Source organism: Helianthus annuus, chromosome 16, assembly GCF_002127325.2.
Source record: "Helianthus annuus cultivar XRQ/B chromosome 16, HanXRQr2.0-SUNRISE, whole genome shotgun sequence".
In the NCBI taxonomy this organism is placed as follows: Eukaryota; Viridiplantae; Streptophyta; class Magnoliopsida; order Asterales; family Asteraceae; genus Helianthus; species Helianthus annuus.
Window position 1 is genome coordinate 201,057,671 of NC_035448.2, and position 67,596 is coordinate 201,125,266.

Here is a 67,596-nt window from a genome sequence, read left to right on the forward strand (position 1 = left end):
TTACGCGTATTTTGTAACCAAATTACTCTAGGATATCAAAACCGTTTGTTTTGATATCAAAACCTATTTTCTAACTTAACTAAACATGTTTTACCATGTTTAGCTCGTCATTTTTTAGTCTAGTGCTTGTGTAGAGTCGTAAGTCAAGCGGACTAAACACTCGCTTAGACTTTCGAACACGACCCGTTTGGTCGATCATTAGGATCCGACCAAACATGGTTAGTGACCATAGTTACATGGGGATTAACCTTCCGAGGTTATACCTTATAGTCACCTAGTTTAGGTAGTTGTATGATAAGTAGATTATATGCCTTAGGTAAATTACCAAAATACCATTTTCATGTATAATTGGTAATTAAGCTTATGTAACCTAAACTTTTGTCATATAACTGATTATAATCATGATTAAACTTGTATAGGCATATAATACTTGTCATAGGACTAGTTAGACGTTCCGAACGCGCTTTTGCGCGCACGACACGTTAAAGTAGCGTGAGCTACCTTAATGGGTCAAAAGCACTTAGGTTAGGTTCCGATTTAGAATGTAGGCTTTGTCAAACCATATCATATGAGGTCCAACACTCATTTGGTTTACAAGACCTCATTCTGTCCGATCTTCCGATTTAGGCGTCTATTGTTTGACTAGTGGTTCGATTACTAGGTGCTGTTTGATTTCTCTGGTTTGCTCGAGTTTGTTGAAGTTCTATTGATTGAGGATACTTTGCACTCCATGTGAGTACATAGTTCCCCTATTTTACTGTTTTTAAATGTTTTGGGGTGATTCATATGTACGAAATGTTTTCAAGGTTTAAACGATGATTTCAAAAACGATTAAAACGATTTTTACTAAACTAATAACGATTTCAATAATGTGAACAAAACTTGATGGTTGTAGTTACATAACAAATGACATTCATTAGCATTGATCAAGCCGACCAGTATTAGGTTACGGTACCATAGGATCTGACAAATCCCGTTACTTTACTACACCCATGGTTATGTGTGGGGGTTGTGGGTAGCGACTGAATCTGATGTTTGTTAACTTACCCTTTAGTGGTTTGTTAATTCGAGAAGCGAGAAGCGAGGTGATCGAGTCACGAAGGTTTGAATGTTGTTAACGAGACGACCATATATAAGTTATCACAATTAAAACGAGGACGATTTAAACGAGTAAACGATTTGGGAACGATTTGGAAACAATTTGGAAACGACGTTAAACAATTTGGGTAAACGATTGGTTTTTGGCTAGTGTTTAGATAACGGGACGGGTGTAATATGGTGAAAACATGGTAGATACGCCACTGGTACTTCTTATATATAAGTGTTTTCAACATATTACATACCGTGGCGTTATTTAGTTCACTTGGGTAAACGATTTTGGAACGATATCACACAAACGAGGTTTTCGAAATGATATAAACCATACGGGTTTTATTACGAGATTTTATTAACGATTTAATACGAGATGTTTTACAAATTGCTTTACTAAAACAAATGTTTTTGGGTTAAGAATCATGGCTACGAGGTTTTTATAAACTATAACCCACTTGATTTGAGTTGGTTATTTAAGTTGCAATATTATACTCTTTTTTAAAACAAAGTTTTTAATAAAGTATTGCAACATTTAAACTAGCCATGAATCCAACACTCCTATAAAACCTATGTACTCGCCAGCATTTCTTTGCTGACTAAGTTTTTACATATGTTTCAGGTGTTGATGCTTGATTGACTTCTAGGATGCATGCGTCACATAGGATCTGGACAAGACCTTAGTGACATAATAACTATGATAGACGATATAAAACTTGTTTGTTCTATGTGTTAAGACAATGTAATGTTTAATTTTATCAATAAAACAAAACTATTTTGTATCCATGGTTATGAAACAATAGCTTCTGTTGCAACACTCCCCGACGTTTCCGCCACGGTTTGTTGTCCTACGTGGTCGGGGTGTGACACCTAACTTTTGCATTAACATGACGCAATGGGTGTGCGCGGTTCAACAATTTTACGTCTGTTTTTCGTTCGATGTTATTTATTCCTTTTTTATTTATTTTATTTTTACGAGCTTTTCTGATGTTGGTGGTTGCTGGCAATAGTGTGGCATTAGTGCTACTTGGCATGATTTTACGAACGTAACCTATTAAGCTTTCTATTAATAATTTGTTTCGAGTTTACCCCTATACCTCCTTTACTTAAAAAATATTTTTTACGTGCATATATTTTATGTATGTGTTGGTATGAATTCAATTTGCTCTACGTTTCGACGTAAACTTTTTCTGAAAACGAGCTAGGTCAGATATAATACGTTTTCCTATAAGAAAACCATTTTTAAGTACATATTTTTATGTACGTTTTGGTATAAATTCAAGTTGGTGTATCTTTTGACGTAAACTATTTTGGGAAACGAGTCAGGTCAAATATAATATGTTTTCGTGCTTATTTTATGAATGTTTTGTAAAATTTGTTTCGAATCGAGTGGAGTGAAATCAGAGTTTCTTTTTTTCCGTTTTTTTTCAAAAGCTCTAATTAATCTCTTTTAATTATACGTGTCAACTTTTTCGTTACATGTGTTACGTTTTCTATGTATGAGTCGGGTCACATATAATACGTTATGATTGTACGGTATAAATTTGATTTACTTTATGTTTTGATCCAATCACAATGCTTATATAAGTTACATTGAGTTCAATCGGAAATGTCGAAACACACGTTTTCATATGATTAACGCATCATATAACGTTTGGACTAATCAATTCGATGTTTGCAACGTACCCGCATGGCAACGCGCGCGTGTCTTATTCCTAGTTCAATCTAATTAAGATAAAATATATTTTCAGTTCAATAGAATCTATTTTGTTTTAGAATATTGTAGAAAATCACATTAGGCCACAAAAAATCAGAAATATCTTAAAGTGTAAAAAGACAACACAAATTTCTTATCCAAAATCTGCCACCACATTGGCTTCCAGTTCCCTCCTCCATCCAATTGTATACATTCACGATCATATATCTATATCTTCCATTTCTCTTAGCTCTCTCCATCGCCATGGCTGCTGCAGTAAGCGTCGCTGTCTCCCTTCCATCTTCCAAATCCACTCTAATCTCAACTAGACCATCCCTCCTCTCTCAGGATCGTGTCTCCTTCACCAAGGTATCGTCAAGTTTACTCTTTTCTTCTGCAGGGTTTTGCTTCATGTGTGATTCTTTAAATGGGTTTTGCTTACTTTGTGATTCTTCAAATGGGTTTTGCTTACTTTGTGATTCTTCAAATGGGTTTTGTTTAATTTGTGATTATTGTTTTTTGAACAGAAAAAAGATTATATAAACGGATGATCGTTACAAAAAGCTAACCAAACATAAAAGAAAAGAAAAAAAGCAATTACATAATGAGGAGTGGATTTTTCATCCATTCTGACCATGAAACTTTCATTTTATTATTTCTATTTACGATCCACAAACACAAAAATTGAACGATTGTATCAAATATAAGCCCCATCTTCAAATCATTAGCTTTAAAGATTGCTTCCACAACTTGCTTCTTGACCTTCAAAAGACGAGTAGAATCGATCCAATTAAAAACAGCTTTAGATTGGATGGCTCAAGACTTTCCTCCATGCATGAGCCACCACATGACATGACAAGACAAGAACCAAGAACATGATCAACACTTTCAATCTTCAAAGAGCAAAAAGAATACATTATGAAGGGAATATTGAACACCTTAATACATAGGTTGACACGTGTAGGTAAACAAACGATCAAGAAGTAATCTCCAAGTAAAAATGTTAATCCCTCTATTCCACCTAGTCTTCAATGTAGCATCCGGGAGCTTCTTCTTTTAAATGGCACTTCTTGTTTATTTTGGCTTAATTTGTGATTATTCTATTACGGATCCCACATCAACCAAATCAAGTCAAGGATCCAGTCAAATCTCCTAATTATTTTCTCCTTATTCTGTGCATAGTCTAGAATTAGTTTGCCTAATTTATGCCTTAATATTTGCTGTAATTTGTATATATATTCTCCTACCATTGAGTGTAAATTATCAAAATCAATTTTATTCAATTACAAAACATTCTCTGCATATCAGCATATGGTATCAGAGCTTTAACAAGCTCCTTCGAGTTCTTCTCCGATCCAGTCTCCTTCACTCGATCACCCATGGCCACCACCATCATCACTCTATCTACCCACACTCACTTTCCCATCCAACTAACTGCAGAAAACTTCACCTCCTGGCGCAAGCAAGTCCTTGCGACGCTCACAGGGCTTGAACTTGAACACTATGTTGACGGTTCAACCAAACCACCCCCAAAGGACCTCGACGGGAAGTCTAATCCGGCATACCGATTATGGTTCCGTCAGGATCAAATCCTACTTGGTGCACTCCTTGGCAGTTGTTCGGCCACTATATTACCGATCGTCTCCTCCGCTGCAACCTCTCTTGAACTATTCCAAAGACTTACTGAAAGCTATGCCGGCGTTTCTCGCTCTCGAATCATATCTCTCCGCTCCAAACTTGCCACAACCACCAAAGGTAACAAACCAGTTGCTGATTATCTCAGGGAAATGAAGTCCATTGCTGATGATTTGGCATTAGCACAAAAACCCGTTGATGAAGATGATCTTATTGTCCACATAATCACACATTTGGGTGATGACTACAAACCCGTTACAGCTGCCGTAAAGATGAGGGACACCTCAATCAGTTTTTCTGATCTTTTTGAAAAACTTGTTGATCATGAACGATCTCTACAAGAAGCTCAGCCTGCAACTCCTTTGTTAACCACCGTAAACAGCACTCAAAGGCGATCCACCTATTCTCGGAACCATTCTGATGGTCGTGGCTCTTATGAAGCCCGCAACAGCAGGCCCAACAACTACGGTCCAAGACCCAGCCGTCCACAAAACGCCAACAGATCTAATTTTCGTACTAACCGAAACAATCTTTTTTGTCACTTTTGTAACATCACAGGACATGATACAAAAGATTGCAGGAAACTTGCACGCTTCCTCCAGGACCATCACATATCAACACCAACTCCATCTGCCAACAACCCAACTATCAACTACTCCATGGCGAACTCATCTATGTTTGACACTGGAGCATCCAGTCATGCGGGTTCTGACCCATCCGGTTTTCACACCCTCTCCGAGTATGGCGGACCCGATGAAATCGTGCTAGGAAATGGTAAACGTCTTTCCATCTCTCATGTTGGCCAAACTTCCATTCCCACCAATTCTCGTCCTTTAAAATTACAAGATGTGTTGATTGTCCCTGAATTGCGTAATAACTTAGTTTCTGTTGCTAAACTTTGCAAAACTAACCAAGTTTCGGTTGAATTTTTTCCTTTTCATTTTTATGTCAAGGATCTTCGCACGGGGGCGCGCCTTATGCGGGGAGTGAACATAAATGACGTCTACTACGCTCATAACCTTGTCCCTCCCGTCTCAAAGCAAATCAACTTAAGCACTTCAACTTCCGGATCGCTTCTTTCGTGGCATCACAAATTTGGACATCCCTCAATCAAAGTCCTACAATTGTTACTGAATAATTTAGGACTCAATTGTAATAAAATGTCAAAAACTACCTTTCACTGTGATGCTTGTTCCTTGAATAAAAGTCATAAAATGCCATTTGGTGTAAACTCCTTCAAAGTGTCAAAACCTTTAGAAATTGTTTACTCCGATGTTTGGGGTCCTGTCAAAACATCTAATGACGGTTACAATTACTATGTCATTTTTGTTGATTACCACACCAAATACACATGGTTATACCCAATGAAGAAAAAATCTGATGTCTCAATCCTCTTCCCACAATTTACACTCTTAGTTGAAAACTTTTTTCGCACACCTCTCGTCTCGCTGTTTTCGGATAATGGAGGAGAATATGTTGGTCTCATTCCATATCTTCAACAACGTGGCATTTCCCACTTTACCACTCCTCCCCATACACCTGAACAAAATGGTGTTGCCGAACGGCGACACCGACATATTGTAGAAACCGGCCTTTCTTTACTTCACCATGCCCACTTACCCATCTCTTTTTGGACACACGCCTTTCAAACTGCAGTCTACCTTATTAATCGCCTTCCCACACCAATCCTTGACAACTCCTCACCATTCCAACGCCTTTACAATACAAGTCCCACCTACACAAAACTCAAGCCTTTTGGATGCCTATGCTTTCCTTGGTTACGACCTTATGCATCCTCCAAACTTCACCCACGCTCTGCCAAGTGCATTTTTCTTGGCTATTCCTCCTCAAAATCTGCCTACAAATGCTATGACCCCAATTCTCACCGCCTTTATCACTCTCGACATGTTGAATTTGTCGAACACATCTTTCCTTTCGCATCAACAACCCCCTCCGCTTCGCTTCTTCCATCCATTGACCAATTTACTTCCAAACCCACTGCTACTCTCCACTCCTCTACCAATACCATACCACCTCCAGCATACCCACCACAAATGCCTACCTTTCCACCACCCCACCCTACTACACAGCCTTCTCCATCAACTACTGTGTCACTTGACCCTACCACAGCTTCTAATTCCTCCACCCCACCATCCATCACCTCCACATCAACTAGCCCATCTACCCCACCCTCCCCCGCATCAATTTCCCCCTTCACCACTTCCACCCCTGCTTCGGCTCCCTCTCCAAACAATCCAGCCACACCCATCAATTCGCGTCCACAACGCAACCGTAAACCAAACACCAAATACTATAACCCTGATGTCGTTAACATTACAACCATTCATCCTATTCCTCCCACTCTCGAACCCACTTCTCATACACAAGCTCTTAAGGATCCAAAGTGGAGAGCCGCAATGGACAATGAGTTCAATGCTCTTCTCCAAAACGGAACGTGGGAACTCGTTCCCCACAACCATAACACTCCTATTGGGTGCAAATGGGTTTTTCGGATAAAAAGACATCCGGACGGCTCAATTGACAAATACAAAGCACGCTTGGTTGCAAAGGGGTTCCATCAACAATACGGGAAGGACTACTTCGAAACTTTTAGTCCCGTCACTAAACCAGTAACCATTCGCCTAATCTTATCCATTGCCCTTTCCAAAAACTGGTCCACCAAACAACTTGATGTCACAAATGCCTTCCTACACGGCACGCTAACGGAAGAGGTTTACATGATGCAACCACCTGGTTATGTTAACCCTCAATACCCTCAACATGTTTGCAAACTACAAAAGTCCTTATATGGCCTAAAACAAGCGCCTCGTGCATGGTACAATGAACTTACCAACTTCCTTCTCAATTTTGGATTCCAGAAATCTCTTGCCGACCCATCCTTGTTTATCTATAACAAAAATTCCATCACTTCCTATTTTCTAGTCTATGTTGATGACATCATCTTAACCGGCAACAACGTTGAATTCCTCAACCACTTCACCAATTCGCTAGCCGCTCGATTCTCAATCAAAGACCTTGGACCACTTCACCACTTCCTTGGCATTGAAGTTATTCCAACCAAAGACGGTCTCTTTCTTTCACAACATCGACATATCCAAGATCTCCTAACCACATATCACATGGATGGTGCCAAAGAGGTTCATACACCCCTAAGCACCTCCGACACCCTTTCACCACATGACCAATCCCCCAAAGTTGATCCCACCCCTTACCGAAAACTTGTCGGTTCACTCCAATACTTGGCCTTCACTAGGCCCGATGTCTCGTATGCCGTTAACAAACTATCTCAATTTATGCATGCACCAACTCAGACACATTGGCAATCCCTCAAACGCGTGTTACGCTACCTCAAGGGTACCATTCACTTTGGCCTTTTCCTAAACCGTGCTTCTTCGCTAAACTTGTCCGCTTTTTCAGACTCGGATTGGGGTGGTATCTCGGATGGTGGGCGCTCCACTACTGCCTATCTTATTTACTTGGGCTCAAACATCATTAGCTGGAGATCGTGCAGGCAAAAATCGGTATCTAGGTCCTCTACAGAAGCTGAATACAAGGCACTTGCAAACGCCACTGCAGAATTAATATGGGTCCAAAACTTACTGCAGGAACTTGGAGTCGCTACCGCTCACATCCCTACACTATTCTGTGACAACACAGGGGCAACATATCTATGCGCTAACCCTATATATCACTCCCGAATGAAGCATGTGGCGCTTGACTACCACTTTGTTCGAGAAAGGGTCACCAATGGGCTGCTCAAGGTTCTTCATATCAGCTCTGCAGATCAACTTGCGGATGTCCTCACTAAATCTCTACCTAGACAATCGTTTCAACGCTTCCGTTCCAAGATTGGAGTCTCCAACGGATCCTCCATCTTGCGGGGGCGTATTACGGATCCCACATCAACCAAATCAAGTCAAGGATCCAGTCAAATCTCCTAATTATTTTCTCCTTATTCTGTGCATAGTCTAGAATTAGTTTACCTAATTTATGCCTTAATATTTGCTGTAATTTGTATATATATTCTTCTACCATTGAGTGTAAATTATCAAAATCAATTTTATTCAATTACAAAACATTCTCTGCATATCAGCATATATTCAAATGGGTTTTGCTTAATCTTTTGCAAACACTATCATTTGGTATTAAACTTGATAAGAAATTACATCGAAATAGAAAGTAAACGGGCAACAATCTAACCCACTACCTCTTTTTGAATAGCAAAACCATCATCATCATCATCATACTTAGTAAATCTCATCAATAGCAAAGCTAAGGTAGGGTCTGAGGAGGGTAAGATGTAGACAGCCTTACCTCTACCCCGTAGGAATAGAGAGGCTGCTTCCAGTGAGACTCCGGCTCGATAGTAGTTTTGCATCAAGCCTTGGACACAAGGCACATAACACTCAACAATCGGGACAAAGGCCGATTAGTGCATGTACCCTTTTGTCTTTCGGCTATCAACGTCACCACATGATGCATGATTAACCATCCCCCTCTTTTAACGTTATTTTCACGAAATTAGTAAAATAACGTTAAAATTAGTGCACTTTCACTTTTGCCCCCCCCCCCCCCCGAGCGTCCACACATATATACATTATATGTGCATACCGCAAGCGAGGCTGAAAATGGGTTTTGTTTAACTTGTGATGACTGAATTGGGTTTTGCTTAATTTGTGATCATTAAAATGGGTTTTGCTTAACTTGTGATAACTGAAATGGGTTTTGCTTAATTTGTGATTCTTGAAATGGGTTTTGCTTAATTTGTGATTCTTGAATTGGGTTTTTGAAATGGTTTTTGCTTTCTTAATCAAAAGGGGCATATTGTATATCTAGAGGGTGTTAATAAAATGTGGGTTTGTTGATATTAAGGTGCCATATTACAAAAATGTGTCAACAAACGGTAAACCACTATCAATTAGAGCCCAAATCACAACAGAGGCTGAAGCTGCAGCACCTGCTAAAGTAGAGAAAGTTTCAAAGAAACAAGAAGAAGGTGTAGTTACAAACAAATACAAACCAAAGGAACCATACATCGGTAGGTGCCTTCTCAACACCAAGATCACCGGTGATGACGCCCCTGGTGAAACTTGGCACATGGTTTTCAGCACAGAGGGTACGCTTCAAATCCATCAACCTTACGCCTGTAAACGAGCCGTTTATGTTTGTTTATTTAAATAAACGAACGAACATGAACGATTTTTTTTTTGTTCATCTAATTAAACGAACGAACATGAACACACTTTTTGTTCGTTCATTTTAGTTCATGAACGTTTGTTTATATTTGTTCAATTCGTTTAAACTGTAAATAAATATATAACATAAAAGGGGTTTTCTAACTACTTTTATAAATATATATCATTTGTGTTCGTTTTTGTTTGTTTAAGTTTGTTTGTGTTTGTTTACGTTCATGAACTACTCGTATGGATTCCTAAACTGTTTGGACTTTGATTAGGTGAGATCCCATATAGAGAAGGGCAATCTATTGGCGTAATTCCAGACGGGATTGACCCCAAGAACGGAAAACCACACAAACTGAGATTGTATTCCATTGCTAGCAGTGCTCTTGGTGACTTTGGAGACTCTAAAACCGTAAGCATTTCAACATAATTCAATTGTGTTTATGAAAAGGAAACTTGCAGCATTTGAAATTGGCGTCATGTGTAGGTATCTCTATGTGTGAAAAGACTTGTCTACACGAATGACAAAGGCGAAGAAGTCAAAGGAGTTTGCTCTAACTTCTTGTGTAAGAATAAAATCTTGAAACGCTTCGGTTACTTATTTTTCGCTTATTTGGCTTTTATTAGATGTATATTGTTGATTTTTAACATGGGTCGTAACTCAGGTGACTTAAAGCCTGGAGCCGAGGTGCAAATAACTGGTCCGGTAGGAAAAGAAATGCTCATGCCAAAGGATCCTAACGCTACTGTCATAATGGTAAGTAACACTTTTGATCATAAATAGTTCATACTTTATAGAGTAAATTACAAAAATCGTCCTTTATGTATGTCACTTATTGCAAACTGTGTCCTTTGTCTTCAATAATTACAGAAAACGTAACGTACTCGATGTTTGTATACCCTTGCAAGTTATGTCCTTTAGCCCTAACTCAGTTAATTTTTGTGGTTAAATCTACCCAAATGAACCCCACATGAGGGTATTTTTGTGGTTAAATCTGAACAAATGGACCTCACATGAGAGTAAAATGACCAAAATACCCTCATGTGGGGTCCATTTGGTCATATTTAACCACAAAAACTTAACTGAGTTAGGGCTAAAGGACATAACTTGCAAGGGTTTGCAAACATCGAGTACGTTTTCTGTAATTATTGAAGATAAAGGACACAGTTTGCAATAAGTGACATACATAAAGGACGATTTTTGTAATTTACTCTACTTTTTATTTTGCGGTTTACATGGAGTAAAAGGAGAATAATTAGTGATCCCAAAACGCGGTTTCATTGCAGCTTGCAACAGGAACTGGGATTGCTCCATTCCGCTCATTTATGTGGAAAATGTTCTTTGAGAAGCATGAAGACTATCAGGTACCCCTTCACTTGAATAGATCATGTAACATGTTGACTATTAGTCAATTCGTCAAAATAATGTTTTTGATTTATTTCCAAATTGCAGTTCAATGGGTTGGCATGGCTCTTTTTAGGTGTTCCCACAAGTAGTTCCTTGTTATATAAAGAGGTAAAAGAACTCATCACCCCTCATGTTATTAGATCAAAACTAATTGATGACCCGTTTACACGTAAGTTTGACTTTTCGAATATTTTGCAGGAATTTGAGAAGATGAAGGAGATGAAACCAGATAACTTAAGAGTTGACTTTGCGGTGAGCCGAGAACAAACCAACGAGAAGGGTGAAAAGATGTACATTCAAACCAGAATGGCTCAATACGACAGGGAATTATGGGAGTTACTCAAGAAAGACAACACCTTCGTGTATATGTGCGGGCTTAAGGGTATGGAGAAGGGTATTGATGACATTATGACCACATTGGCTGCTGAAGATGGTAAGAAAATCTGAAAAAGCTTACAAATTTATTCGAGTAAATTGTCATTTTCGTCCCTGAGGTTTGACCACTTTTCCGACTTTCATCCAAAGGTTTGTTTTTCCGCATCTGGGTCCTCGTGGTTTCAACATCTTGCCATATTAGTCCCTGAGGTTTGGCCCTCAGGGACGAAAATGACAAGATTTTGAAACCACAAGGACCCAGATGCGGAAAAACAAACATTTGGATGAAAATCGCAAAAATGATCAAACCTCATGGACGGAAATGACAATTTAGTCAATTTATTTGCCTGTCCATTTTATGAGATGTGAAATTACCAAAATACCCTCATTGCCGCCATTATTTTGTTTCTTGATGTGCATTTTTTGTTTTGTTTTTGGTAGGCATTGAGTGGGCAACATACAAGAAGCAGTTGAAGAAAGAAGGGCAATGGAATGTGGAGGTTTACTAAATGGCGTTTTTCGCTTCTTGTACAAATGCAGCCCTCTCTTTGTAGATAGGTAATCGCCATAAACCAACTCTATTGTTATGAATTTTCCCAAATATTAGTTTTTATTTTCTGAGGGTACGGAATATGAAAGTATATTACTATTATGAACACAAGCTTCTTGTACCATTGCATATTTGTATGACCTTGTGATCCATTTGCTTGACAAAAGGATAAAAAGACATGTTTCGCACACGCATTTAAAGGGATGTGGAGTAGATAATGAGGAGGCTATGTGAGAGCGCTTCACCAATTAGACGAATGTAATAATGGTATGTTGGTAATATATGTCATTGCTTTTGCTTTCATGTATCGATGGGTTCTTGTACGACGCAGTTTGACATTGGTATGTACTCGTTTTTGGTGGTTATGATGGATCTCTATTCTCTATGTTCCTAAAACCTGGCTGTTAAAGGTTGGTAGTTAATCAACATCATATATATGAATAGTGTATTGAAACAACTAGTAAACCGCGTCTTTAATGAACAACAGCCCATACTATAGATTGTTACGATACAAAATGGTGATCAAGTGATTAAGAGCTAAAAATAGAGGAAGAAATCATATAGAAGGAGATTACTCTAAAAATAATAGCTAGTTCAATAACAATTATCTCATTTTAAGTACAATCAATGAATCAATACAAATGACTCATTACCCCCCCCCCCCCCCCTCTTAACTAGTTGAATGGAAATATCAGGTTCAAGTTCTGTAAACTAAACGTGTTCTATAGGCATTTGTAATTTGTTATAATTTTATAACTCTAGGGTAATATGACAATTTCAATTAAAGTTTTTTTTTGTTACAAAGAGTCGCGCCTCTCTTAACGGATAATTAAGCCAGTCTTGTTGGGGGGAAAATAACCCATTAACACCCACTATAAGAGTTGTGACGTGTTTTGATTTGCGTAGATATTTTGGGGTTGTATGAGGTATGAGTGTGTGACCCACCAACTAGTGAAGATAACCCATCTAACACCCCCTAATTAAATTGTTTTAATATGAAAGGAATTTGGATTTTAATAAATTAAGCGTTGTTGGTCGGTAATAATTCATATTAGCAATTTGACCAATCATACTCATAACTTTCATTGCCTTTACCAAGAACAAAAACAGTATAACGGAAAAGTGACTTCGTATGCACATAACTTTCATTTATATTGTTTTAAAACAATTTATAATATTTTGATTGGTAGAAATTAATTGGTTGTACATTAGGGACATATATAGCTTACTTTTCCTTTATTATGAGATTTCCAACAACGAAAATGAAAGTTATAAGTGTTATTGATCAAATTATTACCATAAATTATTGTGAATTAGATATAGTTTGAATTATTAAATTAACAATTAACTTTTGTAAATTATTCTTAGTGATTATTTATAGACAAAATTACACAAATCAACCTTTATGTTATACAAAATCGGTATTAATCGGCGCCTAGGCGCTAGTCGGGCGTTAGCTGATTAATTTTGAGCTAGTCGGACCATTAGTCGGTAGTCGGTCCAAGTCGGTGCAAGACGGCCCAAATCGGCCCAAGTCGGCCAAATCGTTTCTAGTTGGCCCACTCTTTTTTAGTTTAAATCTAGCCCAAACAAATGTTTTTAACCATTAAATACATGGCCCAAGTTATTTAGTTCCAATCTGGCCCAAAAAAAACATGTTTCTAACCCATTAAAACATTCCATGAGGCCCTGACTGATATGTTAATGTTTGAATGTTTAAATACTTAAATTGCTATGTTTTAAACATCGTCGTTTGAATTTTGAACTATTTTTAAGTATTATATTGATATTAATGTGTGTATTGAATGTTTAAATACTTGATTTGCTATGTTTTAAACTTAGTTGTTTGAATGAACTATTTTTAAGTATTATATTGATATTAATGTACGCGTATATATATAAATTTAAAAATTATATATAAAAATTCTGATCCAATTAATCCCGATCAATCCTGATTAATCCCGATTAATCCCTAGTCAGTACTCCACCGCCTGACTAGTGCCTAGCGATCTCTACAACACACTTATACCTAAACTGCACTTCATACATTTCACTATGAAATCAGCCAAACCCAATCTTTATGTTCATGTTTTGTTACATTCTATAACCTTTACAACTAATGTCATCCAAAAACCCAGCTAAGTTACCTCACAAACTATGCATGTGAGGGTACTATGGTCTTTTAAAACATAAAGGTTAATTTGTGTAAAAATATTATTTATAACATTAAGGTTGATTTGTACAAAAAGATTATTTATAACATAAAGGTTGATTTGTGCAAAAATATTATTATATATATAGTAGATTTTTTTTTTTTGCAAAAACATTTTTATTTGTTAATATCTATATATTTATATAGATAAACATATACAAATAATAGTTTTAAATTTATTTTATAAAATTCTGATTTTAATATTTTTATAAAGTAAATGATAATGACAAGATAAATTACTTTTTATATAAAGTATAAATAAAACACAAATTATTTTAAAATAAAGTTATTTTAATATCCGGAATATTTTTATAATTATATATAATTATAACGGACTTTTTAAAACTACTCAAATTAAAAAGTATTTTTATGTATATGTAGGTATGTGTTTATAAGAACAAAATATTAGACAAGTTTATATCGATAAAAGAAACTAATAAATTAATTTGATGTTTAAAAAAAGCCGTTAATAAACTTCAGTAAACAAATTCTAAATATATAATATGTAAATAATACAAATGCAACAGAAAATAATATAATATGTAAATAATACACTAGTAAAAGGTAGTTTTTATTTTCAATTGCATTTGTATTATTTACATATTCTATATTTAGAATTTGTTTACTGAAGTTTATTAACGACTTATTTTAAACGTCAAATTAATTTATTAGTTTCTTTTATCGATATAAATTTGTCTAATATTTTGTTTTTAAAATCACATACTTACATATACATAAAAAATACTTTTTAGTTTGAGTAGTTTTAAAAAAGTCCGTTATAATTATATAATATTATAAAAATATTCAGATATTACAATAACTTTAATTTAAAAGAATATGTGTTTTATTTATACTGTATATAAAAAGTAATTTATCTTGTCATTATTATTTACTTTATAAAAGTATTAAAATTAGAATTTTATAAAAAAAATTTAAAACTATTTTTTATATGTGTTAATATATATAAATATATAATTATTAACAAATAATAATGTTTTTGCAAAAAAAAAAAATTAAAACTATTTTTTATATATTCTTTGTGTCTGATCTACACACGTACTTGGATTCCGCACAAGATGCGTGTTCTTCGCATTCAACGGTTAAGGAATCGATCCTCAGGGAGACTCCACATAATCAAATCTAGTATTTTGAGTGTGTTTCTAAGTCATTCCTACTAGATTCTTCACGAGTATCATCATCAACCTGTAACATGTTAAAAATAATGGTTCAACGCGAAAGCATTGGCGAGTACACAAGTTTTTAAATACATAGCATAAGTATAAAAGAATTTACTCGAATTCAACATGGCAAATTTGTATACAAGGTTAACTAGCATGCATAACTAAAAGTCAAACCCGAGTGTCCACGTGAATTACATGCATAACTGAAAGTCAAACCCTAGGCATAACAAAAGCATGCATAACAGATTGAGAGAATAAAGGATGTTTGTGTGTGTTTGTGTATTTTAGTAAGTTAACATGTTACAATCCAAATTGTGTAAAAATAAAAATGGGTCAAGTGTACTCACGGTTTTGCAAGCTTCCACTTGGTAATTCCGTGAAGAGTTTGATTGTTGAGGATGGAACACCGAGTCACCCTACAAGGGTAAACGAAGGTGTGTAAGTTTCATGGATTAAGAATGAAGGATTCGGACTTGGAATTTAAATATCAAAAAGTATGTATAGATGAAATTAATATCTAAGTTCTAAGAGTTTGTTTATGACACCATATCAAGTGGTTTCATGGGTCCCATATTTCCCATTGGAATCACAACAAGAACTCTAGAATCTTTGATATAATAGCTTAGGTTTATGACGATTAATTATAGCTTGATTAACATTACAACTCAGCCATGTTTTTATTTAGTTACTTATAGTTTATATAGTATTAATACATCCTAAAACTAAGTCCAATCAAGTATTATCATATAGCATCATGTATGTCAAGCATGCAGGTTAGAAACCTCATTATATGATTCACCACTACACACACCATCACGAAGATGGTGGGAGGGTCATGATGTAACACCCCCAGTGTTTCGAAAGTCAAAGTCAAAGTCAAGATTGAAGTCAAAGGAGGAAAAGATCGCTAACTTGCAATCTGTCTCTCCTTGCTCAATCCGTGTTTTGACTTCTTTGACTGTAGTTAGTCTATTTTATGATTTTACGTTAGTTGTATTATGTGGAGTAATTAATTGCAATCGAAGTAATCGACTTATTTATCACTACGAACCGCTTTACGACTGTGAATAATAGGAAGTAACAATGCGATAAAGTTAATTAAATGCAAATCGAACTAATCTAATCAACATCGCGCTCGCAAACTCGAATTTTGCATTTTGGTGTTTATATTACGTGTGTGTGCCATATGTGTTACCTGTGCGTGTTTATTTATGTTATATGTGATAATCATTTGAATCACAATCGAACTCAATCGCAAAACGAATCGAACTCGCAAATCGAATACGAAACAAGGATGATTGTATGCAGATATAGTATGATAATTAGTGGAGAAGAGATAGCGCGCGATATGAGTGATTGGGATTAAAAGTAATTTGAATAGGAAACTCTATCGCATTCGCATCAATCACAATCGAAATCGAAATATCAAAAATCAACGCGCCGAACACTCGAATCAGGCAACTGATCGATCAGGCTACCAGCCGATCGACCAGCCGGCCGATCGGACTGCTGTCCGATCAGACAGGCTGTCCGATTGAGCTGCCTGGCCGATCGGTCAACACTTTCCTCTTTTGGAACTCTATAAATACCCCTGTCATTGTCATCATTTCCACTTTTGGAAACCTCTGTCCGACCAGCACGCTCAGCTCACCTTTTCTTCGATTTCTCTCAATCCCGGTAAGATCTCGTCCTAAATCTTGTACTTTCTTGAACTACACGCACTCCTACACCTTTCTATCTTTTAAATCTTAACTTTTAACCGTGAATCATCAAGATTCAAGGTGTTCTAGGATGATGTCATCATGGTGTTCTTGAAGAACTTCATGTTTTGACCTTAATCCACCAAGAACAACTTAGATCTAACCGATTTCCACATAAACAAACAAAGATCTCTAGTAGATCTAAACATTTTCACCAAAGAAAGGATTGAAAGATGGTTTTCCAACTTTCTTTCAACTCTTTTACACTCAGTGCACTCAAAACCGATGGAATCGGACCTTGTGTCAACACACTACTCATTCTTGTGATTGTGTGGCTCAAGATCCGGATTCTAACCACGAGGTTCACCGATTTCGGGTTAAACATGAAACACCGTCCCGAACCGTTCACTAATCAGATTTGGGTGATTCCTGTCCGATTAGGGGAAGTAAGTAATGACGCGACTTCTGTTTCTTGACTCGTTATCAAAATACCTCGATAAAACGACAAACAATAAAAAAACAACCAAGTGTTAGACGAACAGGCTGACCAGGACAAGGCACTGTCCGATCGGACTGCTGTCCGAACGGACAGCCAGCCAAACGGACAGACAGCCGAACGACTGGCCAGCTGATCGGCTAGCACATGGGTCCCACACTTAACCAACCTATCTTGAAGATTGATTATTGAACGAACTGCTGTCCGATCGGACTGCCATCCGATCGGATTACTCTTCGGATCATGAGATACTTGACTTTAAATACTTAATCGATTTTTCAACATGTTCGATGCACGAAAATTCCACCCGATCGAACTACTGTCCGATCGAGTGACCTCTTGCGGAGGACATGTTCTTCACTGAAGTACCAGCCGATCGGGTTGCCGACCGATCGAACGATCGTCCGATCAAACGACCTGAAAGGCAAAGATACTTCAAGGTTTTCAAATGCTACTATGAAAACTTCAAAAGACAACCATCATACACAAACACATCCTACTCAAAGGAAGAAACAATCCACTCGAACAGCCATCCGATCGGACTCCCGTCCGACCGGACAACTGTCCGAACGGACTGTCAACTGAACGGTCAGCCGTCTGATCGGACTACCGTCCGATCGACCAGCTGTCCGATCCATCGACACTTGTTTCCGTTTTACGCATTGCTTGTCGTTATACTATCGAACTGTTCAGGCTAACCATACTCTCAAGCGCTCCCTTCAATCCATCAACCGCTGTGAGTATACTCGATCCCTTTTTGCTTTATGCACTTTTGGGTGTTACGTACGTTACTTATACGAAAACACATCGAACACACTACGCAATACTTTAAATGCTAACCGTTACCGCATGTTATACGTGACTTAATGAATGCTTGTTTGTTATGTTTCACATGGAATGTTGTCTACCTGCCTTAACGACGATAGTACTATAGTTTGGACTCAGCACCCGCTCATGCGGGGGTTGTTAAGGACAATTATTTGCATGGATTACAGTGGTGATCATGTATTACGAACTGCCTCAGGCAGTCAACCCGCAGTCATTGGTATCGATAGATCCGTGTCGATAATTAACACGCTTCGTTTTCCTCTGTGTACGTGCTGGTTATGCGTAAACTATTTCGAACTCTATTTGCTATTATCAAACTTGTATACTCGCTTTTACACTATGTGTATTGACTTTTATTTTAACGTATGTGACAGGTGTTTATGATGCTTATCTGCTAGGAAAGCGAGGCTAGAATAAAGCTCTAGAGTCCAACAAATAGTTGCCTGTAGTAATTGAAACAAGGGTCTCTAGAAGCAGATAAACAATTGCTATATTTAAATTTGAGTTGTCGAAACAGAATTAATTGCCTAGATTTGGTCTGTAATAATTTGTTTACTGTTTCAGACATGGTATGGGACATGTTATTTTAAATTGAATAGTAATGATAATTGTTATGGAAACTTCTAGACAATCTGTTTCGCTCAGTGCCGCGCCCCGATGATTCCGCCATCGGTTGGGGTGTGATAGATTAGTATCAGAGCCATAACTATAGGGAATTAGGAAAGACTCGACCTAGTCCGGGTCGATGTCTTAGAGACCTAGACTATAGTTAGGACCCAATAGACCGACTCGTGCATGTCCATTAGGGATTTTGTATGAGCCTATTGCTAATCTACACCAATCTCGCCTATACTACACTATCACTGCACTCGAATTTTCAATAATGAAGAAGCGATTTAGTCGAGAATAGGTGTGAAAACCGCAAACTCTCGACTAAAATCTGCCTAATCAACCCGCATTTTACTCATCAACGGGGAGAATTATACAGAATCAGGAGTGAAATCCATATTTTGATGAATAATCTCCTCTATTTTACTAAAATCAAAGGGAAGTTGTCAAGCCAGGGGGTGAAACCCTAACCTTGACGGCTTGTCTATGGTTTTACAAAACTCTCACCAAAGTCTCGACGGACTCCAACGACTCGAACTCACAGTAGGACAAGAGGGATGTGCGCCGGATGCCCAAGAATCGAGGCAGAGGCCCTATCCTGGAAGTCAAAATTTGTACGGCAGGTCCTTGAGAATAGTCGAATCACTTTGGATAGTCAATGTTTAAATAGCCTCAGACAATCTATTTCTCGATTTTTATGTGTATCAATTCTGAGCCCGCAACCGCTGACTCTGATGACTCGTCGATTTTATGTGAAGTTTATGTGTTTATATGGCCTTGTGCTTATTTGTTAACGTTTTGAGATATCACTAGTCCCGATTTAGCACCTCTTGCTTCCGCTGATCTCACAACACTCGCTACATCCCGTTAACAAATCGTTACTGCTATAAGGAAACGTTGTACGCTATAATGCTCGCTAAACTATACGCTTAACCCATACTAATCGCGATCGAACAATCGCAGGCTTTAAATGATAGGTTTCTGTATTCTGACTACCTCTATGACTAAATGTGTATGTGCTTCTGTGTTTCTGTGCTTCTGTGCCCTACGTGCTTACGTGCTTATGTGCTGCCGTGTTTATATGAGTCTGTGATTTCGTGCTTATGTGATTATGTAACTATGCGACTATGTTTCTAAGCCTTAGTAAGTACTAGACGTGTGAGGTGAGATTCGACTATGATGTGTCTGAGACATATGACGATGTCTATTGCAGACAATGTCAACTGGACCGTCGTCAGGATCTCGTCGCCCATCACTTTCTCGCCAAGAAAAGAGAGACAAACGTCTTGCTGCCATCATCTCCAAGCAAGTAGCAAAAGCTGTCAGTAATGTCTATGAGAACGCCAGCAAATCATCTGAGGAGTCGAGAACCAAAGCTCCTAAAGCTACTCCCAAAGCCGCCTTCAGTTTCAAGCAGTTTAAGGCTTGTGGGCCAAAAGAATTCACTGGCGAGGAAGGCCCTACAGCGTTGTTCCAACGGTTTGATTCCATTAAGGTTACTCTACGACAGAGCGGTTGCCCCGACGATCTTCGCACTTTCAACGCTACTGGCGTCTTCCAGTCCCGCGCACTAGACTGGTGGACGGCCGAGAGAAACAAGCGAGGAAACGATGCAGCTTACGGTCTATCGTGGGACGAACTCAAGGAGGTCATGCTGGAAGAATTCTGCCCTCCTCATGAACGCCAGAAGTTGGAAGATGAATTCTGGCACATAAAGCAGAAGGATGGTGAAAACGCTGCTTTAACTGCTCGATTCAAGTAGCTCAGTATCATCTGCCCTGATCAGGTGAAGACTTCTGACATGGCAATCAAGAAGTATATTCGAGCCCTGCCTGACTGTGTTGCAGATTTCGTGCAAGCGGCTAAGACTAAGACGATCGAGGAGACTTACCTACTGGTCGCTGAAATCAACGACAAGCGGGTCAAGGCTGGTGTCAGGGAGAAAACCTCGAAGCACCTGCATCAAGCTACCGCCGCTCCAACGGCCGAAACCGCCGTTGCTCAACCGTCAAAGTCCTCACGCCAAAAGAAGAAGAACACAACAGCAGCTCCAGCAACAAGAACTGCGTAGTCACAACCACTGCTACTCCTCTCCAGGCCATACCGGCCCAGCAGCAGCCCCATCACCATCCAGCTCCAACTACTTATGCACCACCAGCAAAGCGTGCATACACAGGTCCCCACCCGGTTTGCTCAACATGCTCTTATCACCATCCGGTGGGTCTTGCCTGTCGTTTCTGCGCTCACTGCAACATGTACGGCCACTTCACTGCCAACTGTCGTACTGGTCCTCGCAACACCGGAGCTCAAGCCACTGCTCATCAAGCTCTGCTCCCGGCTCCGCAAGGCCATCAAGAAACTCAGGCACCCGCGGTCAACGCCCGAGTTTGCTTCACATGTGGTGACCCCAACCACTTTGCGAACATGTGCCCCAACAGGGTCGTGAAGCAGGAGCCCCAGCAACACCATCAGCAGCAGCCTCAGCAGCAGCAACAAGCCGCACGCGCCAGAACCTTCAACATCAACGTGCGTCAGGCTCAGACCGACAACAATGTGGTCAATGGTACGTTCCTTGTGAATGGTATTTATGCATCGTGTTTGTTTGACACTGGAGCCGATAATTGCTTTGTGTCGTTCGAATTTGAAAAGCTCCTTCGTCGTAAGCGCTCTTATCTGCCCTCGTCATTCGATGTTGAAGTCGCTACCGGAAGAACTGTCTCTGTCAATTCTGTTCTCCGTGATTGTACTCCTGAACTTAACAATCACATCTTCCCAATCGACCTTATTCCAATGCAGCTCGGAAGTTTCGACGTCATAAAAGGCATGGATTTTCTTCGCGAAAATCATGCTGAAGTTGTGTGCTTCGACAAGATGATTCGATTCTCGCTCGCGAATGGTGATCTATTGTGTGTCTATGGTGAAACCCCTTCGAAGTGTCTCAAACTCATGTCATGTGTTCAAGCTAGCAAGTATCTCCGCAAGGAATACAGAGCTTTCTTGGCCAACATTGTAGTAGCGGAGAAGGAAAAGAAAAGGAAGACAGAAGTCAGAGACGTCCCAGTGGTCCGTGAATTTCCTCAGGTGTTCCCTGATGATCTTCCTGGACTACCACCAAGTCGTGATATCGACTTCCGTATCGACCTCATTCCTGGAGCCAACCCTGTTGCCAAAGCTCCTTACCGACTCGCGCCGTCCGAAATGCGTGAACTCTCGAATCAACTCCAGGAATTACTTGAGAAAGGCTTTATTCGCCCAAGCACCTCTCCTTGGGGCGCGCCAGTCCTCTTCGTTAAAAAGAAGGATGGGTCGTTCAGGATGTGCATCGACTACCGAGAATTAAATAAGCTAACCATCAAGAACCGCTATTCCCTACCTCGCATCGACGATTTGTATGATCAGCTGCAAGGTGCTACATGTTTCTCGAAGATCGATCTCCGTTCAGGTTATCACCAGCTACGTATTCAAGAGGAGGATATACCCAAAACCGCTTTTCGCACCCGCTACGGCCACTACGAGTTCGTTGTTATGCCTTTTGGCTTAACCAACGCACCCGCGGTCTTCATGGATCTGATGAATCGCATGTGTAAACCATATCTTGACCGTTTTGTCATCGTGTTCATCGACGATGTCTTGATCTATTCCAAATCGAAAGCTGAACACGCGCAACATCTACGTTTGGTTCTCGAACTACTCCAGGGGAATCAACTCTCTGCCAAGTTCTCAAAGTGTGAATTCTGGTTGGAGAAGGTTCAGTTTCTGGGTCACATAGTTAATAGTCAGGGTATCCATGTCGATCCTGCAATGATTGAAGCAGTTAAGAGTTGGATTATGACAAAGAACCCGTCTGAAGTCCGTTCTTTTCTCAGACTAGCGGGCTATTATCGACGATTTATCGAAGGATTCTCAAAGATCGCTGTGCCGCTTACCGCTCTTACGCATAAAGACAGGTCTTTTGTTTGGGGAACTGAACAAGAGTCTGCTTTCCAAACCCTCAAGCATATGCTTTGCAATGCTCCTGTTCTCACATTGCCCGATGGAAATGACGGTTTCATTGTCTATTGTGATGCTTCCAACCTCGGTCTTGGTTGTGTTCTCATGCAACGAGACAAGGTTATAGCTTACGCTTCTTGACAGCTCAAAATCCACGAGAAGAACTATACAACCCATGATCTGAGCTAGGCGCAGTTGTTTTTGCGTTAAAGATTTGGCGACACTACCTGTATGGTACCAAGTGTACGATCTTCACTGATCATAGGAGCCTGCAACATATCTTTGATCAAAAAGAACTTAATATGCGTCAACGCTGATGGGTAGAACTTCTCAATGATTACGACTGTGAGATTCGTTATCACCCAGGCAAAGCAAATGTCGTTGCCGACGCGCTCAGCAGACAGAGTTATTTGCTCAGCATTCGTAATACCCAAGCCCAATACGATCTCGAAACTCTCATCCGCGAAGCCCAGCACGCCTGTTTTAATGAATGCACTTTGAAAAGGGAGAGAATCTATCACGATGGAGCTCAGCTTATAAGTAAATCCAATGGGATTTTCCATTTTCTAGACCGAATTTGGATCCCTAAGCGGACCGAACTGCGAAAGATTTTGATGGACGAAGCCCACAAATCCCGGTATTCTATTCATCCCGGTGCCGATAAAATGTACCAGGATCTTCGTTACAAGTACTGGTGGCCGGGAATGAAAAGGGATATCACTCTCTATGTTGGGAAGTGCCTGACTTGTGCAAGGGTCAAGGCTAAACATCAAAGGCCCTCTGGCTTACTCGAGCAACCCCCAATCCCTATGTGGAAATGGGAGAGTATAGCTATGGACTTCATAACAAAGCTTCCGCACACGTCATCAGGTCACGACAGCATTTGGGTTGTTATTGATCGTTTAACCAAATCAGCCCACTTTCTGCCAATATGATAAGACTACAAGGTGGAACGATTAGCCCGAATCTACACCGACGACATCATTTGTAATCATGGGACGCCTCGTGACATCATCTCTGACCATGATGCTCGGTTTACCTCGCGATTGTGGGAAACGTTTCAAGCTGCTCTTGCTACTACGCTTAACCTGAGTACCGCATTCCATCCTCAAACCGATGGCCAGACTGAGAGAACGATTCGTACTCTTGAAGACATGCTCCGTTCATGTCATAGACTTCGGTGGTAATTGGGACAAATACCTGTCGTTAGTCGAATTCTCGTATAACAATAGTTATCATACCAGCATCCAAATGGCACCATTCGAGGCTTTATATGGAAGAAGATGTCGATCGCCTATTGTGTGGCACGAGATCGGCCACTCGCAATTAACTGGTCCTGAGCTATTGCAAGAAACGACTGACAAAGTCCTCCAAATTTGAGACAACTTGTTGAAAGCTTGGAGTATACAGAAAAGTTATGCCGACAGACGACGCATGCCCCTTGAATTTGACGTTGGCGACTACATACTCCTAAAGGTATCACCTTGGAAGGGTGTGGTCAGATTCGGCAAGAAAGGGAAACTAGCGCCTCGATATGTTGGACCTTTTAAGATTCTGGAAAGGATCGGAAAAGTCGCTTACAGACTCGAACTACCGGAGGAACTTAGTAACGTCCACCCGACTTTCCATGTGTCAAACCTCCGAAAGTGCCTGGCTGAGCATGATTTAATTGTACCGCTCGATGACCTCCAAATAAACGAAACACTGCACTTCGTGGAAAAGCCTGTTGAAATCATGGATTGCCAAACCAAGCAGCTCAGGCGCTCGCGCATTCCTATCGTGAAAGTCCGATGGGAAGGCAAACGAGGCACAGAGTTCACTTGGGAACTCGAAAGTGACATGAAGGCGAAGTACCCGTAGTTGTTTGTTACGGCTTCGGCCTAATTTCGGGACGAAATTCCCTAAACAAGGGGAGGCTGTAACACCTCAGTGTTTCGAAAGTCAAAGTCAAAGTCAAGATTGAAGTCAAAGGAGGAAAAGATCGCTAACTTGCAATCTGTCTCTCCTTGCTCAATCCCTGTTTTGACTTCTTTGACTGTAGTTAGTCTATTTTATGATTTTACGTTAGTTGTATTATGTGGAGTAATTAATTGCAATCGAAGTAATCGACTTGTTTATCACTACGAACCGCTTTACGACTGTGAATAATAGGAAGTAACAATGCGATAAAGTTAATTAAACGCAAATCGAACTAATCTAATCAACATCGCGCTCGCAAACTCGAATTTCGCATTTTGGTGTTTATATTACGTATATGTGTGCCTTATGTGTTACCTTTGCGTGTTTATTTATGTTATATGTGGTAATCAATCGAATCGCAATCGAAACGCAATCGAACTCAATCGCAAAACGAATCGAACTCGCAAATCGAATACGAAACAAGGATGATTGTATGTAGATATAGTATGATAATTAGTGGAGAAGAGATAGCGTGCGATATGAGCGATTGGGATTAAAAGTAATTTGAATAGGAAACTCTATCGCATTCGCATCAATCACAATTGAAATCGAAATATCAAAAATCGACGCGCTGAACACTCGAATCAGGCAACTGATCGATCAGGCTACCAGCCGATCGACCAGCCGGCCGATCGGACTGCTGTCCGATCGGACAGGCTGTCCGATCGAGCTGCCTGGCCGATCGGTCAGCACTTTCCTCTTTTGGAACTCTATAAATACCCCTGTCATTGTCATCATTTCCACTTTTGGAAACCTCTGTCCGACCAGCACGCTTAGCTCACCTTTTCTTCGATTTCTCTCAATCCCGGTAAGATCTCGTTCTAAATCTTGTACTTTCTTGATCTACACGCACTCCTACACCTCTCTATCTTTTAAATCTTAACTTTTAACCGTGAAATCATCAAGATTCAAGGTGTTCTAGGATGATGTCATCATGGTGTTCTTGAAGAACTTCATGTTTTGACCTCAATCCACCAAGAACAACTTAGATCTAACCGATTTCCACATAAACAAACAAAGATCTCTAGTAGATCTAAACATTTTCACCAAAGAAAGGATTGAAAGATGGTTTTCCAACTTTCTTTCAACTCTTTTACACTCAATGCACTCAAAACCGGTGGAATCGGACCTTGTGTCAACACACTACTCATTCTTGTGATTGTGTGGCTCAAGATCCGGATTCTAACCACGAGGTTCACCGATTTCGGGTTAAACATGAAACACCGTCCCGAACCGTTCACTAATCAGATTTGGGTGATTCCTGTCCGATTAGGGGAACTAAGTAATGACGCGACTTCTGTTGCTTGACTCGTTATCAAAATACCTCGATAAAACGACAAACAATAAAAAACAACCAAGTGTTAGACGAACAGGCCGACCAGGACAAGGCATTGTCCGATCGGACAGCCAGCCGAACGGACAGACAGCCGAACGACTGGCCAGCCGATCGGTTAGCACATGGGTCCCACACTTAACCAACCTATCTTGAAGATTGAGTATTGAACAAACTGCTGTCCGATCGGTCTGCCATCCGATCGGATTACTTTTCGGATCATGAGATACTTGACTTTAAATACGTAATCGATTTTCAACATGTTCGATGCACGGAAATGCCACCCGATCGAACTACTGTCCGATCGAGTGACCTCTTGCTGAGGACATGTTCTTCACTGAAGTACCAGCCGATCGGGTTGCTGACCGATCGAATGATCGTCCGATCGACCGACCTGAAAGGAAAAGATACTTCAAGGTTTTCAAATGCTACAACGAAAACTTCAAAAGACAACCATTATACACAAACACATCCTACTCAAAGGAAGAAACAATCCGCTCGAACAGCCATCCGATCGGACTCTCGTCCGACCAGACAACTGTCCGAACGGACTGTCAACCGAACAGTCAGCCATCCGATCGACCAGCTGTCCGATCCATCGACACTTGTTTCCGTTTTACGCATTGCTTATCGTTATACTATCGAACTTTTCAGGCTAACCTTACTCTCAAGCGCTCCCTTCAATCCATCAACCGTTGTGAGTATACTTGATCCCTTTTTGTTTTATGCACTATTGGGTGTTACATACGTTACTTATACGAAAACACATCGAACACACTACGCAATACTTTTAAACGCTAACCGTTACCGCATGTTATACGTGACTTAATGAATGCTTGTTTGTTATGTTTACACATGGAATGTTGTCTACTTGCCTTAACGACGATAGTACTATAGTTTGGACTCAGCACCCGCTCATGCGGGGGTTGTTAAGGACAATTATTTGCATGGATTATAGTGGTGATCATGTATTACGAACTGCCTCGGGCAGTCAACCCGCTGTCATTGGTATCGATAGATCCGTGTCGATAATTAACACGCTTCGTTTTCCTCTGTGTATGTGATGGTTATGCGTAAACTATTTCGAACTCTATATGCTATTATCAAACTTGTATACTCGCCTTTACACTATGTGTATTGACTTTTATTTTAACGTATGTGACAGGTGTTTAGGATGCTTATCTGCTAGGAAAGCGAGGCTAGAATAAAGCTCTAGAGGCCAACAAATAGTTGTCTGTAGTAATTGAAACAAGGGTCTCTAGAAGCAGATAAACAATTGCTATATTTAAATCTGAGTTGTCGGAACAGAATTAATTGCCTAGATTTGGTCTGTAATAATTTGTTTACTGTTTGAGACATGTTATTTTAAATTGAATAGTAATGATAATTGTTATGGAAACTTCTGGACAATCTGTTTCGCTCAGTGACGCGCCCCGATGATTCCGCCATCGGTTGGGGTGTGACACATGAATAACAATAAAGTAAATATAATCTAACAAGTTATAAAAGTGTTCAAATGAAGGAGTGGAACTTAGTTTGGAAAGCCAAAGCCTCCATTTGTTCACACTTCACAAGTCACAAGTTCATCATATAGAAGATGATGACTTGTGCTTGTTTTCATCATTTGATTATCAAGTTTAAACAGAAATAAAGTGAGTGTTTGAACTCATAACTTGGATGGTAATCACCCTAATACAAACCCATAATCATAGACCTGATTGTGAGCTTGATGAGAATGAGATTCCATCAAGTTATCAACATAAAAATGAACATACAAAGAAATAAAAATGAGTTGAAAGTTTACTACACTTTGGGCCTCAATAATGGTGAGGTTTCAACTTAGTTTGCCCAAGCAAACTTGTGAAAACCTTCCTAGAGGTTATCCAAGTGTTTTAGAAGGAAGAACAAGAAGAAAATAGAAGGAGAAGTGAGTTAAAACTCACTTTTAAAGGCTGAAACTTTCTGATGTAGTTGCTGAAAACTCAGCTGAGTTTAGGGATGTTTTGAGAGTGTTTGAGTGTTGTAAAAGTGGTAAAATGGCTAGAACAAGGGGATTTATAAGGAAGTAATTAGGATTTAGGTGGTTGGCACTAATTATAAGTAGTTGAGGGTTAAGGCAATTAAAAAATGAGTTCTTGATGTTGTTGCTGTCCGATCGCAAGGGCTGTGGACAGCCTTTATTTTTTTCTTTTTTTTGTCATAATAAGATACATAATTGTAGTGTATTGATTTGTCACATAATTGTTTGATGTATAGTTAATATGTAACAAGGCCTAAAATGGGTATTTAAATATGTTCTAATTAGACAAATTGTGTGATAAAAGTGAGTGTGTAAAACATATCAAATGTAACAAGTATGTTAAACATGAATAAGTATTTGCAAGTGTTCAAATGACGTATAAGCATATGAGAAGTATATGAGTCATGAATATATGATATGTGTTTGTAAGTTGATCACATGTTTACAAGATTCACGAATATGACATCAAGTGTACAATGAATCGAAACGTATAAGTATGAATGAATAGGCAAAGTATAATATTTTGAATTTGGAAATTTTATTACGATCAAAGTCTCGATTACACAACGAAAAACGATTACAAGGAATACAAGCTTCCAGAAATAGAAATACAAGCCACGCTTTCTAATTAAGGAAAGTTACGAGAAAGCAGGGCATTACAGGCACGGCCCCGTGGCCCTTGTACTTGCTGTACTATCCAATATTCTGCAAATCTGGAGTTGTCCACATCCCGTGTCTCTTGTCTGCTTCTGTTTGTCTTTTTCTTTCTAGAATCTTGAGTGGGGCACGGCCCCGTGCTTGTCTTCTGATTTGTTGTTTTTAGTTTTGGGGTGAAGCTCGGGGGGTTGGTATGATGTATAAACTTCTCTTCTTCTGTATTTATGTTGGTTTTTGCCGTTAATTTATTCCTTTTGTACATTTAAGTTTTTTTAATCCTGAAAATCAAAAGTATACAAAGAAACGAAGTTTTTCCAATATTAGTACTGAAAAGGGTTGATTTTATACCTTATTTGATATAATTTATATGTTGCATTTGGTGCATATCAAATACCCCACACTTGAATCTTTGCTTGTACTCAAACAAAACTCTTTAATTTTGCTTACACACCCAAATAGAATAGGTAGAGAAGAAGTTTTGGGTCTTGTTTTAGAGTGTCGGGAATCCAAGTTCTCTTTATTATTGTTTTTTTTATTTACAATCCTATTCGACATGATTTATTTAGAACTCTTTTTAAGAAAATTAAATATTTTTGGGCATAACATGCCTTTTAAAATTTTATTAAGCTATATATAAATTCACACACCTCACAAGTGATCACTTAACACTCGGCCGAAGTGTGAAAATATATATACAATTAAATTTTAAAAAGATTGCCATGCCTTTTTATAAATTTTTCTTATACGGTTATTTTTATCACAGCGCCATCGATTGTAAATTTGTAAAAACAAAATTTTAGAACTTGGTTTCCTAGCTTAAACTAAAAACAAGACAAAACAAACTAAAGAAATCTTTTGAAAATGATTTAGGGTGTGGTATGCACAACTGCAGAATGGGGAAAAGAGGTGACGATAATAAAGATGGGATCATTAGAATTTTAAATTGCTAATTAAATGTTTTGATTATTTTTTATTAGTAAGGGTAATTTAGTCATTTGACATCAACTTAACTTCCAAAACTAATGGCCATTCACTTGAGGGACTACCCAAGTAACCAACAATCAAACCAAAGAGAACAAACATCTAATTTTAAAAAGTTAGAGACTAAATGTGAAAAAATGATAAATCAGAGGGACCGTCCAGACAATTAACTTAAAACCAATTATAGAAAAGAAATAAAAACCAAAAATTAGAGTGCCGATAAGAACTAGGGTTTGACTGGCCTCACTATACAAATCCCATCTACACTCAAACCCTGTGCTAGGGTTTTGCGATATCGATCGGCGGCAATGGCGGATGCAGAGGCGACCGGAGTTGTGATTCGATTTCACGACAGCAAGGGTTACGGCTTCATCAAGCCAGACGATGAAGGCGAAGATCTGTTCGTTCATCAATCGGAGATCCAATCTGAAGGCTACCGCAGCCTCCACGAAGGTCAGAAAGTTAAGTTTATTGTTGTTGAAAAGAATAATAAACAACAAGCTGTTAATGTCACTCCGTTAGATAGAGATAGATCTAGCGTTGATCGGAACCGTAATCGTGACCGTAGAGGATTCGGCCGTACCGGTAGTGGTGCGTACCGGAACGGTGGTGGTGGCGGTGGTGGTGGAAGAGAGTGTTATAATTGTGGTGGTGTAGGGCATATATCTAGGGATTGTAGCAGCAGTGTTGGAGCTGCTGGTGGTGGTTGTTATAATTGTGGGGGGTTTGGGCATTTGGCTAGGGATTGTAATGGTGGTGGAGGACGTGGAGATGGTGGAGGAGGATGTTTTAATTGTGGTGAGGTAGGGCATTTGGCCAGAGAGTGTACCGCCGGTGGTGACGCTGGTGCTCGCAGTTATTCTAGGTCTGGTGGAGGCGGTGGTGGTGGAGGAGGAGGGTGTTTTAATTGTGGTGAGGTTGGGCATTTGGCCAGAGAGTGTACCGCAGGAAGCGGTGGTGGTGGGCGCGGTTACTCTAGGTCCGGTGGTAGTGGCGGAGGATGTTTTAACTGTGGTGAGGTTGGGCATTTGGCGAGAGAATGTACCGCAGGAAGCGGAGGTGGTCGCGGTTCTTCAAGGTCTGGTGCTGCTGCTGCTGGTGGTGGTGGTGGTGGTAACTGCTACAACTGTGGGGAACCAGGGCACTTTGCTCGGGAATGTCCGGCTGCTTAGTGATTGGTTAACTAACAAAAGCTGTTTTTTTCAAAACTGCTGCTGCTATATTTGGTTAATTAGTCTTTAGTTTTTTTTTGTTAATTCATTGGAAGAACATTCTAGTGGTGTGTTGGGGTTGTGTTACAATCCTATAAGTATATTTAGGGGCTGGTTGTTAGTCTCAGTTTTGTTCTTGGAATTTGAAGGTCATCCAATCTATTTTGGTTTAGTTTTGTCTTGTACTCGAACCAAACATAACATATGCAAAATTCTGATGATTTCTTACTTGGTTTTTCATATGCGATCGAAGTGATTAAATCTCGCTGCTGATTTGATGTGGGTTGTGTGATGATGTTGCATTTTAGATTTTGAAGTGTAGATTTTTAAGAAGCTATGCTAGTTTCTTAATGTACATTATTGACTGATGTCTTACTATGTGCTATATTTATTTGTTTAGTTTTGATAGTATCTTCTTTAGGGATGGCATGTGACTATTCGGATGATTGAGGATGTGCTTGTGTTCATCTGAAATGCTGCTGCTACCTAGGTTAAATCCAGCTAATTTATCTAAGTTACTTTTGGTGTGGTCCGATACTTGCTTCTCTCACACAACACTATGGTCTAATTGTGAAACTTTTTTCTGTTCATGTTGCATGCTCTTTTAAAGAAGATAATAACCTTTTCCAGTTTATAAATAACTGCTCAATTGAAGTTGTATTGAATGTTTAAATATAGTCATTGGCATGTGATAAACGGTTATCGATCATCAATGTCCGATCGTGAGTGTTTTGATTAGCGTAGAGTATCACCTGTGCATACATGATGTGTTCTACACAGAGCACCGGGTAAGCTTACGGGTGTTTAGTGACTGATAATTTCTAAGCATTTAGTCATGCAATTCATTGAGAACAATTTATACTTGTGTACATTCCTGCACCTCCTATTACAGATTAACTAAAATATCTTTACTCTTGTTGGGAATCCCATTTTTATAATAAAATGAGTTTTTGAATGAGAAATTATGTTCACCAAGGTAAGTAACCAATCTTTTGGTGAATCACTAGATTATGTATTTCAGCCGAGGCAATCAACAATGTAATAGTAGAAACAAGTGCATATGTATTAAAGTAATCAATATTGTTTTTGACTTGTATCCATTCAGCTTTAACTTCTTGAAGATCCATATCTAACAATACACCTAGTATTGTTAGACCATGTGTAGTTGGAGATAATGCCCCTTCCGCGTTTTGCGCCATGTGGCAGTCCAGTCAGCAATGGGGCAGTATGAGACTTTTTTTTCTAAAATGGGTGTAGTGGTATAATGTCCATCCAATGTTTACCCAATTATTATTTTCTTTTTTTTTGTCCATCCAATGTTTACCCAGTTATTATGTTATTTTCTTGTTTTTTTTTTAATTTAAAACTAATGATATTTGATTTGGAATGATCTGATTGGCCAAACAATTTGAAGAAAGACGTTGATAAAAGCACGCTTTGGAGGGATATTTTTGAAAAAAAACGTCCACGGACGGTTTTCTGGCGTTGGGGGCGTTTTTTTTTTGGGGAAAAAACGCCAAAACCCCCCACTACGGGTGGCCTTATAGTATGGAGTTGATCTCATAATCAATCATTTCTACCTATAAAGCAACATCTCAAGTCTTCATAGCCTCATCATATGAAATAAGTTTTATAATAAAGTTTGAAGTCAAACCCATATGAGCTTTATAACAATGGCTTCCTCTTAGTTTTATAATATAGTTTGAAGTCAAAACCATATGAGTTTGGAGTTCTCTGTATCTTAAGAGCAATAATGGTAGCATCTTCAATTATTGCATCCTTTGCTTCCATAACAATATTAACTGAAACAATATTTATAATAGCAAATATCCTGTTAAGTCTTGGAATGTTCTATATAATATATATATCCAATATAGAAGTAGTATATGTGGTCTTCATCCAAAACGTTATCCTGTGCAACCCTTAACTCTTAAATAAGGCAACATTGGTCTTTTCTTGAAACAGAGTTCATGTGGGTTACGGAGTAAAGTGGAACTCAAAAATGATAACATGCACCGTTAACGGTCTCACAGCAACGCACTTTACTCAGACTACAGTAGGCTGGCATGAAATAAAAGGTTCTTCGAGAAATTTCTTCTTTTCGTCGCACCATTTTGTTGCGGGTCATATTGTGTTGTAGGTTCATTTATTGTTTGTTCACACCCGAATACTTTGGACTATAGTTGGAATCAAACCATCATGCTGTAATTCAACTTCTGCTTTGTAAAACTTCAGTTTTCTTAATGTCTTATCCTTAAAATGTACCAAGTATAGAACTATCCAAAAGTATCATCGATAAAAGTTGCAATGTAGTTCATATAAAACTTCAGTTTTCTTAACGCCTTATACTTTTTTCCTTTTGTTGATGACTAGACCATGTGTGGTCGCCGTAACGCGGTGTAAAATGCCACGGCCGTCAACACACAGGGTAAAATACTAATCAACTTTAATTTCTCTGACTTTTAAAACTTAGAAGTCATGTCTTGAACCGACTCAACAACCCTGATTAGCATAGACGCAACAAATATCAATCACACTGATCAAAACCACGATCTGAGTCCACATCAACATATATCTTCAAAGACCACAATTAACCAAATTAATACTTGGATTGTTATCCAAAACACTTTAATTAGTGACAACTATGTTATAAACTAAAATATATTAAAGTCTCACTCTGGGTCAAAATCAACCAATTTCCGATTTCTTCAAAAACCACTTGGCAAGTTCTAATCATATTTCTAAGCTATTAGATACCACAATTTCGCTTTAGAACCAAAAATCACTATTTGGTTGTAGATGTATCATATACGATTGTTGTTTTATTAGTGACAAATATACAAAAGTTGTATTTGTACCAATTAAGGTGTCTTTTCAGAAACCTTATATAAGTGCATAATATGTTAGTTAAATGTCATAGTTAGATCCATCAATAGAAATAGGTGCCTTTTTATTTATCACGAGATATACAATAGGGTCATACATAATGATAATTAAACGAGCCGGGGGTCTCACTAGAAGCAGCCTCTCTATTTCTACGGGGTAGAGGTAAGGCTGTCTACATCTTACCCTCCTCAGACCCTACCTTAGCTTTGCTATTGGTTGGATTTACTGAGTATGATGATGATGATGATGATGATAATGATAATTAAAACTGGTTTATGCGTTTCAACTTATGGCTAACCATTTAATTGAAGTGGTATCATATTTAGCCATCAACATGAGATGATTACTTATTGATTATTTATCAATCTAAAGCATTTTGCCCAAGGTGATCAACAAATGGTCGTCTTTTAACAAAGTTGTGATAAGTCTTAGATGAGCAACATAAAACTCTCATATTTTCCAAGTAAAAATTAGGTCTGTCAACAAAACCCCATTTGGGTTATTTTGGGCAATCTTAGAAATGAAACAAGTGATAACACACATAGGAAATAAGTAAGGATTGGTCAAGATAACTTTGTCCAACGCTTGGTCAGTGGCGGACCCAGGAATTATTTGCTGGGGGTGCAGATGAGTGGCTCAAGCATATTTTCAAGTGGTGCGGTCGGGTTTTTTGCCTAAAATATACACTAAATTTTTTTTTTCAAGGGGTGTGCCCGCCCCCCTTGGGCATAACCTAGGTCCGCCCCTGCGCTTGGTTCGACTCATGGTCCCAAAAAACAATTAGAATCTTTGATTCAACTTCATGTCACCAACTGTCCATAACCATAAATCAAAACATCCTTAAATTAAATCTATGACTTTATATTCACCATCTTAAATCATATGACACCATCATTTTGTTCTCAAGTCCTCTGTTTTACATGACAAATAACAATTCAGTTTACATTTTGAAACAATAGAACACACAGTTCAAGAATAAGAAGAAACAAAAACACATCTATACACCTTCACAAACAATCTTACAAATCAAATAACCGGGCACCCATCGACCACAATACCCGCAGCAGCCGGACAAGAAGCCAATGAACAACCGTCGGGGTTACTACCCCACCAATCTAAACTAACACCCTCCATATCCAAACTAACATACAACAACACCCCCATAAACGCCAATCCCGCATCTAACGCCCCCGACATCACGTAATTATGGCGGCCCCACCAGTTATGATGGTACCTATACGCCACGAAACCCGACAAAAACCCAATAATTATCCAACTGTTATAGTTTACAGAAGTGGCAGGCGGCATGTTAATTGTTGCGCCTAACAAAACAGGTGTTGTGATAAATTTAATCCACGTTCGGCTCGGAAAAGCTTTGTGTAAGAGCCAGACGATAATAGGAGCCAACGCGCCTGCTAAAAAGAACCAGTTTATCGAGTTGTAGTAACCCAGATCACCAAAGATCCGGCGGGGACCGATTAGACCCCATATGACTGAGGCGTCGTAGAACACATGGTCACCCGGGCAGGTCCAGGGACTGCCCGGGGGAAGCAAGGCTCGGTCACATATGTTCGGGACGGTGTCCATTAGCCACCACGCGGTTCCTAAGTGCGCCAATGCTGATATCAGGGTACCACATACCTGATCACAAGATTATCAATAAATGATCTTAGGAATTGTTGACTTATGTTGACTGGTAGTGGAATGAACGCACGGGCTTTACCTGAGCCATGAACATTGATCTTGGGGGGATTTTCATGTAATGCCCGAGTTTGAAGTCTTGTAAAAAAACGATAGCTTGTTTCACACTAATGTAGCCGTAAACCTTAAAACACATGTTGGCGACGGGGTACCCTGGATACAAGTACCCTATGATGTACTCCGTGATCACATTCAAGCCTGGTGTCTGTTCGATGAATTACAATTTACAATATAACAATATAATAAAATCAAGGATGCCAATGTTAAAGTTCATGGCATTATTAATATACTTGAAGTTACCTGGTTTGTTGTGGCCGTGATGACACCGATAGGAAGTGTGAAAAAGAATGCAAGACCGCAGGCTAACAAGAACGCCCACCATGGTAATTGAAGTTGACTTTTAAAGTATTCGGTCACAAACAATGTCGCTACAATGTTAGTCAATAGAATGCAAGTGAACCACCACTGGGGAACTTGGTCGTATCGTCTCATAAGCTTACTATGCACATCCATTTTCTTTTCTTGAAATGCCGACTTACTCAGCTGCCATAATTCCCTAACAGAATTATCAAAACTTCAATTTAAAACGACAAAACGATTTGAAAGGAATATAAGATTCAAACCTTCCGTGAAAGACGAATACGTGAACCACGGTAGCAGTGAGACACGCAAAACTAACTGCATAATTCATGGCGAAGAAGATGCTGAGGTAAATTTGACCTTCTTGATCGTACGCGTCTGAGTCAAAGTGAAAATCAGAGTCAACAATGGCTGAGGTGTTGTATGATTGCCCTGTGAAGGTGAACAGATCATCTGAGAAAATCGGGAACCTTTTAGCTTCATAAACATTGAACCAGTATGCTAAAGGGGTTATGACGTAAGTAACTAGAACATAACCAACGGCAATGTTGGCTGTCGCGAACCATGGGCTAGCCAGCGGGCTCCCAAGGTAAGACGATATACTGGACCAATCAAACCCGATCGCACCAACACCAAGACCATGAAGGCCCGACCCGATCTGCTGGGCCAGTACAGATTTAGGAAAGATCCAACATATCCACGAGAGGGAAGTAAGCATCGGGAAAAGGTATCCTGGGAGAACATAGTAAGCAAAACTACATATAAACACAATGAGAAAGAACTCATTGCGTGTCAGCCCGCCCTTCGGCCTCGGCTCTTTCTCATGTAACGCCCTGCACATAATGAAGTTCAAGATTCTAATTAGACACTAGGCCTGTCGATTTTAACCGTACCTGATTCACCCGACCCGAACAATGGCCGAATACCCAAAAACCGATTAAACTGATTATTATTAGTGTCGGGTGTTAGTTAGACCTTAAACATCAAAAACCTGAATAACCCGAAACCCGATTAACACCCGTACCTGAAGAGAGAGACTTGAACAAGATTCTGTGGCCACCACATTGCGGCCGGCTCCACCAAATACCGCCGGAAAATCCCAGCCCACCCAAACCCCAACACCTGAGTGGTCACCACCACAATCAACGCCACCCAAAAAGTCAACGTCTTCCCGTAAAATATCTTCACAGCACTTACAACATGAATCGCGTACGGATTTCCGGCACCAGAGTTGGCAAATATCGTAATCAACACATGTTCTTTCACATTAAACGGTCCGGGATTCAAACTAAACTCACACCACTTCCCCCGGAAAAAAACCCGGTCGGTGATCGTGGCCGCCATGAGGTGACCAAGCGGCACGACGGCGATTTGGGCGGAGATGGAGGTGATCGACAGTGGTTCCCGGCGGTACCAAAAGAACTGATTCAGAAAAGAAAGTAACACACATGCAAGTGTTCCCAGTGTCCATGTTCTGAAAGTAACCGCCGGTAAACTCTGGTCGTCGGTTACCGGAACCGTGAGTGCGACCTGCTCTATCGGCGAGTTTTCCTCCGGCGGCGGCGCGTGGGAGGTGGATCCGTGGATTTGGGTGTTGTTAAAAACTGCATATTTTATAAATTAGTTTGGGGGAATTAATAAAAATGGGAGTTTAATGTTGAGTGAAATTGCTTACGAAGTGGAGATGTGATTTCATCGTCGTTTTCTTGTAATTCTTTCATCTCTTTCTTCTTCAGCCACTTCGCTGCAGTTTGTGAATCTGGTGTTTAATTGTGCAGTGAATACGTTGACTGGATGGGATCTTGGAATCTTTTGTGGAATGAGGATGATTCAAGTGGGTCAGTTTTTTTTTAAGATATGAGGTCATTGCTGGCGGAGTTGTAAAGACGACGGGCGATTGGTGGTAATATTTTTGTCATTTCTGGATGAGATAACGAATTGTATGAGGTCCGTTTTGCGACCGGATACCTTAAACGGAGTATTATTAAGTTAATTACGTGTTTACGTTACACTTCATTAGTTTAAAAATTGAGAAGGATCGCTAATAAGCGTATGAGTAGTTAAACCGAGAAGGATCACTAACAGGCGTACGGGTTAGATGAGGCAAATAAGGAATAAAGGAGTGATTAAATAGAATACCAAGTCTCGGGGTAAAGGAAATGAAAATGTAAAAGTGAGAATGGAGGATAAAACCTCATAACAACGATTAAACAAAAGTTTATGTATAGTTGTTTTAATAATCATATAAATTTATTTATGATTATATGTAAAATTGCTATTTAAAGTTTTATTATGAAATGATAAATGGCTAAATAAATTTTATATAAGGTAAGGGTTTCTAAATATCAAAATATTAGAATCATTGTTTTATAGGGTGTGGGGGTCATGGTTGGGACATAATTTGCCACCTAGGAACATGAATGGAAGGTTATACCACCCCCTTAATTGATCCACCATGGTTTGCATGGATTAAACCATGGCAACCATGACCCTCATTTCCATTTTTCAACAAATCATTTCCTTTTTTTCTTTATACAAAGATAAATAAGAGGCTAGTGGTTTGGGTCATTACCACATCCTTAGGGTAGTGGTTTTGGATGATGGATTAAAGTTGGGTTACATGGCACTAACATGGAGGGTCATGGTGGTCATGAGGGTCATGACCACACCCTATAGCCTAAGGTGTTAAGTATTTATTTTAAGTCATTGAAATTAGACTTTTATAATAATAGGTTAATAATAAATAAATAAATAAATAAACAAATTTCGGAAAATAAATAATAACATTTAAAACATAAAGTTTTTTCAATTTTAATATTTATTTTCTGCCAAAATATATTCATTATATTTTAGTTGAATAAAAATAGATTATTGAGGTTTATATAATGCCTTTAAATAGCAAAAGTGAAACTAATAAATTCAGAAAATCAATAAGGAAATAAATCTTTCCATAAATCTCATAAGAAGTTCACAAGGTATGGGGACTGTCCTCGGTTTATTCTGGAACGGCGACCGCCCCGCCCCCGGCTTCGTCCTCTCCGTCGAGTTGGAGACGTTGGGGACGCTCCACAAAAGGTGATGAGATTTCAGTTTGGTTTTGGAGAAAATATGCAAAAGAGTAAATTGCTAAAATCGTCCCTGAGGTTTGGGCATGTTTGGCATTTTCATCAAAAACAACATTTTTGTACAATATAGTCCTTCACTTTTGGGATTTTTTTCCATTTTCATCCAAACATCTAATTTGTTTTATTTTTTCTATCAAACATTTGGATGAAAATGACAAAAAAATCCCAAATATTAGGGACGATTTTGGCAAAAAAGTTAGACGTTTGGATGAAAATGGAAAAAAATCCCAAAAGTGAAGGACTATATTGTACAAAAAAGTTGTTTTGGATGAAAATGACAAACATGCCCAAACCTCATGGACGATTTTGGCAATTTACTCTATACAAAAAGAGTTAAATGCCATTTTAGTCCCTGTGGTTTGGATCATTTTGCCAGTTTAGTCCAAATGTTTGAAACATTGCCACTTTAGTCCAAATAGTTTCAAGCGTTGTCATTTAGTCCACTAGATTAACTCCGTCCGTTTTTTATGTTAGCAAGAAGGGTAATTCGATCATTTTATATGGTCGAATTGCGCTTCTAGTTAACATAATTACATATAAAATGACCGAAATACCCTTCTAGTTAACAGAATAAAGGGATGGAGTTAACCTAGTGGACTAAAATGGCAACGTTTCAAACATTTGGACTAAACTTGCAAAATGAATCAAACAACAGGGACTAAAATGGCATTTAACACTATGCAAAAATGACGAAATTGTTACAAGATGTACATGCAAGTGTGTAGATGGTGGGATTTGCATCCTAAACCACTACATATGCCTACCTTAACACAAAACATCCAAACATTAGGCTAGTTTGATGTCTTGGTTTGGTTTTGGCGATTTTTGTCACACCCCAACCGATGGCGGAATCATCGGGGCATGGCACTGAGCGAAACAGATTGTCCAGTAGTTTCCATAACAACTATTCATATAATCCAGTTAAAGATACGTCCCATACCGTATCCCGAATAAACAAATATATTATTACAGATAACATCCAAACAAGTAATTCTGTTCCGACAACTCAGATTCAAATATAAATACAGCAATTGTTTATCTGCTTCTAGACCCCTATTCTGTTGACTTTCTGGCTGTATTGCCAGAGGACAAGATCTACAGACAACTATGCCCCAGACGCTTGTTCTTGGCAGACAACTATTTGTTGGGGGCTTCTAGAAACTTATTCGAGCCTCGCTTTCCTAGCAAGCAAACACCTTAATTACATGTTACATACGTTGAAATAAAGTCAATACATATAATGTAAAGGTGAGCATACAAGTTTGATAATAGCATATAGAGTTCGAATAGTTTACGCATAACCAGCACGTACACAGAGGAAAACGAAGCATGTTAATTATCGACATGGACCTATCGATACCAATGACTGCGGGTTGACCGTCCGAGACGGTTCGCAATACATGATTACCACCGTAATCCATGCAAGTAATTGTCCTTAACAACCCCCGTGTGAACGGGTGCTGAGTCCAAACTATAGTACTACGTCGTTAAGGCAGGTAGACAGCATTCCACGTGTAAAGACAATCAACAAGCATTCATTTAGTCACGTAATACATGCATATTGGTTAGCGTTCAAATAGTTTTGAGTAGTGTGATCAATTGTGTTTTAATATAAGTAACGTATGTAACACCTAAAAGTGCTAAAGCAAAAAGGGATCCGAGTATACTCACAGTGATTGATTATGGATTGAAGGGAGCGCTGAGAGTAGGATTAGCCTGAATAGTTTGATAGCATAACAATGAATAACGTGGAAATGCAAACAAGGGTGAGTGGATCGAATAGCCTGGTTGATCGAACAGCAGGTTCGATCGAACGGGCGGTTCGGTCGGCTGGTATGTCCGTTTGAACAGTCCTGTTCGATCGGCCAGTAGGCTTGATCGGCTGGACCATTCGAGTGGATTGTTTCTTCCTCTGGTGTGTTTGTGTATGATGGTTTGAACTTTTGAAGTTTTCGTTGTAGTATTTGAGAACACAGAAGTGTTGTTACCTTTCAGGTCGATCGATCGAACGGTCTGTTCGATCGGCCGGCTTAACCGATCGGTTAGGAACTTCAGAAGTAGCTCTCAGCAGAATGTCACTCGATCGAACGGCCTGTTCGATCGGCTGACATTCCATACTACGAACGAGTTGCAAAATCGATTAAGTGTGGAAGCATAGTATCTCATGATCCGAAGAGTAATGTTTACCAATCGAGTAGCGTATTCGATCGAACACCACTTCGTCAATACCCTACTCCATGAAGTTTGAAAAGTGTGGAACCATGTGCTAGCCGATCGGCTGGCCCGGCCGATCAGCTGGTATGTTCGATCGGCTGGGCTGTCCGTTCGAACAGCCTAGCCGTTCGGCCAGCAGTTATGACCTGGTCGGCCTTTCGTCTAACACTTGGCTGTTTGATTATTTGTCATGATTTTAAGGTATTTTGACAGCGAGTTAAACCGTGGAACGTGGGTTCTTACTTGCTTCACCGGTTCGAACATGAATCACCCAAGTTTGGCCGGTGAACTGTTCAGAACGGTAGTTTGATATTTAACCCGAAATCGGTGAACCTCATAGATAGAATCCGAATCTTGAACCTCTTAACTGTTGGGATGATTAGTTAGTTGGTTCGAGCTCCGTTTCTATCGGTTTGAGTGTAAAAGATTGAGAAAAACTTGTAGTTATTCCTTTCAACTCTTTATCCTCTTAAAAGGTTTGGATTTATGTGAAAATGTGTAGATCTATGGAAGATCTTCGTTTGTTTATGTGGAAATCGGTCAGATCTAAGCTATTCACGGTTGAATGAGGCCAAAGTATGATGTTCCTCAAGAATACCATGATGACATCATCCAAGAACACTTAGATCTTGGTGATTTCACGGTTAGAAATCAAGTTTTGAAAGATAGAAAGGTGTAGAATCATGTAATGATAAAAAACGTACAAGAATTAGAGTAAAAACTTACCGGATTTGAGAGAAATCTGAGAAAAGGTGAAGAACAAGGCTTGGTTCGGTCAGAGCTTTCCAAAAATAGTAAGGGTGAAAATGACAGGGCTATTTATAGGCTCCAAAAGAGGAAAGTGTCAGCCGATCGGCCAGGATCTCCGATCGAATGGGCTGCTCGATCGGCCAGGAATGTGCTAGCCGATCGGCTGGCCTGTTCGATCAGGATGTTTCATGTTCGATCAGCAACCCCTTTTTGAGTATTTCGCGACGGTTTTCGATGTTTCGATTTCGATGGGCGATGATACGAATACGATAGAGTTCCTAGTCAAATTACTTTCAGTCCCAACTACTATATCTAACATACAATCTTCTATAAGTCACGTTTCGATGTCGGTTTCGATTGAGTTCGATTGCTTTTCGAGTTTCGATTCGATTTTCAATTGATTCACTTGAATACCACACAAAACATAAAGTAAACACGCACAAGTAACACATAAGGTACACACACACGTATAGCAATACCAAAATTCGCATAATTCGAGTCTCGAGTTCGATTGATGAGTCGATCAACTTGATTATTGATTGATTAACTTTATCGCATTGTTACTTCCTACTATTCACAGTCGTAAATCGGTCGCATTGATTAAACATTCGATTACTTCGATTCTTTCTGATTACAGCACTTACTCCACAGAATACAACTAAAACATAAAATAGACTGTCTACAGTCAAAGAAGTCAAAGTTGACTTGGACTTTGACTTTGACTTTGACATTCGAAAACACGGGGTGTTACAATTTTATCCTAAACAAGTCAAATAATGCATAAACATGAATAAAGGAATAAGGACATAAATGTAAGTTGTTAGGTGTAACGCTTTTTTTTTGGAACTTTCCTTATTTAGAAAGTTTGTTTGTATTTCTACTTATGGAAACTTGTAATCCCTTGTATTCGTCTTTCTTTTCCAAGCATTGTAATCCGAGACTTGAATCATAATAAAACCCGATCTTTTTATACATTGTGTACATATTTCATGCATACTTGTCATACATTCATTACAATACTCGTTATACGTGCAAACTTGATACATTTATACACTAATACATACTTGTTATACATGCAAATTCAGTTCATACATACATTTATTCATACATTACACTCATGCATTGCACTTACACGCTTAAACGGCTTAAAACCGGCAAAACACGCGAAAATAAACTCGAACCTTCAAGCAACTGGAATGCGGTACTCAGATTAAGCGACGTACCAAGGGCCGCTTGAAACGTTTCCCACAATCGCGAAGTGAACCGAGCGTCACGATCTGAAATGATGTCACGAGGCGTACCATGATTACAAATGATCTCGTCGGTGTAGATCTGGGCTAGTCGTTCCACCTTATAGTCTTCTCGTATCGGCAAAAAGTGGGCTGATTTTGTTAGACGATCAACTATAACCCAAATACTGTCGTGACCTGATGGCGTGGGCGGGAGTTTCGTTATGAAATCCATAGCTATACTCTCCCACTTCCATATAGGTATCGGCGGTTGTTCGAGTAAGCCAGAAGGTCTTTGATGCTCAGCCTTGACTCTTGCACAAGTTAAGCAACCTCCAACGTAAAGAGCAATATCCCGTTTCATTCCCGGCCACCAGTACTTGTAATGAAGGTCCTGGTACATTTTATCTGCACCGGGATGAATAGAATACCGGGATTTGTGGGCTTCGTTCATGATTTTCGCAAATCGGTCCGCTTAGGGATCCAAATTCGGTCCAGATAATAGAATATCCCATCGGATTTGCTTACTAACTGAGCTCCATCGTGGTAGATCCTCTCTTTCTTCAATGTACGCTCGTTAAAGCAAGCATGTTGAGCTTCGCGTATAAGGGTTTCAAGATTGTGCTGGGCTTGGACGTTTCGGATACTGAGCACATAACTCTTTCTGCTGAGCGCGTCGGCAACCACATTCGCCTTGCCTGGGTGATAACGAATCTCACAGTCGTAATCGTTGAGAAGTTCTACCCATCGGCGTTGACGCATATTAAGTTCCCTCTGATTAAAGATGTGTTGTAAACTCCTGTGATCAGTGTAGATTGTACACTTAGTGCCATACAGGTAGTGTCGCCAAATCTTTAATGCAAAGACAACCGCGCCTAGCTCGAGGTCATGGGTTGTATAGTTCTTCTCGTGGATCTTGAGCTGTCGAGATGCGTAAGCTATAACCTTGTCTCGTTGCATGAGGACACAGCCAAGGCCAAGGTTAGAAGCATCACAGTAGACAATGAAATCGTCGTTTCCGTCGGGCAGCGTAAGAATCGGAGCGTTGCACAGCATATGCTTGAGGGTTTGAAAGGCAGTCTCTTGTGCGTCTCCCCGCACAAAAGACTTGTCCTTATGAGTAAGAGCGGTAAGCGGTACAGCGATTTTGGAGAATCCTTCAACGAATCGTCGATAATAGCCGCTAGTCCGAGAAAAGAACGAACTTCTAACGGGTTCTTAGGCGTAATCCAGCTTCTGACGGCTTCAATCTTCGCGGGATCGACATGGATACCCCGACTATTCACGATGTGACCCAGAAACTGAACCTCCTCCAACCAGAATTCGCACTTGGAGAATTTAGCATAGAGTTGGTTCCCCGGTAATCGATACACATCCTAAAAGTGCTAAAGCAAAAGTGCTAAAGCAAAAAGGGATCCGAGTATACTCACAGTGATTGATTATGGATTGAAGGGAGCGCTGAGAGTAGGATTAGCCTGAATAGTTCGATAGCATAACAATGAGTAACGTGGAAATGCAAACAAGGGTGAGTGGATCGAATAGCCTGGTTGATCGAACAGCAGGTTCGATCGAACGGGCGGTTCGGTCGGCTAGTATGTCCGTTTGAACAGTCCTGTTCGATCGGCCGGTAGGCTCGATCGGCTGGACCATTCGAGTGGATTGTTTCTTCCTCTGGTGTGTTTGTGTATGATGGTTTGAACTTTTGAAGTTTTCGTTGTAGTATTTGAGAACACTGAAGTGTTCTTACCTTTCAGGTCGATCGATCGAACGGTCTGTTCGATCGGCCGGCTTAACCGATCGGTTAGGAACTTCAGAAGTAGCTCTCAGCAGAATGTCACTCGATCGAACGGCCTGTTCGATCGGCTGACATTCCATACTACGAACGAGTTGCAAAATCGATTAAGTATGGAAGCATAGTATCTCATGATCCAAAGAGTAATGTTTACCAATCGAGTAGCATATTCGATCGAACACCACTTCGTCAATACCCTACTCCATTGTCACACCCCAACCGATGGCGGAATCATCGGGGCGCGACACTAGGCGAATCAGATTGCTCAAGAGAATCCATAACAACTATATTGCGATAATATCCATTAAATTTGTCATCCCATACTAACAAACAATACAATCACATAAGTTATCACAGATTTCTTGTCCTCTTGAACAATTCAAATCCGTCAACTTAGAATTTAGGTGTGTTTCTAGACTTCCTAGCTTGATTTGATGTAGACTTCGACTAATCCTGCAACATACGTTAGAATATTGTCAATACAAAAGTATTGGCGAGTATACAGGTTTGATATGTAATAGTATAATAGATTAAAAGTGCTGCGAATTTCCATATGCATAAACGTAATACACGACATATATACTCACAAAACTGATACTACCAGCTAAGTCCTCGATGCTCGACTCTTCGATGGCATAACTAGACCCCGTCGGGCGCAATAGTACTATACTAGTCTGGGTGGGACGTCACGAGTATAAGTCCTAGCATACATGCAACTAGCATCACGTATATCTATGCAAACAGTTATTCGCAAGTGATAGATTAACAATTTGAATCATTCGTTTGATGAGTTCGATTTATAAGGAACGTATGTTACACCCAAAATTCGATAAAAGGGGTCAAGTATACTCACAATGCGTACTCGGTTGGATTGGCGGGATGGTGCCTGAGAATGTCCTGATTTTAGATTAATTGCATGAGTATTGGATTACGCGTTAAACGGTATCGAATTACGTGAAATTGGACGAAAAGTTGAATTGAGCTGGCCCATTCGGATGGACCGCTTGATCGACCGGGCTGCTCGATCGAGTGGGCCATTCGATCGAGTGGGCCGTTCGATCGGCTTGTCCAGCCGATCGGCTGGGCCGCTCGATCGACTGGGCCGCTCGATCGGCCAGCCTGTCCAACTGTTTTCGGCGATTTTCGCGAGTTCTTCGGTGGTTTTGGTCGAGACGTTGTCGTGACGTGTTGAACAACTGAAACCCCATCAATTCCGACCTGTTCTAACGGCCGGGAATCACCCCGTTCCATCAGAACTGGCCGTTCTTGGTGATTTTCCCATGTTTAACCCGAAATTGGTCGTCTTATCGTTAAGAATCGGATCTTTAACCAACACGACACTAAGAATGAGTAGAAGGTCGGTATAAGCTCTGATTCTATCGTTTTAAGTATAGATCTGATGTGAAAACCTTGATTATTCTTGCGGAATCCCTTGGATCTGAGTTGTTCTTAGTGGAATGAGGCCAACACTTGAAGTTTCTAAGCACTTCATGATGACATCACTCTAGAACACCTCAAATCTGTAACTTCTTGGTTGGAAAACATAGATTTAGGCGAGATTTATGTAAAACCATTTGGAAATCACCTGGATCCGAGTCATTCTTGCTTGGGATGACATTTCTCTTGAAGCTCATAAGAACTTCATGGTGACATCACCCTAGAATGCCCCAGAATCCAGAGATTTCACGGTTGAAAGTTGGAATTTGAAAGGTAGAAAGGTGTAGGATTGAACATAGATCATAGAAGTACAAAATTTGGGTTGAAAACTTACAAGAATCGGGAGAAATCGAGAGAAAAGTGGTCAAGAGCGTCCTAGTCGAGTAGCAGCAGCAACAACAAGTGTTTGGGGTGAAGAGGGGTATTTATAGGCAAGGAGGAAGGAAAGGAGGGCAGGCTGGCCTGTTCGATCGGCTGGCCTGTCCTGTCGGCTGGCCTGTCCTGTCGGCTGGCCTGTCCTGTCCGATAGGCTGGCCTGTCCTGTCGGCCGGCCTGTCCTGTCGGCCGGCCTGTCCTGTCGGCTGGCCTGTCCTGTCCGACAGGCTGGCCTGTTCGATCGGCTGGCCTGTCCTGTCGGCTGGCCTGTCCTGTCCGATAGGCTGGCCTTTCGATCCTCATTTTTGGTGCGTTGCGATAGTTTGGGCCACATTTCCATATATCTATATTATTATTTATTTATTATAAATAAATCACAAAAAAGGTCGTATATACGTATCTATATATTCAATATTCAGTGCGATGATCGAGTTACGCGTGCCTTCGAGTGCGTTCTTCGATGTGATGTGCCACAGTGATTATCGGGGTACTACTTGCTCATATTGCCATCATCGTCATGACTGCTGGAGACATGGTACTCACCCGATAGTCTTTGTTAGCGTTGCTTGTTTACGTTTTGACACCTCATGGTTATCGAGGAAGGTAGATTAAGTCCTCACTCAACAGCATCGTGAGTGTTATACTCTATGAAAATAGGTTTGTAATAGCGACAGGATATGCATAATTATTCGATTATACTTCGAATTAGCGATATATCTGATATAGTTACATTATGATCCGAATCTCTGGTGCTAGGCGTAACGAGTGTATCGAGTAGTAACAACGCACGAAAGTGCGGGTTGTTACAGTCTCCCCTGCTTTAGGAAATTTCGTCCCGAAATTAATCCATTAGTAGGGTCGTAAGAGTTGATGCGAATGAGAGTAGCGATTAAAAGCGTCTGGATAAGCGAGCGATCGATTAAAGGTTTGACGAGCGAGAACGGTGAGGAAATACGATTCGATTAGCCAAAAGCGGTAACACACACTAAAGCGATTCCATAACGTTTTAAACTACCGATAATCGATTAATCTTTGAAGATATTTAGGAAAATCCCCTCATGGCGCGGCGCTAACTGCATTGATGTCCACACCAGCGCCATGGGAAGGGTTTTTGTTAGTTTGATAACAGATTTTGAGTCATACATTTTAAAAGAATTCGGCAGCAAAATAAGTTTTAAGAAAATTTTCCTACAACGTGGGTTCGAGCTGAAACTCGATTGTCGAGCCATCGTTCTTAGGAAGATTCCTTTCTGTCATTGCAAAAGTTTTAAGGAAATACTGGACTTATGAAACTCCCATTGGGCATGGAGCTAAACTGTTTCGATGTCTTCTCCATGTTGTAAGGAAATTTCACTTGTCCAATCGGTTTTAATAAAATTTTATAAAAAAATTGGTTTTCTTTAATACTACGGAAAAATAATTTACATCGGGCCCCACGTGGCATTTTCCCACAAAAGTTTGTTAATATGATTAATACACTTATATATTGGAAGTACCAGCGGCGTATCCACCATGTTTTACCCATATTACCTCTGTTTCGTGAGGCGGTGTCACGCGTGCCGATAAGACACCGATAGAGTTTCGATTCCTCGGTCCAAGCGATAGGAGGTTAGACCGAGTCTTGAATTGAAGTGAATTGGTCACTGAAAAAGCGTTGATAGCGAGTGCGAGTAGTTTGATTATACGAAACATTGATATGGTACACTGGGTTAGACGATGCTTGATAAGCGATAGCGAATGACGCGATTTTGATTCGACTAGATGCGATTTCGATTCGTTCCACATAAAACCTTACATGGCATGTTTCCACGAGAGTTGCTAATATAGAAAACACCACGTTTCCCATGTTAGTTTTGTCCCGTGAAGTGATGTCATGTACCCTAATTCTATACAACTGTGATGACTTCCAAGCGATAACCGAATATCGTTAGGCATTAGACCCTGATAGATGATAAGTGACGATTGTTGCGTTGCAGACGTTATGCGATTTGTTGAGTTGAATACACCACAAACAGTAACCATTGCTAGCCCGCATGGCCTTTTTCCACGAAAGTCTGCTAATATGGTCAAAACACCACCATGTTTCGACCCTATTAGTTTTGTCTCGTGAAGCGAGGTCGTGCCTGCTAAGATAACACAGATAACACGAGTATCGATGAGTGATAGCGACACGCGATGAGAGTATCGAGTCGATGAAATAGGCGCGAAATGCGTTAAAGCGAAAAGCGACGAGTGATTTTCGGTACTCGTCTAGCGATCCGAAATAAGCGATCCACACCAGGCGGTAGAAGTTCACACAATAGTCAATAACCAGCTTTAGAGGTTGCGAGATGAACACATGATGCGATTGTGATTTCGAGCCATATAATCGAGTGATTTAGATTGCGAGATGGATCCAGCAAAACTGCGATTGAGTTGCGTCATGGACTCACGACTAGTCTTGCGTTGCTCCAATTGCTCTTCGGGGTGAACTTACCTAATTCCATCGATGTGGCAATTGTGTTGCGTACGCAGACTTACGCGAAGTCTCGCAGTGATGCGATTTTAGTTTTGTTACGCCTTGTGATCGATTTGTATCGTGTCGAAAATAACCATTATAATATAATAGGTCTAATAACGTCCAACTCCACATGGCACTTTCTTCACGAAGCTTCGGTAGTATGGTAAGCACACCTTGCGTCACCCCTACTACTTATGCCCCGTGCTTTGGTGTCACGCTTTGTTGACATGGCCAAAACCCTTGATCATGCTTTTAAACGTTATGGCACCATTAGAACTTCACTACGATCTCCGTGCACTGACCAAAATAATCCCGTGTGCACCCGCGACTAGTTGTTCCTTGCATGTATATCGTACCTCATTCTAAGAGTGTTGTAAGGGTAAAATACGTTATATAGTACATAGTGCTAGCATTTAGATGGTGCTAGAGTAAAAGAGAATTAGAGTCCACATGCGACGATAGATGAAATAAGCTTCACATATAAAAGAAAACGGTAGCGATAAGTCGTATTATTACAACAACATTAAAAGCAAAATAACGTTGTTGTGGAGGACGCTTGCGGAGACTGTTGGTGTTGCTGACTTCTTTCAGAGTTGCGGTCCTGCGCGGCAGTGCTGTGTACGATGACCATACCAGTTGCAATTTGTGCAATAGCGACAATTTGCTTCTGGCGGGTGATGGTACGTGCACGTGAAACACAGGGGATGAGGCCCATTGTAAGCACGTTTCGGTTGAACTGGGACTGATCGGAGAGGTTCGGGTTGCGGCAGCCCAGTTGTTGAAGAGTCTGGGCTCACAGTCTTTCGTTTGCGGCTAGGTTGAGCTTCCTGAGATGATGCACTATCGTTGTCGGATTCGCCTGATGATTTGACAGAGACATTGTCGGAGCGATCCTTAGAGGAACCTTCAGAGGAGTAGCCGGATGATTCCTCGTCCGATTCGCCAGAGGAATCGTCGGATGAGTTGAGGATGATTGCTTGATGAGCTTGTTTGACAGGCTTTTTGGAGAAGAACCCGTCCAAGACTCGTTTACTGTTGATCTCTGCGGCTAAACGGTAGGCTTCTTCGATGGTAGCAGGTCTTGCAGCTTCTACAAAATCGCCCACACTCTCAGGTAAGCCGCGGAGGTACTTCGCGATGGCTTTCCTTGAAGTGTCAACTTGGCTTGGGTAGATTGCACTAAGCTGTTTGAACCTTGCTGTATAGCCGGCATTGTCACCTTCGGTTTGCTTGATCCCCCAAAATTCGTTTTCTAGCTTCTGGACTTCATGAGGGGGACAATATTCTTCCTTCATGAGTTCCTTCAGCTCGTCCCAAGAGAGGGCGTAAGCTGCAGAGATCCCACGTTTGTTGCGTTCGGCGGTCCACCAGTCGAGTGCTCGTGATTGAAATACCCCGGTAGCACAAGTAGTACGGAAACTATCGGGACACCCACTTTGTCGAAGGGTGACTTCGATGGAATCGAACCACTGGAGCAGTTGGGTCACACCTCCTTCACCTGTGAATTCCATCGGGTCACAGGCTTTGAAGTGTTTGTAGAGGAAAGTAGATTGCGGCTCTTCCGTCTTAGAGTCCTTCGCGGCTCGAGCGTTGCTGAGAGAGTGCACTTGAGCGACAATTTGAGGAACGAGCTTGACCACTTCCCTGGTCACAAGCGAGGCAATCCTCTTATCGGCGCTTCGTTTGGCTCTTCTCCTAGCTATTCATTTCGAGATAGAGTTGTTGGAAGGCATCTAGACAGAGAGAGATTTGGAATGAGATTCGATCATAATGATTTCGAGTTTACGACGCGATTGAGCGCGGTCGAAACTTGTAACGTGCAATATAAATAGACTTCACATAGGAGCCACATAGGAGACACGAAACTTCCTAGACTCATACATCATAATTTGGTTGTATGTAGGTATAGATAGTTGTAGTTTATACTTACACACACATATTATAGTTTAGAATGCGCGAGGACGCGTTAGGAGAGAGAATGCGAGAGAAGTCGGGCAATTTAGACATTTGTTTTGTTGCGATCATTCGGTCTTTGTTTTGGATTGCGATGGCTGTGCGAGTTGTGCGCTTTGTAAAACAGGGAGCGAAAATTGATAATCGCAATTAAACACATAAAACGTAACTGAGTTCATAAAATTGTAAAATCCAGCGAGTTGTAGGCTTAGCAAGATACTCGGAGTGCCTCGGGTGTTTAGGCGTCGACTACCCAAGGTAACTCAATCACACCCAACAAGTTCGTGCACACGCGTTGACTCTGGGGGTTTATGCTTCCACTAGGATGCAGCTCATGGCATTCATCCTCCGAGTCATCGCGAGGCTCGAGTCATTGTGATGGTCGAGTCCCTGGTGAGAGCTTTTTGAAAAATATTTTAGGGAGTGGAACGGTTCATTAAGGTACGGGTTTCACCCCTGACTTAACAGTTTCGTTCCCAATTTGTGGTTACGCTCATCGAATGAATCTGAGAGCTTCACTAGAATTTCGAAAGGGAGGCTTTCGTCGAGGTATGGAGGTCACTCCTGACTCAACGAAAGATTCTCGTGCTAGAAGAATGCGCTGAGTGAGCAATCCTATCGAGAGTTACTGGCTTTCACACCTGGTCTCGACTGGATTGCTCGGTTGTGAGATGCGAGTATTTTCGAAAACATGTGTATTATGTCCGCCTTAGGAAAGGCTAAGTAGTAATTCCGGCCTTAGGAAAGGCTTCTTCGTGTGAAGTTGTAGTAGGCGGGGTTCACACAAAGTCATAGTTTTTGCAATTTCGATCAGAAGTATTAGGTAGGCGCAATACAAACCCTGCTGGATTCGTACGAGGCAGCCTGTGGGTGCTTAGACTATAGACTATGTCATTCTCTAAGACGTCGACCCGGACTAGGTCGAGTCTTGCCTAATTCCCTATAGTTATGGCTCTGATACCAATCTGTCACACCCCAACCGATGGCGGAATCATCGGGGCGCGACACTAGGCGAATCAGATTGCTCAAGAGAATCCATAACAACTATATTGCGATAATATCCGTTAAATTTGTCATCCCATACTAACAAACAATACAATCACATAAGTTATCACAGATTTCTTGTCCTCTTGAACAATTCAAATCCGTCAACTTAGAATTTAGGTGTGTTTCTAGACTTCCTAGCTTGATTTGATGTAGACTTCGACTAATCCTGCAACATACGTTAAAATATTGTCAATACATAAGTATTGGCGAGTATACAGGTTTGATATGTAATAGTATAATAGATTAAAAGTGCTGCGAATTTCCATATGCATAAACGTAATACACGACATATATACTCACAAAACTGATACTACCAGCTAAGTCCTCGAAGCTCGACTGTTCGATGGCATAACTAGACCCCGTCGGGCGCAATAGTACTATACTAGTCTGGGTGGGACGTCACGAGTATAAGTCCTAGCATACATGCAACTAGCATCACGTATATCTATGCAAACAGTTATTCGCAAGTGATAGATTAACAATTTGAATCATTCGTTTGATGAGTTCGATTTATAAGGAACGTATGTTACACCCAAAATTCGATAAAAGGGGTCAAGTATACTCACAATGCGTATTCGGTTGGATTGGCGGGATGGTGCCTGAGAATGTCCTGATTTTAGATTAATAGCATGAGTATTGGATTACGCGTTAAACGGTATCGAATTACGTGAAATTGGACGAAAAGTTGAATTGAGCTGGCCCATTCGGATGGACCGCTCGATCGACCGGGCTGCTCGATCGAGTGGGCCATTCGATCGAGTGGGCCGTTCGATCGGCTTGTCCAGCCGATCGGCTGGGCCGCTCGATCGACTGGGCCGCTCGATCGGCCAGCCTGTCCAGCTGTTTTCGGCGATTTTCGCGAGTTCTTCGGTGGTTTTGGTCGAGACGTTGTCGTGACGTGTTGAACAACTGAAACCCCATCAATTCCGATCTGTTCTAACGGCCGGGAATCACCCCGTTCCATCAGAACTGGCCGTTCTTGGTGATTTTTCCGTGTTTAACCCGAAATTGGTCGTCTTATCGTTAAGAATCAGATCTTTGACCAACACGACACTAAGAATGAGTAGAAGGTCGGTATAAGCTCTGATTCTATCGTTTTAAGTATAGATCTGATGTGAAAACCTTGATTATTCTTGCGGAATCCCTTGGATCTGAGTTGTTCTTAGTGGAATGAGGCCAACACTTGAAGTTTCTAAGTACTTCATGATGACATCACTCTAGAACACCTCAAATCTGTAACTTCTTGGTTGGAAAACATAGATTTAGGCGAGATTTATGTAAAACCATTTGGAAATCACCTGGATCCGAGTCATTCTTGCTTGGGATGACATTTCTCTTGAAGCTCATAAGAACTTCATGGTGACATCACCCTAGAATGCCCCAGAATCCAGAGATTTCACGGTTGAAAGTTGGAATTTGAAAGGTAGAAAGGTGTAGGATTGAACATAGATCATAGAAGTACAAAATTTGGGTTGAAAACTTACAAGAATCGGGAGAAATCGAGAGAAAAGTGGTCAAGAGCGTCCTGGTCGAGTAGCAGCAGCAACAACAAGTGTTTGGGGTGAAGAGGGGTATTTATAGGCAAGGAGGAAGGAAAGGAGGGCAGGCTGGCCTGTCCTGTCCGATAGGCTGGCCTGTTCGATTGGCTGGCCTGTCCTGTCGGCTGGCCTGTCCTGTCGGTTGGCCTGTTCGATCGGCTGGCCTGTCCTGTCGGCGGGCCTGTCCTGTCCGATAGGCTGGCTTGTTCGATCGGCTGGCCTGTTCGATCGGCTGGCCTGTCCTGTCGGCGGGCCTGTCCTGTCGACTGGCCTGTCCGACTCAAACTCTATTAATAAAATAAATAAACAAACTAGATAAACCTATCTAATAAACCTTGATGCCCAAGAAAACATCCCTAGACTAGAATTAGGAAACTTAAATAAAATAAACTAAAACACTTAGCACCCTCCAACTTTTGAGTTATGACAAGATTAGTCCCAACACTTTAAGCATCATTTTTTTTTCTCCAACGACTATACATCATTTAGCTTATTTAATTTTTTTGTTCTCTCTAGCATATTAAAAAACATTTTACGAAATATGTACACCCATTCGTTTACATATTTTATAATTTCATGATTAGACCATAATAATATTACATTCCGATTCCTAAAAAACATAAAAATGCACATAAATAACACACTAATACCATACTACGCTCTTCTCCGTGATTCCATTATATCTTGCGCAATAATATCTCTTATCGTTGCCATATACATACAATCATCATCCGTACGATTTGTAGATGAAACTTCTTCATGAAGTGCATCACTAGTACCGCGAGGATTGTAAGATTCTTGTTGGGCCGTGTTAAATGCTTCATCAAACCTACCGGTCTTTCTAATAAAGTTATGGACCACTATCGATGCTATCATGATACTCACTTGGTGCTCGTATGTGTAGTTAACATGCATATCTCTCAATAACGCCTACCTAGCTTTCTACACTCCAAAGGTCCGTTCAATGATATTCCGCAATGACGAGTGGTGATAGTTAAATGCCTTTTTGGTCCGCGAGGAGCACGCATAGCACTAACCTGTCCACGTCGAAATTCTATGATAACGAATAGTTTGACATTTGGACGGTTTTCATCCATTTTCTGAATGCCGATAAACACGAGTTAATATATTTTAAACATAAGAAACGACAACAGCAGCAACAAGGATATATATACTTATACCATCACCAAGTGTTATCGACAACAACAACAGCAGTAAATAAACAAACATTATCAGTTAGAAAAGAAAATAAAACCAGTCAATTCTCTGTTAGAAAAAAACAAACGTTCGACAATTCCCCTTGTATATATCATCTCCTCATCCCCCTTCATTCCTCAGTTAGAAAAAAAAAACAAGCAATTCAAGGTATGAAATTTGGACAATCAATCAGTTTTCTTAGGCTATTCAACTAGCAATTCAAGGTATGTAAATTTGCACAATCAATCAAAAGCACCTTTAGATTGTAAATGCGAGCTGTTGGAGTGTGGAAGAAGAAGGGCCGCGTGGAACCAGTCGATGTTACTTGAACCTGCTGATGTCGCTGGTAAGCTGCTGATGTCGCTTGTTTGATGTTTGTTGGTAGATATAGGGCAGATGTAAGGGTGTAGATGGGGGAGTAATTGAAGATTAATGAGAATAGCGATGAGTAGTTGTCTAGTGTAGTTGGATGAAGGGGTATGGTCCCAGATTTCGCATCAGCATCGACCGCGAGTGACCATTACCCTTATCAAAACCCCCACTAGCTAACAACCTACTTGTGCCCATGCGAGAACGCGTCGGCACAAGGGTTGAATCCAATCTATCTAGTAACGAAGGAGGACTTACATGGAACATGAGAACGGTAGAGTGATGCGACATAGCATCGCATCTGGTGTATGAAAACGGAAGTATTCACAGCGATGCGGCCTCGCACCGCATCCAGCGAACACTTCTATCAATACAAAGAAAGCCTTACCTTAGGCACAGAAGGAGATGAACGTAACGGTGCGGTTGACACCGCTCCATACGGGCATTTTCGTCACGACAAGGGATGCAGGCAAGACGACGATGCGGCTAGCACCGCATCTCGCGTATTCCTTGATCACAAGTAGGAGACGCGGTAACTTCAGATGTTACCGCACGTAGCGATGCGGCTTGCACCGCATCCTATGCATTCAACAAGTGGGACTGACACCACAGTGCAAGTGGCACCAATGGCAGTTTCCTGTCAGAGCTACGTAAGCAATGGACTGACGTGGCGTAACCTCCATAACCGACAAGCCTGACACACCTGCAAAGGTGCAGCACGTCGTCAGTCCATCCATCATCATCCTCCTTCACTCCTCGGCTATAAATACCAACCCCAAACCAGGTTTGAGGTATCTCTTCACAACTCTCTCACTACTACTACTATCTTACTTTGCTTCCCAAGCAAACTACTGATTCTCACGCCGGAGAGTGGTAACAAGGAGCACCCCCCACTCCATCCTCCTTGTTACGAGTCACGGCTTGTTTCCTTGTGCAGGAGATCAACCACCGGTGATCCAGCCAGCGATCCTTGAGAGGAAGGGATTAACCCTTCTTGACGAGACCAGTGTGTTAACCCTGCCCGGTTAACCATTGTTTCATCATTGGCGCCCACCGCTACTCTTAGCATTTTCTAAACCATCCTTTCCCTCTCTCACGATCATGACTGATCACCAAAACAACATTGCGGATAACCAAAATCCTCCAATCCCATCTCCGGTAGGGGTCAATGCCTCGACCTCCCAACCCGGACACATTGGCACGTCCACACAAAGGAGTCCCTCCTTTATGTTTGGACATGACCTATCACAGTTCCCATCTGTGATCCCACCAGGCATGACCGTTCATACCTGGTACGAGCAGCAGGCAGCCACGCTGACCGCAGCATACAACCGCGCTTGTACTGAAGCGAATATACGAGCTGGGCTTCCCCCAGCACCGCACACCCCTGTTGAGCGTATTTTACAATACGACGGCAGGATACATTCACGCCCGGCTTCAAGAAGCCGACGTGAAGAACGGGGATCGTCTTACTGTTCGGTCCACACCCTCAACGAGGATGACTCCTCATACGGGTCCCATACCAGAGGACCGGTACATACCCGCCTTGGCCCCCATGGCGAGGACAGGAGGCGGTCAACCTCCCGATGCGGCCCAGGCATTCAGAGCCGATTGGGCCCGCAACCATACACCGAAGGGTACGGTCATACCGACCCTGACGACCATAGCTACCGCGGTGATTCGCATGACACCAGCAGCAGACCGGGAGGACGCAACTATGTTCCTCCCAGTCATCCCCGCAACACGTACCTTAGGGCGGCAAAGCGCCCTGCGAACGAGCCATACAGGCCAAAGGCAGCGGCAGAAAATTCCAAGTTTGGCACACGGATTGCCAACGCCCATGTCACCACAACAAAGTTCCCATTCAACGTTGGGAAATACAGTGGTTCGACCGACCCGGACGACCACATGAACATCTTCATGGGCGCCGGCATCAACGGCCAGTGGGATGAACCCACTTGGTGTAATTTTTTCCCCCAGACCCTTACGGGCCTGGCCAGGGCATGGTTCGATTCTTTGCCAGTGGGATCACTGGATTCATTCGAGGACTTGCGTACCAAGTTCCTCGCCCATTTTTGCCAGCAGCGACGCCACGAACGAGATTCGTTGGACGTCATGAACATCTGGCGAAGGGACGACGAATCGCTTGAAGCATTCGTCGTCCGATACAATAAAGAGTGCCTGGAGATAGGTGACGTGGCAGACCAGATGGCACGAAACCACTTCATCCGGGCCGTCAAAGACAGAGAGATGATCATGACCATCTCTGGCAAGGAGGGCTTGCCCAAAAAATGGGAAGATGTCATGACCGCGGTCAAGACATACGCCCAGACACAGCGGTCACTTGAACCGCATGTGGCGAAGGCAAAGCCCCAAGCCGAAACATCCCAACAAGGGTCCAAGCGTCACAATAAACGCAACCGGGACGTTGGAAACCGCGATATTTCCAAACCGTATTTCCCGCGAACCAACACGTTCGACCCAAAGAACTACAACCCCGCCCGAGACAGTCGGGCGTCAAAAAAAGATTCTCGGGACCGCAACTGGACCGAGATTACCATGTCGCCAAGTGAGGTCCTCCTTGCGGACCCACAGTTCTTGCGACCGGCCCAACCAATGAAGTCCAAGAAAAATCAGGACCTCACACTCTACTGTGAGTACCACAAGGACTCGGGCCACACCACCAACAACTGCATCAGTCTCCGACTGGAGATTGAGCGCGCCTTAAAAGAGGGGAAACTGCAACACCTTTTGCCAGGTGGGCAAAAACCCACCAAGCGCATTACCCCTCATGGCGAAGGTACCTCCTCCGGGAAGAGAACCATGCACGTGGCTTCCACCCACATGATCCACGGAGGCAAGGGCAGGCCGCGCAAAGCGGCGAGAAGGCCGGAATGTGACTGGAAAGACGAGCAAGTCGTCTTTCCAAAAGTCCGAGGCGGACCGCGCGATAGGCGCGCCGTCGTCATTTCAGGCCAACTGGCACACTACTGCACCGAGCGTCTATTCATCGACCCGGGCAGTACATCTGATATAATCTACGAACAATGCTTCAACCAGTTCGACCAGGAGGACAAAGATCGGTTGCAAGCAGTAGATTACCCATTAACCGGGTTCGCAGGGGAAACGGTCTTTCCCCTAGGCCAGATTACTTTCCCTGTGCGTCTTTCCAGCGGAAACCGCACAAGGACAGAAGAGGTAAACTTCATGGTTTTACCTCACACCTCCAGATATGACATACTCCTCGGGAGAGAATCCCAAGGAGATTTCAATATGATTACGTCGGTCCCCCACTCTGCGGTTGGTTTCCCAACCGAATCAGGGATCGCGATAATCTATGCCCGCAGGGACGTCATGATGTCGGACGAAGTACGTCCGACCAAAGTCGCAAGGCCCACTCCCAACGACCAACCAGAAAAATGGGTTCTCAACGCGAGATACCCAGAACAAAAGGTCACATTGGGTCACGCCTTATCCCCGACCACCAAAGCGCAACTGAAGCAGCTTCTCTTCAGTAACCAAGACACCTTCGCGTGGACACCCGCAGACATGACCGGGGTCCCACGTGATATTGCGCAACATCACTTGAATACCTTGCCAGGTATTAAGCCAGTGATCCAAGGCCAACGCCACCTTGGGTCAGCAAAAAATCAGGCGATGCAAGAGCAGATAGAAGAACTGCTCTCCGCAGGCATCCTGCGGGAAGTCAAATACCAGACTTGGTTGTCCAACCCAGTCATGGTAGAAAAACCGTCCGGGGGCTGGCGCATGTGCGTCGATTACAAAGACCTTAACAAAGCCTGCCCCAAGGATTGTTACGCGCTTCCAGAAATCGACGAAAAAGTCGATAATCTCGCACCATTCAGGTGGAAGTGTTTCCTCGATTGCTACAAAGGGTACCATCAAGTACAAATGGCAATCGAGGATGAAGACAAAACGGCATTCCGGACTCCCATCGGAAATTACTGCTACACAAAAATGCCGTTTGGGTTGCGCAACGCGGGCTCAACCTACCAAAAGTTGATGAACGACACTTTCCGCGGCCAAATAAGCAAAAGTGTCGAAATCTACATGGACGACCTGGTCGTCATGAGCATAGAAGAGGATACCATGCTCACAGATATTGAAAGAACATTCCAAACCCTGCGCAGCGTTAACATAAAGCTCAATCCAGGAAAATGCTCGTTTGGAATGGAAGAAGGCAAATTCCTTGGGTTCATCGTCACTAAAGATGGATTCAAGGTAAACCCGGAGAAAGTCCAGGCGATCGAGCGCATGCCATCGCCTTCATCGATGAAGGATATGCAACGGCTAGCCGGCAGGCTAGCAGCACTTAACAGATTCTTAGCTAACCACGCAGCTAAGTCTTATCCGTTCATCAAGACCCTGCGGAGCTGTTCAAAGAAAGAACAATTCCAGTGGACCGCAGAGGCTGAACAGGATTTTCGGGAAATGAAGGAGTGTTTGATACAACTCCCAACTCTAACCGCACCACGCAAAGATGAGCCACTCATATTATACCTATCCGCCGCGGATAACGCGGTGGGTGCGGTATTAATAGTGGAGCGAAAGGGGGTTCAAACACCCATCTATTACATCAGCAAGATGCTCAACGACCCAGAGACGAGATACTCAATAATGGAGAAATTGGTGCTAGCATTAGTGCACGCTTCAAGACGGTTGCGACGCTACTTCGTAAACCACGTCATCACAGTGCTAACCAATTACAGGATCGGCCCGATCCTCTCCAAACCCGACATCTCTGGGAGATTAGCAAAATGGGCAATCGAGCTGGGCGCGCACACGATACACTATAAACCGCGCCCCGCGATTAAAGGACAGATCTTAGCTGATTTCGCCGCCGAAGTACCGGTGAATCGCATCCAAGAATGCGAAGAAGCACAAACTCCTGCACCAACGCCATCCTCCTCCGAGACATGGGCACTATTCACAGATGGTGCCTCCAACGACGAAGGTGCGGGTGCAGGTCTGCGACTCGTCAGCCCTGACGGCCAAGAGCTTACATATGCAATCCGCCTCGAATTCAAAAGCACAAACAACGAGGCAGAATATGAGGCCCTGTTAGCGGGGCTACGTTTAGCAGTCAAAATCGGCGTGCAACATCTGGAAGCACACGTCGACTCTTTGTTAGTTGCAGGCCAAGTACGCGGCGACTATGCCGCAAAAGGGGATATCATGATCCTCTACCTCGAGCAAGCCCTGCAACTAAAATCCAAATTCGTTTCGTTTCGTTCAATATTCGCCATATTAATCGAAGCGAAAACAAGTCCGCAGATGCACTATCAAAACTTGCATCTACCAGCTTCCAACACTTGGCAAAGGAGATACGCATAGAAATCCTGCAAAATCCTTCGGTACCCTTGCGCCAAGTAAACGTCATTCAATACGGTGCAACATCATGGATGACACCTATTATCGCATATCTACAGTCAGGTGTGACTCCCGAAAGCAAATCAGAAGCACGCAAGCTACAATACAAAGCGTGCCATTATCAAATGGGAGACGGTATCTTGTACCGCAAATCATACCTCGGGCCACTACTACGATGCGTCAACCCCCAGGATGCCACATACCTCATCCGAGAGATACACGAGGGCATATGTGGCATACATGCTGGACCACGCATGGTAGTGGCCAAAATCATGAATGCCGGGTATTACTGGCCCGGCATGCACCTGGACGCCGTCAAAGAGTTGCGCAAGTGCATCGACTGTCAACGTGATGCTCCAAAAACCTTGCGGCCAAAGAACAACTTAGTCCCCGTCACAACTGCATGGCCCTTTCAAAAATGGGCAATTGACGTGGTGGGACCATTCCCTGACGCTCCGGGTGCGGTAAAATTTATCATAGTAGCGGTTGATTACTTCACAAAATGGGTGGAAGCAAAACCGCTCGCCTCAACCACTGCTATGATAACAAGAAAGTTCATTTGGGAACACATCATCTGCCGTTTCGGTTTACCAATGTGCATTGTCACCGATAACGGCACCAACTTCGCTGCCGACGAATTCCAAAAATGGCTAAAAGAACTACATATCGCGCACATATTCTCATCAGTCGCACACCCGCAAGGGAACGGCCAAGTCGAGAGTATCAATAAAAGCCTAGTCGAAGGGATCAAGGCACGGTTGGGAACGGCCAGGCGTGGCTGGGTCGATGAACTCCCAAGTATCTTATGGGCTCACCGTACAAGCCCAAAAAACAAGCAATGGGGAAACACCTTTCAGCCTAGTCTACGGTTCAGAAGCGGTGATCCCCGCAGAAGTAGGTCTCCCCTCTCCTAGAATGTTGGCTATTGAAAAACTAGACAACAACATGGAACGCAGGATCGATTTGGACCTCTTGGAAGAAAGGCGCGAAAACGCTGCCATCAACGAGGCCAAATATAAATCCAAACTTGAAAAGTACTACAACGCGCGCGTCCGCGTTTGTACTTTCAACCCAGGAGACTACGTCCTACGCGACAATGAGGCATCTAATGCCGAGCGCCCAGGCAAACTCGCCCCCAAGTGGGAAGGACCCTACCTCATCAAAGAGGTCTTAGGGAAAGGCGCGTACAAATTGCAAACACTAGAAGGCGAACCTATCGCACGCACATGGAATGCACAACAGCTTCGACGCTGTTATATGTAAGCCATGTTCTTACATTTCTCTATGTAACCTATCGGGCCGCAGGCCATTTGCAAATAAATAAATAAGCAATTTTATACATTATTGTTTGTTATTACTATTACAAATACGTGTTCCACTTTGCGGTATCCCAAAAACAGATTGGCAAAATCTTCATTCGCGATACCCATACAAAGTGGTAACCACACACAAATATTGTAATAGGCCAGCAAAAGGCAAAAAGACTTGCATATTTATCCGGCCGGATAAACAAGTTTTGTTAAACACTTAACACAATTCCTGAGCCCAAAAAGGCAAACAATGGAATTGACGCGGACTCATACGACAAAGGTATGGAGTACACTCGACCCCATTCACAAATGGGTAGAATTCCAGACATATAAGCTTTTACAAAGCTTACACAATTCCTGAGCCCAAAAAGGGCAAACAATGGAATTGACGCGGACTCATACGACAAAGGTATGGAGTACACTTGACCCCATTCACAAATGGGTAGAGTTCCGGACATATAAGCTTTTACAAAGCTTACACAATTCTAAAACCCTAACGCGGTAAATAACAGAGTTGACGCGTCCTCATACGACAAAAAGTATGGAGTCTACTTGACCCCATTCACAAATGGGTTTCCGCATATATACGTTCAAACATGCAAGAATTAAAAACACTTGTACAAATTGAACAAAAAACTTTGTATTCAAAAAATTCAAGCACCCATATGATGCTTAATGAATTTACATAAAGTTCCTATTCTATACAAGGGGAACACAAAAAGGAGGCACACTAGCCAACCTAAACCCTATTTCGTACCGCTGGTACCCGCGTCGTCTCCAGCACCACCAGCGGGATCCTCCTCTTCCGCATCGGCATAGAGCATCCGCAGCCGATCTACATAATCCGCAGCCTCTAAACAGTCGTCCAATTTCTCCACACAGGAGAGAGGCGTATCATAAAAGGAGGCTACGGCCGCGTTCAGGCGACCTTCGGTATCCACATCACGGAACCCGGATCGCTTATCAGTATAACCGCCTGCGGATAATACATTGATATGCCCAATGCAGCGGTTGTAACCAGCTTTAAAGCCAGCATCGCGCGCACGTTCCTTAACCAGGTCCAAACCAGATGCGGTCTCAGGGGCATTCATGATAGCCTCAACAATCTGCAATAAAAGGATCATAAGTCTCGGATATTAGTCCAAGCAAATCTAAAGAAAAGGGATACTTACACGCGCGATACCGTGAGCCCGCAACCACTCACGGTCAGCCTCCAGTTGGTTAAAAGAGGACACCAAGGCATCCTTGGCCTCAGCAGCGGCGTCAGCCCGTTTCTCCGCAACAGACACGCGGGCAGTAAGGTCTGTAACCGCGACCTCCTGGGCCTGAACCTCAGCCTGTCAAAAAATAGTAAACAGTTTACACGATAAACATTTACGAAACAAGGAAGAAAGTAACACAGTTAAAGAAACATACCTGCAGGCTGGCAACAACTTTGTCCAAACGAATGCGCTCCGCATTCGCCTCTTCAAGAGCCTTAGAAGCACGGCTCTCCCTCTCTTCAGCCTCCTCAAGGGCTTTCGCGGCACGAGCCCCGGCTTCTTTGGCCTCTTCAAGCGCCTTCAGGGCGTCGGCCTTCGCCTGCAGCGCTTTAACAGAAATGGCCTCAGCCGCAGCTTTCTCCTGGCTCAAGGTAGCGTTCGCTGCCTTGGCATTTGTCAACTCCTGCCGAGCATGAAACAGAATGTCATTCTGCTTAGCCCAAGATGCATTCCACTTCTTGCGCTCATTGGACATTTTTTCATTCCAACTCTTGCGCTCATCAGCAAGAAGTTTAGCAAGGGTACGCACCTGTTTCAGCTGGGCAGTAGCAGCCCATTCAGAAGTCTGCTTCTGCTTCTCAAAAGCAGCCTTGTCCTTCTCGAGCTGCTCCGCACCCGCGCGCGCAGCCTGGACCAACTTTTCCGCTTCCGCCCGCATACGAGCAGCCTCCTCCTCGCGGCGACCCAGCACTTTATAATCTTCCAAAATGGCATTTGCCACAATGGAAGTCCCTACCAGCATTGTTGAGAGCTGGTTTATACGCAGCTCTCGGGGTGCGGCACGGGCACGCTCGACTTCAAAAGGGGTGCCCAGACCACCCAGAATCTCCTTGCATGCCGCAGGGTCATTAGAAATATCGTCCCCCTGCATAACAGTCCAGGGGGGTCGGTGATACATCATACTGCGACCCTGGGAGTATGTGCGGTAATAATACTCCAACTCAGTCTCCCCAGGCTGAATTGGAGGCCCATCATAACCCGCACCACCGGCATCAGCACCGGTAACCTTCACACCAGCAGAAGAGCTCTGCGGCTCATTAGCAGTCTTCTGCGCCTCCGCATCAGCCTTCTGCTTACCAGTATCTGAAAACCACAAGTCCAATCCATCACCCTCATTAGGAGAGATCAGATTGTCCGAGGAATCCATGGTGTCGAATATCCGGTCAGCAGTCGTTTCCACCGTTTTCTCCAAGGGGGGATCGCGAACCGGCCCAACAAAAGGGGCCGTAGGCTCCTTGGGCACGACAGTCTCCTTCGATACCCCCGCACCCGCAGCAGCGGTATGCAGAGGAGACGAAGGGAAGTCAAAGAAGGAATACCCTGCATCTCGGGATTCTGCAACACAAAGAGCATCAATGATTATTCCCACCTATTGTACATACAAAACAAAGAAAAGGGATATACTTACCAGCAGCAACTGCAGGTTTCTTTTGCGCCGGAGCAACTCTCTTGGTCTGCAGTCTCCGACGTTTCGGTTCACCACCACCAGCAGCCTTCTGCTCTGGTCCTCTTTTCTCACCAACAACGGGGGGAACCACAGCAGTTCCACCCGCAGCCGCACCACTACCTATAACACCCAAACCCTCAAGGGTGTCAGATACTACCACGTAATCGGTATATCCCCGATAACAAGATCGATAGGTACCTGCGGCTTCAGAAACTGAAGAAGGGGCAACTGAGCCTTCAGCACTCCCCTTGCCACGACCCCGCACGGTTTTCTTCACCGTTTTCTTCTCCACAGTCTTTTTTGGGACGCGTTTCTCAAACTTCCCCAAATCCGCAAGGATACCTGGATTGACACAATCAACAAAACCAGTCAAAACGATAAACTGCACAAACTAATGCCACATACGACATACCTCTTGCGTCTCCCGGAACCGGGGCATCCAGCACCGTACGCGACGGTACGCGGAAGTTGCTAAGAATTTCAAGGTTGAAGCCTTTCTTCAGCTCAACCGCAATCAGTTCAACCTGGCCCTCGAAATCGGGCTCAAACATTCTCCGCAAGCCAACCGCATCCGCTGATACATGCATGCAGGTTACTACAAGGCTTAGGAAGTAAGGAAAATAACAAAGTGTAAAGAGCTTACCACCACCCTTTTCCCGCAAAACGGGCCTTTCCTTCCTATCTGGTCTCGAGAGCATCATCCGCAATATCCACAGTTGATCGTTATCCAACTTCTTGAGTTCAATAGGCCGCAGCCTAGAGAACCAGTCCACGGTCTTTGCGGTAGCAACAGGAATATCTTCATCAGAAACTCCAACGTTGACATTCCTGAAAGACATGCTAGCATAGACCGCACAGGCTTTCACATAGAAGAACCTCTTCTTCCAGCCTGTCACACCCTTAGGGGGCGTCATTAACTTCAAACTCCCATGCCGTTGAGTAAACGAGAAAAAACCGGTGTTCACCGTCAACTGGTAGAACCGCCGGAAATTTTCCATTGAAATGGGCAAGCCATGGGCACGGAATGTGTATTCAAAGTTCCTAATTCGGAACATTCCAAAAGGACTAAGTTGGGAGATATGGAGATGATAATACTCCAATACCTCCGCAACAAACACCGTCACCGGCAACCTAAGGTTGCCGTCGGTGAAAAAATCAGCCCACAAGGTTATATAACCGGCCGGAGCATCGGCACCGGTGTCCCCCACTTGTGGGTAGGTAGCATCCCAATCTTTGGCCATCTGCACAGTGGCCATCAGGAGTTTAAAACCACCCTTTGACCACTTCAACACCGGTAACCCACCACCGGGAACGTCAACGTCATCATCTTCGTCTTCATCAGCCGATACTACCGGCTGTTCAGGGTTTTCACCCTCCACATTGTGTGGATTTGATGGTTCAGCCATCAGAAAATATCAGAGATATAAAAGAACGTGAGTAGAAAAACCAAAACCCTCACTGGAACTTCAAGGAAATTCGTCGGAGAAGACAAAGAACAAGGTTTCTCTCACCGGCAAATTTTTGAAATTTCAAACAAGTGAGGGGAAACCACGAACGGTTTCCCCTTATATACCCATCGCAATTAATGCGGAGGGAGAAAACAAATCATCACGTTCAAAAAGAGCGAATCATATGACACCACGTGTCGAGCGCCGTTTCCGCTGACGGTTATCACGCGCGCGTGGCCGCCCACGCGCCTGACACAAGAGACGTTTACACTCTTCGCTACAGTGCATATAATGCCTCGGGCAGTGCAAACGTCCTTTCATTTCAGCACATGCCAGGAAGATCTCACCAACTTCCACCAACTCACACGTGAGATCAGCCACGTATGCAACAAAAAGCGACTACATTATCCAATTATAAGCGGCATGCGGTTTCTCTGGTATACCGCACCATAACCCATACCGCATGTCGTTTTTTAACATACCCCTAAAAATAGGTAAAAATAAATATCTCTACACTATAAGGGGGTATAATACCTATCCACACTACCCACGAGCACACGTGGAATATGCGGACATGACACACACGAGCCCGTTCAGGTGTGTCAGATGCTCAGAACCAGCGTTGTCCGTTGGACTGAACCGCATCTCAGACACAGGGGAACCGCATTGCCTTCATTCTCTTCAAGCTTCAAATCCCTCCTGTCCGGTTCACAACCGCAGAGGGTACATGAACACCTTCTTTAACAAAAGGAAGGAAGGGAATGCACGCGAACGCACATCAGCAACCCTGTCTCCTGAACCTTCAAGAGCTACATCCGAGCCACACCCGCTTCGAGCAAATGTGGTAATGCAAAACCACAGACACTCACGAGGAGCTACGGACATAACCATAGCTTCCGCAGAGTGGTTGCTACGGAAGAGCCAAGCTCACTCCACATCACCGAGCAATGCTACTGCAAGGCAAACTCGGTATTGGAGCGGGAAGGTAAGTGGCTCCAAAACGAACGCAGATAAGCGCTCTAAACGAGCCCTCGTCGAACAACAAGCGTCCGAACAGCGGTAACAAGTCTGCTTATGACTTTGTTTGCCCGCCTACGGGCCGCATAGAATAAACAATGGTGGGCATACCCTTGC

The 67,596-nt window shown here is 42.1% G+C and overlaps 3 protein-coding genes across 5 annotated transcripts; 2 read left to right on the forward strand and 1 right to left on the reverse strand.

Annotated features, from left to right (window-relative positions):
- The first annotated feature begins 2,858 nt into the window (after positions 1-2,858).
- LOC110915457 (ferredoxin--NADP reductase, leaf-type isozyme, chloroplastic) lies at positions 2,859-12,411 on the forward strand. 2 transcript variants are annotated; one of them, XM_022160159.2, is made up of 10 exons: positions 2,859-3,154; positions 9,314-9,557; positions 9,897-10,033; positions 10,109-10,187; positions 10,287-10,378; positions 10,909-10,986; positions 11,075-11,137; positions 11,228-11,462; positions 11,846-11,962; positions 12,122-12,411. In XM_022160159.2, the coding sequence occupies exons 1-9, from the start codon at positions 3,050-3,052 to the stop codon at positions 11,911-11,913; spliced, it is 1,101 nt and encodes a 366-aa protein (XP_022015851.1). In that variant the 5' UTR covers positions 2,859-3,049; the 3' UTR covers positions 11,914-11,962; positions 12,122-12,411. The 2 variants fall into 2 exon arrangements, with proteins under 2 accessions (XP_022015851.1, XP_035840991.1); XM_035985098.1 differs by lacking the exon at positions 12,122-12,411 and having other exon boundaries at positions 2,887-3,154; positions 11,846-11,963.
- A 17,716-nt stretch (positions 12,412-30,127) lies between these two features.
- Positions 30,128-31,383, forward strand: LOC110915456 (cold shock domain-containing protein 3). The gene has a single exon (XM_022160158.2). The coding sequence runs from the start codon at positions 30,229-30,231 to the stop codon at positions 31,090-31,092; it is 864 nt and encodes a 287-aa protein (XP_022015850.1). The 5' UTR covers positions 30,128-30,228; the 3' UTR covers positions 31,093-31,383.
- A 3,474-nt stretch (positions 31,384-34,857) lies between these two features.
- On the reverse strand, positions 34,858-37,983 carry LOC110915455 (oligopeptide transporter 7). 2 transcript variants are annotated; one of them, XM_035985099.1, is made up of 7 exons: positions 37,754-37,983; positions 37,103-37,682; positions 36,342-36,911; positions 36,019-36,274; positions 35,741-35,923; positions 35,018-35,658; positions 34,858-34,980 (listed from the first exon to the last, which is right to left on the reverse strand). In XM_035985099.1, the coding sequence occupies exons 1-6, from the start codon at positions 37,797-37,799 to the stop codon at positions 35,044-35,046; spliced, it is 2,250 nt and encodes a 749-aa protein (XP_035840992.1). In that variant the 5' UTR covers positions 37,800-37,983; the 3' UTR covers positions 34,858-34,980; positions 35,018-35,043. The 2 variants fall into 2 exon arrangements, with proteins under 2 accessions (XP_035840992.1, XP_022015849.1); XM_022160157.2 differs by having other exon boundaries at positions 34,896-35,658.
- Between the last annotated feature and the right edge of the window lie 29,613 nt (positions 37,984-67,596).

Coding starts and splice junctions, on each gene's coding strand:
- LOC110915457 (XM_022160159.2), top strand. CDS start 3,050: ATGGCTGCTGCAGTAAGCGTCGCTGTCTCCCTTCCATCTTCCAAATCC. Junction 3,155..9,313: donor ATCGTGTCTCCTTCACCAAG/GTATCGTCAAGT, acceptor GTTGATATTAAG/GTGCCATATTACAAAAATGT. Junction 11,138..11,227: donor GTTCCTTGTTATATAAAGAG/GTAAAAGAACTC, acceptor AATATTTTGCAG/GAATTTGAGAAGATGAAGGA.
- LOC110915456 (XM_022160158.2), top strand. CDS start 30,229: ATGGCGGATGCAGAGGCGACCGGAGTTGTGATTCGATTTCACGACAGC.
- LOC110915455 (XM_035985099.1), bottom strand. CDS start 37,799: ATGAAAGAATTACAAGAAAACGACGATGAAATCACATCTCCACTTC. Junction 36,275..36,341: donor GTATTCGTCTTTCACGGAAG/GTTTGAATCTTA, acceptor TAATTCTGTTAG/GGAATTATGGCAGCTGAGTA. Junction 35,659..35,740: donor GATCAATGTTCATGGCTCAG/GTAAAGCCCGTG, acceptor TCTTGTGATCAG/GTATGTGGTACCCTGATATC.